Source organism: Primulina huaijiensis, chromosome 13 (assembly GCF_012295235.1).
Source record: "Primulina huaijiensis isolate GDHJ02 chromosome 13, ASM1229523v2, whole genome shotgun sequence".
Classification (NCBI taxonomy): domain Eukaryota; kingdom Viridiplantae; phylum Streptophyta; class Magnoliopsida; order Lamiales; family Gesneriaceae; genus Primulina; species Primulina huaijiensis.
The window spans coordinates 15207438-15272012 of NC_133318.1; the positions used below are offsets into that span (position 1 = coordinate 15207438).

Here is a 64575-nt window from a genome sequence, read left to right on the forward strand (position 1 = left end):
AATTAAATATTTTTAATAAAAATATTGACGTTTTTATGGATATGCAGAACGTGTGTCCAAGTTGTTCATATTGAATTACTACAATCTCATATAAATTGAAATCAATAATATTGGGGAGGTTTTTTTTTTTTTTTTTTTTTTTTTTTTTTTTTTTTNGAGGTGATTATTGCACTGCACTATGGATGATGACAATTGAAAAAATATAAAATTTAATGTGAAAATAATTGTGGAACGTCGATAATTTGTAGTTCATCTGATATTAATATCTCGAGTTTGAGATGAGATCTTGAGTTTGAGACTCGATTATATAATTATCTCTCTCTAGTCAAATAAATAAATAACATTGAACATATGAAATCTAAAAATTTCCAAACGTCCCAACATATACTCCCTCCGTCTCATTATCTCAAAAGTATAGATATGTACCATATTTAGCTATATTTTTTGTACTCTTTTGCAAATATATTCCTATTTAATTTGAGTCCTGGAATAATAAGATAACAAAATATTTATATAAGCACTCATTAAAAAAGAGAAATTGGAAAGTTGTTTGTTAATTGTATTTTCAATGAATTTATTAATTTGTGTGGAAAAAAAAAAACATATAGAATTGAGACAAATAGCACAAAAGATTCGTGTTTGCTAAGTTTATCTTAGGCAGAAGAGGGATATAGCTTATAGTATGTTTTAGTAACTTTTAATGTCTTACACCTTATTTTTATATTAAACATTAACGTGTTATAATAAAAATATTTTGTAGCTTATTCTATTTTAAATCCATTATTGTAAATTCATATATTTTTTAGATAACTTAAACAAAGAAAATACAAATCCTTCTTTATTTATAGTATAATTATTTTAATTATAATGAATTTCAAATCTATATGATATTGAAATCATTTGAAATTAATTATTATTAATACGAATATAGCGCTTGTCAGGGGCACTAATATTTTTATTATTTTTTATTCATGTTAAAAATATAGGGTAAACTACGGATAAATCCCCAAACTCAAACGTAAATTTACTCTAAGTCCCTACACTCAAAAAATTTTGTTCCAACTCCCTAAAATAATAAAAATGACAAAAATACCTTTATATGTATTATTTTAATAATTGAATTTACTGGGCCAGAAATGGTATAAGAACATAGGTAAAATTATTTCGAACATACAAAATTTATTATTACTGAGCGATTAACTGTTTGAGGAGGAGAATTTTCTCAAATAATATGGATCCGAACCCAAGTTCGAGATTAATTATTTGCAAGGTTTATTCCAAAACTTTGGAATATTTGAAATAAGAATATCTAACCAATGTTAGATATCAAGAACAAAGTGGAACATATCAGAGTTCTAAGATAAACTTATGATTCAAAATAATAGGTTCTTAGAAATAGTACCGGAATCTTCTAAACTATCCAGAGATCTTAGAGAAATTCAAAAGACAGTACAAAATTATGACAATATGTTGTATTATGTACCACAAAATCTAGAAAAAAATCCTTCAAAAACAAGAAGAAATTCTTGGAACATTAAAGGATATTCAAACAATAATTCAAACCCCAGAACAACAACCAAGTTCTAGTAAAAGGACTTTGGAAAGAAGGTTACCACCACCTTGTAGTACTGAACCCTTATTACACCAAAGAGAGAAGACCAAAGTAATGACAAAATCTTTGACTGACGAAGGAAAAATGATTAATCTAATTAAAACTGTGTCAGAAAAAAAATTAATCTGGTGACAACTTTATAAAAGATTGTTCTCGATTATCAAGATCTTGCAGAATCTTTTGCAAATATCAAGGTCGTAGATCTAAAAATGAACACAACTGGGGCTGAAAACACCTGTAATAACTTGATCATCTTTTCATGAACCACCAAGAGAAAGTGTGGGATCTCATAATACAAATATGAGAGGACCCCAAACAGATTTTCATACTGGTGGAGAGTCACACCCAGCAGGAACAATGTTAAGGAGAAGTCAAATTCCCTTGCACCAAACATCCTTCGGGAAATCTGTTTTGGAACCCATGCATATTTATGGGGTTATGCTTAACCTTGATGTTTTGGACTATGATTGGACATCTGCTATGAGAATCAAAGCATTAAAACTTGTTCCCAACAGAGAAGTATTCATTAAAATTTTAGAAACGAGCCTTATGAGATCAGTTAAGATTGTTTGGGACATGACTTCGGTAGAAACCAAAGAGTCAATCCTAGCTGAAGAATCTCTCAGTGAGATAGCCAGTAGAATAGCTACCCTATTTAAAGCACAATTTATAGGGTAGACTATTTTAACAATCAAGACACAAAGAAGAAAAAAAAAATATATTTAAGCTTTGTATATTCTTAAATTACAAGATATCTGTTTAGTGGATAAATATATTATGTTATTCATTAAATATAGATGGAATTCAGAGGTCAAAGAAAATATAGCGATGCAACTTTTCTTTGCCAAAATACCGAGTCCCTGGAGAGAAATATTAATTAAGGAATATGTCCTGGGAAATCAAGATAATTTGGCAGAATAGCCTCTTTTCTCAAAAGAAAATTGATAGAATGATGTCATATGACAATATTACAAAAGAATTACAAATGACTAAAAGGTATTAACAAACGTACTTCTATATGGTGTAAAGAAAATGATCTTCCTACAATTATTGGAAGTAAACCACAAAATTAAAAAAGAAAGAGTTTTAAATCTCATCCTTATGCTAGAAGAAAAAGAAGTTCTTGAAAACCAAGAATAATATGGTCTAGAAATATACCAGATCTTACAAATCTTGACAAAGAAGTGGACAATCAAAAAGTAAGATGCCATCTCAAGCATCAAACACATCTCGAAGTATGGGAAGAACACCTACAAAGAGAACTTTCAGAAGAGCTCGTATCCGGGCTAATGAAAGTTTTAAAGATTGTAATTGTTGGACATGTGGAGCAAGAAATCATATTTCGATCAACTGTCCAGAAAATGATAAAATGAGGAATAAAATGCTTCAATCCGACCCCAGATATTAAAGAAACAGTTTGTTACCAAGATCTTGTTCAAGTATACCAGTTTGAGGATATTGACTCAAACGAAAGTATATACGAAAAAGAAGAAGTCTTAAGTCAGGAAGAATCTGATGGAACATAATCAGAATCTGATTGAAGGCGACGTGTTTCGACATGAAACACATGAAGATTTGTCTAGTTTCTTTAGTCAGAAAAAAAATATTTCATAACATAGTCCAAAAGATCACGAGAGAAAATAACAGCCTACATAGATATCAAGGATTCTCTGCATGACAAATAGAAAAATTCTTAGAAAATCTTGGCCTGAGAAATAAAAAACATTATCTAATCTATAAAGTTTCCAGAAGAGAAATGACAATCCCCATGGAACTTATGAGAAATAGAATGGAGATTAAATAAATTGCTTCTGAAAAAATAAAGGAGGAATTACAAAAACTCAATATAGAAATAGCACGAACCATGTCCTGGATTCATATCGGAACAATACAGATTATGATAAAAAGCTACTTTCAAATAAGGAATAGAATCACCCATCGATATTGATATATGCGATATACCAATGGGTAACCTTCAAGATTCAATACTAGGAAGAATATCAGGGAATTTCTGTGCAGAGAAAATTGTATGAGTAATTTATCGAAGAATTCTCTATAACCTGACAGATCGAGATTTCAGCAGAGCTTTGACGTTGCATCAGAACTTCAAAGAAAAAAGCTAATGAAAGAGGATAATATATCATATTCTAATACCTATCAAATTTCATATGCTAAATCTAATACACATAATTCAGAATTGTTTATTAGAAATGAGTTCATTGAAATACCTGAGATATTTGGAAAAGTTGCTCATACAATTTATCCAGAAAGAATTGAGTTTCCATTAATACAGAAAAGCGATATCCAGATCCGAGACAAACTGATTTTACAAAAGAATCAAAGTCTTAAACTAGAATAAGAAAGACTATCTTTTCAAGGAGATATAATTACGAGCTACAGTGGGGAAAAACCCATGTTCGAGAAACCCAAAATGTACTAAAAAGTTTTTCAACAATAGGAAATCTTAGATGTCTAGAAGGATGGAAAGAAATTGAAACGTCTTCTACTCTTTAAATTTTTGACTTTAAAATCCTACTGAAATTTTTTTTTACATGCATAAATCCGAAATACATTTAAAATAACTTAACATTTTCATAAATCAAAATAATTTAACATTTAAAATCTCAAGTGAATAAAATCCCTAAATCATCAACTTAACAAAATTCACTTCCACCTTTTAATATGACCAAACCAAACTTCAAAATAACGCATAAAAATCCATATTAAACCATTAACAAATCTTTAAAAATTTTAACTATCAAGCTAATTCGGAGAATAAAAGCTCTCGGGAGTGTACTGTCTGTCTCGATGCACTCAAGTTTCAGAAATAATTATTAAAAGTCTAACTTTTTAATTTAGAAATTTTATATTAAGGTTTGGTTTAATTCGAGATTAAAACGCATTAATACGTTATATTTAAAGATTAATTTAAAAGTCATCGATTTAAGCCAAATAAAAATATGAGAAAATTAATGTAAGCTTAAATAATTATTTGGGATGGTATTGAGTCGACGGAATTAAGAAAAAGTCAAAAACGTGAAATTTTACGTCTTGGGGTAAAACAGTCATTTTACACCTATAAATTAGTAAACGTCATGGCAATCCGCTGAATGCTGTTTTATGTGCTAATATGATTATTTTCAATGGTTACAAAAGTTTATGGAATTTTATATGTTAAAAGGATTATTTTAAATGTTTATGGAATTTTATATGTTTATGAATGTTTATGTCAAAATGTTTATTTTAAATTTTTATGATTTAACATGTTAAAATGTCATTTTAAATATTTATGGATTTTTAATATGTTAAATTATGATTTTTAAATGTTTACGGATTTTTATGATTTAATATTGAAATTTAAAAGATATGTTGCATGCTTGTTTTAAAAGAAAAATGATATTATATGCATGTTTTTATCAAGTTATGGAAATACGATATGTTGAAGGACGTGAATGGATTGTGACTAAATACGATCATATGTTGGAAATATCGTGAGGGTTATGATACTAGTGGGAGCCTGACGATCGTATTTCCTTGGATACGGATACGAATACGAATACGAATATGTTAATACGTTGGGCAAGGCCTAGTTGACCGGTGAAAGTGTCGCTGGTGTCCCCGTCGCCCAGTACTGTGGTTTTCTCTAGATGGATCCATCGCCCAATACGATTAAGAATACGAGTCACAATCACGATCTGAATTCAACAAACACGAATATGAATATGAACATGAACATGATTATGAATACGAATATGTATACGAATATGAATATGAATATGTTACTATGAATGCGAATATGTTTACGATGATAAGAAAATGTTTATGAATACGTTTATGTTGATATGAAAATGTTTACGAAAATGTTTATGTTTAAAGTGATGCATCATTATGAAAATATTTTATTTAAAGTTTATGCATCATGACAATGTTTATGAAAATGGTTTTGTTTAAAGTTTCTGCATCTTCATGAAAACGATATTTTAAGTACAAGTATTTTTCACTGTAATATGTGATCTGTATATGTAGTACATGTTATCAAGATTATGGTGTGTTGAGTCTTTAGACTCACTAGGTGTGATTGATGCAGGTGATTATGATAATTATATTAATGGAGGTCATGATGGTTGACTTTGTTGGACTGAAGGTGCACATAACCCGAGGACCGACGCTAGTGTTCCGCACTAGTTATGAATTTATGATTTTAAGTTATGTTAAAAGATTTTACGACTATTTATTTATGTTTATGAGTGGTTTTTGAGAGGTTATAGTATGAGCTATACTTTTCAAATAATGTTTTTAGGTTGGTAAAAAGTTTAACGATTTTATGTTTTAAACTATTTCCTTTGGATTTTTAAATGTTATTTGGTTGTTTTTAAAATGGTGCAATGTATTTCTAAAGTATATATATATGTATATTTTCCAATCGGTCGAATTGTGAGAAGTTTGGGAAAAAAAAATTTCTAGCACGATTTAAGAAAACAAATAGCATACGTTTCATAAAATGTTCTTGAATTGCACCCAAGTGAGGGTGACTAGATCAACTCCATGTTCAGGTCCTTCCCACCAAAGAGAAGCGTCGTCTCGCAGCATATATGTAGCACACCTAACTCGGTCAGCATCTCCCATATTCAGATAATGGAAATGCACCTTAAGAGATCGAATCCAACCCTCAGCAACAAATGGGTCGGTGGTGCCAGAAAATTCCTTCAGACCCAGCCTCCAGAACTGATCATACATGTTGTGTTGTGGCCTCGGAGCCTGCTGCTCAAAGAAACATACCATGCCCTCTAGAACAAGAGTAACAGCATGCCCATTAGGAGTGGGGGTGCATTCTCTTGACGATCTTCATTAGTCTCAGCTTGCCTATCGGTACTAAGTGCGCGTCTAGGAGGCATTATATTTGAATGTTTTATAAATTCTAAACGTAACCAACATGCATTTAAATCTAAGTTTCTAACTATGCAGCATATAAAAATCATTTATCGAGCAGTTAAAGCATGAGTATCAATTTACTTCCAACCCTTAAACATACACCTAATGGTTCAGATATCGGATTATATATTTCTAAAACCGAAAACCGAAATAAAAAATCGAAAACCGAACCGAACCGACCGATGAACAATCCTAAAATTCAAGGACAAAATTGCAAAATTTGAAAAGTTTAGGGGCTGTTGTTTTCGCAATTTCTGGAATCCTAAGGGTTAAAACAAAGATTTTCGAGACTTTAGAGCTAAACTTGAAGGAATATGAAATTTATGGGGTTAGGATGCAAATTTTCGGAAATTTAGGACCAAATTGAAGAAATTCGAAATTTCAAGGGTTGAAATGCTACTTTCGAAAATTTCTTGGGGTCCAAATGTGCATTTTTCAGAAAATATTAGCGTCAAAGTGCTAAAATTTCGAAAATTTTGGGTAAATAATGATAGAAATTCTTTAAGTCTCAACGCGACTGGTTTTGATGGTATAACTGTCGCAGGAAGGATGTTCATTTTAGGTGTAGCCACCTACGCATTGCTGGATTCAGGAGCCACACACTCATTCATATCTTAGACATTCATCAAGCGACTAAAGATTATACCCAAGGATATGAAATATGGCTTCAAAGTTTCTATTCCTTCTGGTGATCAAATGGTCACTTCGAGCATTGCTAAGAATCTGGAGCTTCGTTTGTAAAAAGATGTGGTTCGGGTATATCTCATAGTACTCCCAATACCTGAATTCGATCATTTTTGGCATGGATTGGCTATCATTAAATGGAGCTTCGATAGATTTTTGGCAGAGTTCAGTGTCTATTCGACCGCCCAACGGGAAATCTTTTATCTTTGAGTTAGTGAGGAACAAGAAAATGTCGCACATCATCTCATGCATTTGTGCGAGGAAACTTATGAAGCGAGGTAGCCAAGCTTTTCTAGCATGTATTATTTCAGAGCCTGCTCCCGTCAGTCAGAAGCTAGAGGATGTTAAGGTTGTCAGAGACTTTCCTAGCGTCTTCCCTGAGAACGTTTCTGGTATTTCACCGGACCGACAGGTGGAATTTCTATTGAGTTGATGTCGAGCACTATGCCAATTTCTAAGGCACCTCATCGTCTAGCATCCGTCTAAATGAAAGAGTTGAAGGATCAAATTCAAGAATTGCTGGACAAGAGTTTTATTCGCCCTAGTTGTTCTCTGTGGGGCGCACCAGTATTATTTGTGAAGAAAAAGGATAGTAGTATATGACTCTGCATTGATTATCGAGAGCTGTATAGAGTCACCATAAAAAATAAGTATCCCCTACCTAGAATCGAAGACTTATTTGTTCAATTGCAAGGACAGGATATAATCAGCTGAAGGTGAAGGAGTCTGATGTTCATAAGACATCTTTTAGGACTCGATATGGGCACTACAAGTTTATGATCATGCCATTTGGGTTGACCAATGCGCCAACGATCTTCATGAATCGCGTATTTCAGCCGTATTTGGATAAATTAATCATATTCTTCATAGATGACATTCTGATTTACTTTAAGAGCCAAGAGGAGCATAGTCAGCACTTGAGAACGACGCTATAAGTATTGCAAGATAGAAAGTTATTCGCTAATTTTAGCAAGCGCGAGTTTTGGCTCGAGAGAGTGACGTTCTTATGCCACATTATTTCTAGAGATGAAGTTGAAGTTGATCCAAGCAAAGTTAAAGGAAGTTAAAGAATGGTCAGTACCGAAGAGCGTAATCGAGATCTGTAGTTTCTTTGGTCTAGCTGGATACTACCGGAAGTTCATTCAAAGATTCTCTCCTATTGCGGTACCCTTGACCGTCTTGAAAAAGAAGAATGCGAAGTTCATTTAGGGATCAGAATGCCAAGGAAGTTTTAAGAAGCTGAAGCGAGCTTGTTTTGTCGATGCCATCGGGGCAAGGAGAGTATGTTCTCTACACAGACGGTTTGAAACTTGGGTTAGGAGCAGTCTTGATGTAAAATGACCGAGTGATAGCTTATGCGTCTAGACAGTTGAAGGTTCATGAGAAGAATTACCCGACTCATGACCTCGAGTTCGCAGCAGTAGTATTTGCTCTCAAGATTTGGAGATATTACTTATATGGAGAGAAGTGCAAGATTTTCATCGATCATAAAAGTTTGAAGTATTTCTTTACCGAAAAAGAGTTGAACATGAGGCAACGAAGATAGCTAGAATTGGTAGAGGACTATGACTGTGATACTATAGCTACCATCCGGACAAAGCTGATGTAGTAGCAGATGCATTGAGTAGAAAGACAGCCGTCATCGCTCAAATATCACTTTCAAATACCATTTCAGTCCGAGATTCATCGATTCAAGCTTGCAGTATATGCTAGGCGCGTTCAGTCAACTCTGAGGGATAGAAACCGTGAAGATAGTTGTCTGATGAACAGTTGCAAAAATGGAGATTAAGAGATGAAGCTAAAGGTCGGAAGCTGTATTCTGAGGAGGATGTCATAGTTTGTTATCGAGATCGACTTTAGGTTCCTAGTGGCGATTCACTTAGAGAGGTTGTTATGAAGGAAGCTCGTAACACTTCGTATTTCATTCATCATGGAAGTACGAAGATGTACAAGGATCTGCAGTTATTGTATTGGTGGTCGGGCATGAAGTGAGACATCTTATGTTTTGTGTCGGAGTGTTTGACATGCCGGCAAGTTAAGGCAGAGCACCAGAGGCCAGCTGAGAAACTTAAGCCACTTTCCTATTCTCGAGTGGAAATGAGAAAATATCACGATGGATTTTGTGGTGGGATTGTCAAGGACTATCAAGGGATACAACGCGATTTGTGTGATAGTTGATCGTCTTATGGAATCAGTGCATTTTCTACCTATTAAGACGACATTCACCATGAAACAGTATGCAGAGCTGTACATTCGAGATATAGTCTGACTGCATGGGATTCCAGTGTCCATTGTTTCTGACCGAGATCCGAGGTTCACATCATATTTCTGGAAAAGTCTGCATGCAGCAATGGAGACATAGTTGTTATTCAGTACATCATTCCATCATTAAACCGATGGTCAGTTTGAAAGTGTGATTCAAATTTTGGAGGATCTACTCTGAGCTTGTGTGATCGATTTCCAAAGAAGTTGAGAACCGAAGTTACTTCTAGTGGAGTTCACCTATAACAATAGCTACCAATAGTCTATAGGAATGGCTTCTTATAAGGCACTATATGTAAGAAAGTGTAGATCACCTGTACATTGGGACGAAGTTGGGGAAAGAGGAGAATTTGGTCCGGACATGATCAAGCAAACAGTAGAGCTAGTAGTCAAAATCAGAGATAGAATGAAGACTACACAAAGCCGACAAAAGAGTTACGCCAACAAGCGACGAAAAGAACTATAGTTTGCAGTGGGTGACCACATATTTGTGAAAGTAGCACCTATGAAGGGTGTTATGAGATTTAGCAAGAAATACAAACTTAATCCGTGGTTCATATGAACGTTTGAAATTTTAGAGAAGATTGGAACATTAGCCTATAGAGTGGTGTTGCCACCGATGCTATCTGGAGTACATATTGTGTTCCATATCTCGATGCTACGAAAGTACATGTTGAATCCTTCACATGTACTAAATTGTGAACCTCTTCTGCAGTTGACTCCGAATATGTCATACGAGAAAAAACCTATACAAATCCTAGATAGACAAGAAAGAAGGCTCTGAAACAAAGTTATTCAAATGGTCAAGGTCAAGGGGCTAAATCACTTGGAGGAAGAAGCTACTTGGGAAACCGAGAAGGACATGGAGAGTCGCTACCCGGAGTTATTCGGTAAGTTTTAATTTCGATGATGAAATTTCATTTAAAGGAGGGAGGAATTGTAAGGTCCAAAATGCTATAACGTAACCTAACTGCATGCAAATCTAGGGAAAATGGAAAATGATCAAATAAACTGTTTTAATTGCATAAATCAATTATGGTATGCATGTTTACATGTTTGAAATGTAGTTTTCTACTAGAATGCATAAAACTATGTTTTTAAAAGTTATTAGTGACGCGATCGAGGAACGGAGATCGGGGACCGTTAAAAGAAAAAATATTTTTATTAAATAATTATCTTTAATTATTTAATGTATGGTATATTTTAATTGGTATTTTCGAAAATGGCAACTTTTGAAATGTTTTCACGCGCCGAGTCGTATTTTAAACCGGCAATCAATTTTCAATGAAAATAGAGACTTTTTGAGACTCGGCTAATATTTTCACAAACTTTACTTAAAAAATATTTTAATTATTTTCTAACGGGCCTAATGGACCTAACTTACTATGATTAGTGGGCCTAAACCTTGTATCAATTATTTTATATCGACCAAGGCACCAAAACCCTACCCATAAACCCCAAAACTCACGCCCCACCCTAGGAAAAACACAAGGACTTTTCCACCAATACAAACTCACACATACCACACGAGTTTTGAGAGGAGAATCAAATGAATAGTGCAGAAATTCAGCAAGGTCCTTTTCCGTTAACGTTCCTCGCATCATATTATGTATGTTTAATAATAAACGCAAAGGCAAAGGCATGCCGTAATAAACGCAAAGGCATGCCTTAATATTTCTTTACTCATTTTTCACACCATATTATGTATGTTTAATCATGTGTGCATGAAAGATATGAATCCCTCCATGTATTTTCGTTTCATGGCTTGTGCATACCAAAACTTTGATTTTTATGCATTGAAACTTATGGGGATGCCATGGTAGGGCTCTTAGAATGGATGAAATCAAGAGGGTTTAAGGGCCTAGACAATGTTGCATATTGGTTGGACATAGAGGGTAGCAGAGCTGAACAAAAAAGTGATTGTATGAGAGTTAGGGTTTCGGCTTGGGGTCCTTAGCGGGGCACGACACTTAGCTGTTGTTAGGGCATTTCCAAGAGACCTAAGGGGGCTGTATGATGGTCCTAGGGTGACTGCACTAGGGATAGTTAGAAGGCAAGGGGTTGGGACGTAAGGCTTGCGCTCGCATGGCTAATGGCGATCGGCTTTGAGGGCTGCAGCTTCTATGCGTGTTAAGTTCTGTCCAGTAGGTTCCCTAGGGTTCAGTCATTGTCCTAGGAAGGTTTTATAGGGGCTGGTCGTGTTGGTTGAGGGATAAGGCCGAAGGGGATGCATGGCAAGTTAAGCTAGGGTTTCGAAAAATAGGGGCAAACTTTAGTAGCTGTTCTAGGCATGTTCGGTGGTTTTAATGGGCTTGATTTGGGTTGTATATGATATGTTTAGATGTTATTAAGCTATGGTTCAAGTTTGGTAAGGTTTGGTTAAGTTTTGAGTCGATTTGGGTTAAAACCAGGATGACGTTTAAGTTTTAAAAATGGTTGAAAAATTAGTCGAGGAGCTTAAGTTTACGTCTAAGAAATATTTTATGGGTGTATTTTAAGGTGTTATGTTAAGTTCGGATAAATTTGGGTAGACGTTTTAAGGTCTAAGGATAAATTGGGAAAGTTAGGGTTTTAGGGGCAAAACGGTTGTTTTACACCTGAAAAATGTTAGACGTTCTGGCAGTATCATGAATGATGTAATGAATGTTAAAATGTCTATGTAAGTTTATGATGAAACGTTAATGCTAAAAGACGTGTTGCATGCTTCGTTTAAAAAAAAAATGATTTATATATGCATGAATTTTATGAGAAATGAAAATAATGAAAGGTTGAAGTAGATGAATTGATTGTGACTAATACGATGATACGATGATATGATGATATGTAAGGCCAACGCTCAGCTGACGGGTGAGAGTGTCGCTGATGTCTCCGCTGCCTGGTACCATGGTTATACGTAGATGGATCCATCGACATACAACTGATACGAAAGTCACAATTAAGGATCTGAATTCAATAAAAGGGAAACATATACGTATATGATGAATGGAAATATTTATGATGAAAGGATAAATTTTTAAAGTTTATGCATGTTCATGAAAGCTATTTTATTAAAAGTATTTCCACTGTTGTCTGTGAATGTATATGTACTACTTTTTATTATGGTTAAGGTTCGCTGAGTCATTAGACTCATTCGGTGTGATCGATGCAGGTGAGCATGATTTTGATGGAGGACTTGATGGTTGAAGTAGTTGAACTGAAGGTATACATAACCCGAAGACCGTCGCTAGTTTTCTGCAATTATGTTTATGATTTACATTTACTTTAAGGATTTTATGACTTATGTTGCTTTTGAGATATTAAGATGTTTATGCTTTATTTTGAAAAATAATAAATTTAGTTTGTTGAAGATTTACGTTTTCAAGTTTTGAAATGTATTTTTGGGATTTTCAAATAATTAGTTGGAGTTTATTTTTAAATGGTGCAAAATATTTCTATATATATGTATGTGGTTCAGCCGAATGGTTTAGAAAAAAAATTAGTATATTTTAAAGAAAAACGAGTAGTGGACGTTTCATACACCAAGCTATTGCCTGTAATGCAAAAGCCTATACTTCAAGGCATTGAGAAGCCACTGATTTCACAAATTGAGATTTTTGAGTACAAGACTCTATGCCTTGTGCAGAAGATTCAAATACCTCTAGCACAAGTGTTAAGTCAAGATCATCTTCAGATGAGTTGGCTGAAATTGAGACTCCATATTCTTATGTCGAGTCTTCAAGTCAACCCTCCACCTCAGGGATTGAAGAAGGAAATATCAACCCTAGACCAAATACAGACAAAAGTAAATCTAAGGTTTGTACTAATGAAAATGAAGTTTATCCATTTAAGGTGTACAACAAAATTGGGAGAAATTGAAAACAAGAATAGACATTAACCAAACCACAATCAGGGTTGATGAATCAGAAAAATATTCCATGGTATGGATGAAAACAAATTCATATCTAAAGGAGATCAAGACATGGTATGAATTCAGGGTCCTTGCCTCAGTTTATACAACATCACCCAATTTCCCAGAAATTTTAGGATTACCTAAGTGGATCCAAGAAGCGGTTCATGAAACAATGGTAAACAATGATTATTTGTCCGAAGGAGATATTTTGGAGCTATACTTTTTCAGTACAACACCAGAACCAGTCGGAAAAAGCTCACACGAAGCCTTTCATTTTATCAAGCTAAGGAGGCTAGATATGAATGTTCAAAAGTTTATCAAGGATCCTCCAGTAGAAGAAACACTCCTTGATGCTTCGATAACTGAAGATGACATCTCTACTAAAAGAGCATGGGGTCTATGGGTCTATCTAACCGAGATGGAAAAAGTCAAGTTTTCATTTAAATTTTATCATAATTCTGTAAATTGATCATTCATGTTAAATACTATGACAGAAAATAGCAAGTTTTGCAAAAGACCTATTTGAAAAGAAAAGAAATATTCTGTGGAATAACAAACTGTCAAGGAGCAAAGAAACTCGCTGAAAATTCTGTAACATGGCTCGTGTGAGAATACGGTTCAGAAAGCATCTACCCAGAATGCCTAAATAAAAAAGAGAGAGAATTCGGTAAAGGTTTTCGACCTAGATCGGACCGAAAGCATCTTGCAGAAATATGACCAAGTGGTGAAAGAACACACAAGAAACAATTTCCTCTGGGACAATGCAAAAGCAAAAGATTCCTCGAGAAAGAAAAGTAGACATGTGATCCAACCACTACATTAGTGGACGATGGACCACCACTAAAAGACGATTCCATTAACTAGAGGAAGAGATGGAGCACTCAACCACCCATAAAGAAAAACCACCAACTATTGGTCGAAGGGATCATCACTCAGAAGATGCTGTCAGCCATAACAGGCAGAATAATTCACAAGATTTGAAGCCCGGATTTTAAATCCATCAATACTTCTATAATTACCAAGACAGAAGGAAGATGAAACCATCATTCAACCACTTCATTTTCTTTCAAATAAATTGTAATATTTCCTCTCTCAAGTTTACGTGTGTTGTATTCGCAGCTACTTAAACAAGTTTCTCTACAGGAGGTTACTATGTAATAATAATTTGTATGTTTGAATAAAAAGATCAATGCTTATTGCCCATCTCATGTATTATTTTCAAATTGAACTACTTTACTAGATACCCTGAGGTGGGAAACGAAACAAGGTTGTGCTAGGTACTGTTGAAGAAATCTACGTCAGGAACCATCTGTTGCGACTGTGTAGTTAGGATTTGAGGAGCAATATGTAAAATTCGGTGGATACAACCTGAGGCACTCCGGTCAAAGAGGTAAACTATTAAATTTATTATACGAAATCATGATGAGTCATTTATATATATAAAAAAATCGATCATCTGAACATGATATATATGCTAGAAAATTTGCGTAGCTGCTTGTCTTTGGACTATATGCTTTTAAGAACATGTTCGAAATGTAAAACAATGTCATATACTATAATTATTAACATTGAGGATATTTTTGGAAATTTTAAAAAATTGGTGAGCTCAAAAAAAGATTTAAAGGAGTATAGAATAAAGTGAAAGTCAAGTTTGATGATGGAGAGTGATTTATAATTTGCTCAAAAATATATCAATATTCATTTTAAAAGATATTTGCTTATTTTGAGTAATCTACCGATATAATTTTTGCCCTATTTCTTTTGAGCAACCCAAACCTAGCCCACTATAGTTGGGCCTTTCTTCTAACGGGCCGGCCCAGCATTTCTAAGTAGAGTTTTTGGAGGGACCTGGGCCGGGCTAGCCCGAGAGATGACGCAAAAAAGTTGACCGCGATGTGTGTTTTAGGGGTTTTGCTTCGTCCGTAGGAGCAATCCGTTTCATTTATTTGTCTCTCTGTTTCCCCAATTTTATCTCACTCCAAATTTCAGACCTATCGCAATTTACAGATCGCTTTCAGTTTTATTCTATTTGAGGTCAGCGTTTACTTCCTTTTGATTATGTTTATTTACTTCTTGTGTTGTCTAGGTGGACCTTTTGAGATTCAGAAATGCTTTGTTATCTAGGTTTCAATCTCTTCTGTTATTGGTTTATTATTGTTATTTCTGGTCAGTGGATTGTTGCCTACATGATTTTTGTTCTTAATGAATACTGCCATTTTTTTTTTCTGTTCTTAGGGTTGTTCTTGAGGCTCGGGGTGATTTTTTCTTTGTTTTTATGCGCATGGCTGTTTGTGATTGAATTTGGCCTTTTTATTGGTGTTTTAAGATTAAGAATTGTTGATACTGTTACTGAGTACTATGTGCTGTATGACTCATGTTTATATTTTTCTTTTGCATTCAGTCTGCTGCTTCTGTAGATGTTACTTTGCAGTTTCCAAAATGAGTTAGTCCATGGATGTGAGATGCATTTTCGAATTGTCCATTTTTCTGTGTTTGTTCCTTACCATAATGGAGTATTTTGGTCATGATATTTTTTTGATTGTGATACATTGTGCAAATAGTTGGTCGGGTCAATTATTTTTGGACCATAATTTCTATCTTATCAGGGAGGCGCTATTTTAGTTACATTAGAAATGGAAGATCTGCAGCTTGTAGAATAATTAACAATAATTGTTGGATCTTTTGGGGAATTAGGTGACAGCCAGGATCTCTATTGTCAATTGTCTGTTAGGTTTTAATTCTATTAACTTCTTTAGAGATCATATGCTGTATATTTATGAATTTATCATTTTGTTTAGGTTGTGTTTAGATGGATGAGTTTAATATGAATGGGAGATTTTGATTTGAGAATGGATTTGAAACATTGATTCGAAATGACACCTATCTTAGGAGCATTTACATTCATATCCATCTGAATTACTATCACATTTTCCTAAATTAATAGAAGGTGGATTTGAATTTTTTTTACCTAATATAAGTTCATCAAAAGAATCAAACAGAATTGAATTCATGTACTTGAAATCCATGTTCCAAATACCTTAATCCAAATGCATCCTTAAGGAATACCGAGGATTTGGATCTTATCACTTACGAAACTCTTGTGACTCAAGTGAAGCAGTTTCCAGTTAATATAGTACTTATTTTCTTGTGCATTCTAGTCGGTTCCTTTGCATTTATAAACAAAGCTGCCAATACAGGCCTAGAAGTGATACTTTGTGGATATCTATAATATTTTATCCATATTAAACTCAAAGGTGTGAGTGTTCTTTATGATATGTTATTTTATCATTCATATGTTATACATGCCAATTTAATTTTCTTGAACACTTTTTGTTGTAAATTGATTTTTTATGTTCGATTATGCCTAGGGTCCCTAGAATTCCCAATGGTTCATCTCTATTCCATCTTTTCATGATATTACACGTCTGATGTCTTTCTTTTTTGTACAATTTCTGAAATTCTATCCCATATTCTAGCTTATGTATGTTTTTTCTGCAATGATAGATTTAATTGCAGCTCATTATTTTGATGGCTGCTTGAATTATTCTCTCTCTCAGGAAACAGGCCCCAGATCACATTTGGAAATCTTTCTTACTTTAAGGAAAAAGGAAAGCTGCTTCTTAGCAAAGGATAATTATCTTCATGACCTCTTGACATTCTCACAATGTCAGGATTACCCAATGTAATTATCCTTCATCCACAACAGATACATTTATCGGTATCAGATGATAATCTTTAGAAACGTGAATATGTTTTTTAATATTTTTTTGGGTTCTTTTACTTTGAACACTACAGCTGGTATCTTCAAATGTGATTGCTCCATTGTATGTTTGAGATTGACAATTTCGTGTGAACTATCTGATTTTGTTATCATTTGAGTGAAGATTGATCAATCTAGCAAATGGCCGATCTTTATTTAGTGAAGACATCTTGATGTTGATAATGTGAATATGCACCTATGATTGATTGATGCTCTTTTCCCTTCATGGATTTATCTATACCATTTTTCAATATACATTCAAGTGATTACTAAAATTTGTCACCATAAGTTTAATAAATACTTGACGAACACTGCTACCAGATCTTACAGTAAGAGGATAAAAATTTTGGAAACCATGGCTAAAGTCAGATAATGCATAGTCATGTTGGACTTAGATGTAGATGAGATGATTATTGAAATGTTTAAGCACTTCCTTGGATCTGCAAGAGTTCATCACCCAGAAGCTGTCGTTGAATCAATAGAGACAGTGATGTCATTTATGATAGAAGAAAGTGAAGATGAATCTTCAGCTCTACTCACACCCATTTTTCTATCTTGAAAAGAAACAAAGGGTTGCTCTTCCAAATGCAAAGAAATTGTATGAGAAGATTATTCAAAATTGTGCATAGAAGTGTAGATGTAACATCCTTACCCGAGCCACTACTATACAGACTAATAAACATGCATGATTAAAACTTAATATCAACAATTTAACATCGGAAACCAAATAACTTAATTATCATACAATCCAAACAAAAACAAAACAATAATCTCAATCTTAATCGTTAACACAACCCTATCGAATTCATAATCATGCATGGGAATACAAGAAACCAAACAAAACCTCCACTGGATCACCACCGAAAACCCAAGTGCTCTAGCCACTGCCCTGGCTGTCCGAACTGTCCAACCTAAGACCTGGCTCGTGGGATGAGGTGTTCAAGATGAAAACATGGGCGTGAGCGACAATCGCCCAATACAAGGATGTACGAGTATACAAACCGATATGATGCATGTGAAATGCAATATGTTCGGATATCAAAGATCAAGTCAAAAATCTCATGCTTAGTCTAGAGGCACTTGAGTGTGTAGTCTCTGATCTGCCATAGACATGTTTGTGTTCCCACACTCATCAGCAAGACGTGGACCTACAATGTCTAGAATCATCAGAGCCTGCGGGTTTCGTCGGACATTGTAGCTATTGATACCCTACCGTTCATGATACAGAATAGGGCTGAGCGACCCAAACAAACTGGGTACATCTCAAAAGTATTAGGCCCAACATGATATATCATGCATAAAATTTCAAAACAATAAAACATGCTACATATAAGGTGTATACTAGGCTTAAATATCTTAGTCAGTACATCACGTACTTAACTAAAACAATCTGGGTCAAAACACACTTTAAGTCCTTGAAGTGATGCATCAATATACACAATGTACCCTCCTGATCCAGATGACAAAGCCGAAACTAGTGCAGTTGTCAAACGTTGACGTAGTTCATTGAAACTATTTTCACAATTCTGTGTCCACTCGGATTGCACATTCTTACACGTCAGCTGTGTCAAAAACTTGGCTGTCTAAGAGAATCAGGAGATGAGTCTCCAGTAATAACCTGCCAAACATATAAACTTCTTATCTCTAGTGCTGATTCTGGTCATGCCCAACTCAACACTGCATCGATCTTGTTAGGATCCACTTATATCCCATATTTGGATATGACATATCTCAAGAAGCCAACTCCATCGAGTCAAAACTCACACTTGCTCAATTTAGCATACAATTGGTGATTCTTCAATGTTTGCAACACAATCCTTAAATGTCGTGCACGCTCTTTAAGGCTATGAGAGTATACAAGTATGTCGTCAATAAAGGCAATGACGAACTTGTCAAGATATTCCTAGAATACTCGGTTCATCAAATCCATAAACACTGCTTGAGCATTCGTCAAACCAAATGACATTACTAAAAACTCATAACGGATATCGTTGTACTCTTAGAAACTAAGCAACAAGTGGTAGACAGACGATTCGTTGCAAGTTTGTGGAAATCTAGTTTCGTGGATTGGGTCAGTCTACCGTCACTTGGGAGATCTGGAGGTATTTTAGTGATGTGGTACCCTAGAGTAGTGGGGGTCAGTGACAATTTGATAGGGGATTTTTAAGTGTCAATTGAAATAGGAGGGAACGATCAGATCAAATGATGGTTCTTAGCCATATATGGACCGGTTCAATCAAGAAAGAGAGAATTATTTTGGGATGAAATAGCAGGGTTGCATTTTATCTGCGGAGACAAATGGTGCTTGGGAGGTGACTTTAATGTGGTTAGAAATACGGGAGAAAAGATGAACAACCTTTCCAATACAACGAGTATGACATGTTTTGATACTTTGATTGGGGAGTTGGGATTACATGACCCCCCATTGTTGAACGCTAAGTACATGTGGTCAAACTTCAGGGCTGAACCGATCTGTTGCCGACTTGATAGATATCTCATTTCGAGGGGTTGGATGGACATTTTTCCAAATTTCAGACAAACGGTACCACCCAGAATCACATCGGATCACTGCCTAGTCTTGCTTGATACCGTTAAGTTGAGGTGGGGTCCTGCTCCGTTCAGATTTGAGAATACTTGGCTGTCCCATCATAAATTCAAAGATTTGGTTAGGTCATGGTGGAATAATGGGGTAACACGGGGGTGGGAAGAATATAAGTTCATGACGAAACTCGAAGGAATCAAAGTCGAAGCTTCTAAATGGAACAGAGAGGTTTTCAGAGATGTGGGTGTTAGATACACGGAGGTGGTTAATAGGATTAATCAGTTGGATGAGTTAGAGGCTGGGGCATCTTGGTCCGAAAATCTCCAAGAGGAAAGAAAGAAAGTGAGGTCTGAACTGGAAGTGTTGTCGTTTACAAGATTTCAGATGGATAGTCAAAAGGCGAAAGTGAAATGGCTGAGGGAAGGAGATCAGAACTCGAAATTTTTCCATGCTTTACTCAATAATCAAAGGAATATATCAATTATAGATAAAGTGAAGTTGGAAGATGGGTCTGTGGTTACGGAAGAGAAACAGGTTGAGGAGAACATTATCAGTTTCTACAGATATCTCTACAGGAAATCTGATGGGGCGGGAGGGTGGGGGTTTCGATGGATTGGAATGGAGTCCCTTAGCTACAATTGAAGCAGAGGAGTTGGAGAATCCATTTTCTGAGGATGAGATTAAAAAAGCTGTTTTCGAATGCGATGGAAACAAAGCGCCAGGGCCGGATGGGTTGACAATGGCCTTCTATCAGAAGAGCTGGGATACGGTCAAAGCAGATTTATTAAAGGTGTTTGCTGAATTTTTTGATGGTGGCATTGTTAATGCGATTACCAATGAAACCTATATTTGCCTAATCCTAAAGAAACAAGATGCAGTCAAGGTTAAAGATTTTCGACCAATCAGTTTGACAACGAGTCTGTATAAGATTGTGGCTAAGGTTTTGGCGAACATATTGAAGAATGTTTTGGGAAATGCAATTGTAGAGACTCAGTGCGCATTTATTAAAGGAAGACAAATTTTTATTGCTGTCTGATAGCGAATGAAATAGTAGAGGAACATCGGCGGGAAAAAAAGGGATGAGTGTTCAAGGTTGACTTGGAAAAAGCATACGATAACATTGATGGGAGATTTCTGGATTTTGTGATGCAAAAGAAAGGGTTTGGGACAAGATGGTGGTTGTGGATCAAGGGGGTGTTTCAAATGTTTTTTCTCGATCTTTATCAACGGTAGACCTCGGGGAAAATTCCATGGGGAGAGAGGCATTTGTCAAGGGGATCCACTATTCCTTTTCCTCTTTAACCTAGTGATTGATGGGTTAGGCCGGTTGGTCGATAGGGCCAAGACAGTGAATGAAATAAGAGGATTGGAAGTAGGGTGAGACAAAATTGAAATTTCACATATCCAATTCGCAGATGACACATTGTTCTCTGTCCAGTCCGAAAGGCATCTAATGGCACTAGTGGAAATTCTCAACAACTTCAGTCTTTAAGCGGGATTGAAAATCAATTTGGAAAAAAATGTGGTTTTGGGATTAAATGTCTTAGAAGAGGAAGTTGAGGGTTTGGCACTAACAATTGGGTGCAAAAGAGAGAATTGGCCGATCAAGTAACTTGGGGCTCCGTTGGGAGGTGATCCCAAGTCTGCTGACTTTTGGGAACCCGTGTTATCCAAAATGTCCAAGAAGTTAGCGAGTTGGAAGAAGTCCTTTCTCTCAAAGGGAGGTTGACTTATGTTGATTAAGACTGTGTTAAGTGCGATGCCGACCTACTACATGTCTCTCTTCAGAGTGCCAATTAGGGTGGCGAAAAGGATGGAAAAATTGATGAGTGATTTCTTGTGGGACGGAGTAGATGGGGATACCCATTGCCATGTCGTCGGGTGGAACCAAGTTTGTAAGCCAAAGGATAGGGGAGGACTGGGGTTGGGGAATATTTGCTTGACGAACAAGACACTTCCTGGGAAGTGGTGGTGGAGATGCTCGTTGGAAAAGGAATCATTGTGGAAAAGATTATCAAGAGTATTTATGGTTTACAAGACGACGGTTGGGATGTGAGGTTGGCGAGGAACACAACTTTTAAAAGCCCCTGGAAATTTATTTCTCGGTCTTACTCGACTTTTCATCATTTGGTTAGGGCAGTGTTAAAAAGGGGGAATATAAATCGTTTTTGGGAAGACATTTGGTGGGGAGGGGTTTTGTCGTTCAAAGAACGATTTCCATCTTTGTTTCACATTTCCACCTCGATTAATAAACCGATCACCAGCTTTTTAGATGTAACCGATCTTGGAGAAAATAATAACTTTCATTGGGATGTGCGTTGCAGGAGAGCCTTAAATGAGGTAGAATTAGATGAATCCAGTGATCTTTTAGGGGTATTGGACACGGTTAGGTTGGAGAGGGGCACAGATGATTTTAGAGTGTGGATGGGGGACTCGTCCGGGTATTTTTCAGTTCGGTCTTTCTATGCTTCTTTTTTCCCGGTTACAGCTTTCCCTTTATTTCCTTATTACAACAATATTTGGAAAATAACGGTCTCATACAAGGTTCAAGTCTTCTCGAGGACAGTGGCGTTGGGGAAACTCCCGACATGCGACTCGTTGCAAAAAAGGTGGTCCAGCTGCGCATTATGGCCGCAATGGTGTAGTTTATGCCAGAAACATGACGAGAATCAGGACCATGTTCTGTTGCATTGTTCCTTTTCGAACGCAATTTGGACAAGGGTACTACAAGAGCTGGGGTTTGAATGGATCTTTCCAAGAAAAGCTCAGGACTTGTTTATTATGGAGACAACTTTCCCCACCGACAGAAGGAATAAGAGCTTCTGGTTTTTGGTTGTCCACGGCGTTTTTTGGTCGCTTTGGTTGGAGAGGAACAATAGAATATTCACAGATTCAGCGGAGTCTTTGGACGACGTCTGGGCAAAGATCAAATTCAGGGTTGCGGCTTGGACCACAGTACTGCCGGAGTTTAATCATTTATTTATTTCGGATTTGGTTAGGGATCAGAAGTTTGTATGCTGCTGATCTTTATTTAGAATTGTTATTTTGAATTGTTTTTTTTATTCTGTAATCGAGTTCTCAGGATTACTCTCCTATGTAATCCGACCTAATATTTTAATAAATTCAAGTTTCGTATAAAAAAAAACTAAAACCTCATAATACCCATACCTTGTTCGATATGCATTCTTAGGGATATCACATTGATGAACTCAAAGCTGATGATATTCAGATTGTAAATCGATCTTCGAGTACACTAAAGTTCCTTGCAGTTGATCAAACAAGTCGTCGATATGTGGTAACTTATATATATTCTTGACTGTAACTCAGTTTATTCAAAGCTGCATAGATCATCCTTCTTCTTAAGGAACAACACTGGTGCTCCCCAGGTCTAATGTACTCTTTGTCAAGCAGATCTTGTAACAGTTGCTTCAACTTTTTCATCTCCGACGATGCTAGTCTATAAAGCGCTCTTGGAGATATGTGCGGTTCTTGGTACCGATTCTATCTCAAATTCCACTTCCCTCTCTAGAGGAAATCTAGGTATTTCATCAGAGGAAAACATCAGGATATTCATCGACAACTGGGATGTTAGAAGAACCAATAATCGTCTTCTCCTTGACGAAACTGAACGAGATGCTGATAACAATCTATGGTCGCTCTATTTGGTCAATACGCCGATTCCCCATAATACAATCGAAATCTTCCATGGCCAATATCATCAAATTAGTAGACACATATTTTCCTTCAAACTCTAACAAGCAGTCTACGATTAGTCGCTAGCTAAAACCTCTTGTCCCATGGGTGTAGACACCGACATTAAAACATCTAATGACACGTATGGTAGTTTATACTTCTTAACAAACCTTGATGCCATGAATGAATGCGATGCTCCAATGTTAATTAATACATATGCAGAAATACCACATAAAAGAAATTACCTGCAACGACTCTCTCGTTTTTCTCACCAGCTTGCTCTTGATTTAGGGTACACTGCTTTTGGACTCGTGGGCATTGCTAAGATCCTTGCGATGCCCTTCCACGACGGAAACCTTGAGTAGGAAAACCTTTCTGCTGCATAGTGGCCTTAGACTGTTTTCCACTATAAGACCCACCCTACAATAGAGCCTCCGCCTCCACTCTGATCCTCCGAGTTAGGGGAATCCTTCTTAATGTGACCAAAACCACCACAATAGAAACAAGCACCCTTAACCCTTTGACATTTCTCTGTGTGGTGGTTGCTTCCGCAATGGCCACATTGCAACTTCTTCTTACCAAAACTGTGCATTCTTTCAGAACCGGAAGAAGATATAGACACTTCTTGAAAGACTGACCCTTCGTTCCAACGAACTATAACTTTTGCTAGCTTGCATAGCTTTTCTCCTAGCAATACTGATCTCGACTTGACGAAAAAGATTCACTAATCCTTCTTATGAAATCCTATTGTCATAGACGAAAACTCGATAAAAAATCTCCTGGTTCAAACCATTAAGAAAATGGGAATATTCAAAGTTGTCAAAGGCGAGCGTCTCTCGCCTATTTTACTGCAGAATTAACTGATGTGAGGAGCATACAACTAGAGATCCATGAAACGCTTATGGTAATCCTCAATGCTCAAATCTCCTTGCTTAATGGTCAACAGTTCTATGTACTTCTCCTGACAAAAGCTAGCAAGAACTGATGATTGATCAAAGCATGATGGAAATGTTTCCAACGAATCTGTCCATGCTGTTGAACTGGAATGACATAAACATATTTTTACCATTTCCGAGCTTTTCCTTGGTTCATGAAATCGGCTACCTCCATTTTCTCATCCTCGTTGTAGTGCATCACTCGAAAACACTGCTCCATGATTTGGCAGAAAGTGTTGGGTGCAAAAAGATAGTTGGCCTATTAAATATCTTGGGCTACCGCTGGGAGGTAATCCAACTAAGATGGAGTTCTGGGAACCCGTGCTCTCGAAAATGTCAAAGAAATTAGCAAGTTGGAAAAAATCATTTCTATCGAGAGGAGGCCGTCTCACTTTGATAAAGGCTGTGCTTTGTGCGATGCCATCCTATTTCATGTCCCTTTTCATTGTGCCAGCCAATAAAGGTTGCCGGTAAAATGGAAAAAATGATGAGAGATTTTTTGTGGTATGGTGGTGAAGGGGAAAACCATTGCCATGTCGTGGGATGGAAACAAGTTTGTAAACCAAAGGAAAAAGGAGGGTTGGGATTGGGGAATGTTTGTCTCAGGAATAAGGCTCTTCTTGGCAAATGGTGGTGGAGAAGTTCAGTGGAAAGGGGGTCGTTGTGGAAAAAAATTATTCAGAGTTTGTATGGGATACAGGAAAACAAGTGGGACTTGGGGTTGGCGGAGAAGGCGACATTTAGAAGTCATTGGAAGTGTATTTCTCGGTCTTACCAGGCTTTTCATCAACTTATCAGGGGGTGCCAAAACAGGGGAATATCATTCGTTTTTGGGAGGATGTCTGGGAGGGAGATAACTCGTTTAAAATAAGATTTCCATCTTTGTTTCGTATTTGTACTTCTACCAATAAACCGATTTGTCATTTCGTTGATGTTGTCAATAGTGGGGGTAGTCTTTCTACCATTTGGGATGTCAGATTTAGAAGAGATCTTAGCGAGGATGAGATTCTTGAGTTCACTAACTTGTTCGAGTCTTAGAGAGTGTCAGATTAGACATGGGTACTGAGGATGTTAGAGTTTGGAGGGGGGACCCTTCAGGTTTGTTCTCTGTTAGTTCTTTTTATTGCGCTTTCTTCCCTATTTCCAACTTTCCAGTATTCGATTTCTATACTACCATTTGGAAAGTACATGTCCCACAAAAGATTAAGATTTTCTCGTGGATCGTGGCTTTGGGGAAGTTGCCTACGTGTGATTCATTGCAAAGAAGGTGGAAGATTTGTGTTTTAAGACCGCGGTGGTGTTGCTTGTGTCGAGAGCACAAGGAGAATCAAGATCATATACTTCTACACTGCTCATTTACCACAAGGATTTGGATTAAAGTTTGCAACGAGCTGGGAGTACAATGGGTTATGCCGAGGCATGCTAAAGATCTCTTTCATTTGAATTCAGGGTGCGCATTCAATAAAAAAGACAGCGAATTCTGGTACATGATCATTCACGGCATATATTGGTCCATTTGGTTGGAGAGAAATCGCAGAATTTTTGAAGACGAATCGGACTCTGTTGACCAAGTATGGGAAAAAATCAAATTTAGAGTCGCATCTTGGACAACTACCTTGCAAAAGTTCGACCATTTATGCATTTCAGATTTACTGAGGGACTTGAAATTTATTTGGTCATGAAAACTGTGTCTCCTTGTAATTCTGGTGTATTTTCAAGTTAATGTTGCTGTAATGTTGCCGTGGAATGCTCATCCACGAACAAATTGTACTATCCAAGTATTATAATAAAACTAGTTTTCTATCAAAAAAAAAAAAGTCAAGAATCTCATGCTCGGCCTAGAGGCGCCGAAGTGTAGTCCCTAATTTGCCATATTCATGTTTTTTCTCTCATACTCATCGTCAAGATGTGGACCTACAATGTTCAGGGTCATCAGAGCCCGCGGTTCCCGTCGGACATTGTAACTATTGATATCCAACTGTCCACAATACAGAATAAGACTGCGTTTCCCAAACAAACGAGGTATATCTCAAAAGATATCATGCCCAACGTGATATGTCATGCATAATGTGTCAAAGCGGTAAAACAAGCATGATGCAAGAAATAAATATGTAGCATATGAGTATGCATACTACACTTGGATTTTTAAGTCAGTACAATACGTACTTCACTAAGACAATCTGACGGAAAGTCTATTTGTCTGAACCTAGACAATACCAACTTACTGAAATCACTATCTTGTTAGATCCATAATTATGAAACAATTTTCAAAGTTTTTTTAATTATCCTTAAACAACTATTTATGGCTTCAAGATTATAGTTGCTTTCGTCGTCAGCCTGTTGGTGAGGTTTAGATCTGCGTGTCTTAGGTCACCGACCCATCCTTGTGCCGACACTAGCTCCGAAGATTCTCGATACTAAACTGCCCTAGAAACGGGCTAAAAACCTAAGATGTATGGCTAGACCTCGAGAAAGAGAAGCTGAGAAAGTGATGTAGGAAACAAATGAAATCAATTTCTATTTATAGGCAATATCTGGACTAGTTCAGAAGATCCGAACTCAATCTTATCCGTCACGTGTCATAATTTCATTCGTCTAGTTGGATTTCTTGGGATAATGTAATCTGAAGTAGATTAGGTGTTTCGTTTTAAATTCAGTAGATCCAACGTGTTGATACTCAATTAATCAATTTCTTAATAATACTTAATTAACAACTCTTTGATCATGTCTTAATTAGTACTTCATAAAAATAAGGATTCAGATCATTACAATAGATCTTATTTGACTCAAGTATCAAAAATTTCAGACCAGAAGATGAAGGATGGTAAATACTCAACTGGATGGGAATACAGAGAGTAATTGATTATCCAAAGGCGGAAGATTGTATGAAGGGGGCGAACATGGATTGGAAATGACTTACAAAAGAAGTGATCAAAAGATATTGTGGTAGAAAACCAACGGATCCTTATGAACTTGTTTCTACATTGATGGAGGATGGGTTGGAAGGTCGTGTTATGGCGGTGGGTCAGCTGTTGGAGATTTTGATGGATGACCACGAGGAGCAACATATAGGTCATGTGGATAACGAGCTCACAGACAAATTATGGAGAGGGATGAGAACTCATGGGCTTACGACCATCAAATGGGCCGTAGAATCAGTCAATTTAGTTATGGATTAAAAGGATTATAGGGGGAATAGTGGATTATGTTTTTGGACTGTAAATCATAAGTAAAATTGGGCCCGAACAATTTATATAGGCATACCAGTTATGGGTACGTCTCACTTTGCATCAAACCTCAGAATCAAGGCAAAGGAACTAGAAAACATCGTTGGGAGTGAAAACCTCGGATCTGATGTGGAGAATCAGGCTTCCAAGATAGAAAATTCACTGGGATTCAATGGGAGAGACTCGATTGGATGGATTTTGAGAGCCGAGCAACAGATTGGCACCAAAAACAATTCAGGACTCTTTTTTGTTAAATTGATGCAGAGTTGATCGACTGAAGAGACGCTGATTGTATTATTTGGGATTTGGCAAGTCCAAAGGTGGGCTATGGCTGAAAAAGGTTACTTGGGCTATGTCACTAATAGGACCTTAAATGAGATTTGGACAAGAGAAATAGACCCGGCCCAATAATAGTTGCAAGGGTTTTGGACTTTATCTGCAAAAGTGAGAAGCAAATTGAAGGTTTCATGATTTGTTTCTACAACTAGGGCGGATTTGTGTTGGGTTCGATTAGGAAATTGAGTCAGGATATATTTTTAAGAGGGAAAGAATTGCAGGATGGTGCAATCAACTCCTCAGCACTTTTTCAATGTCCCATGAGGAGGGTTGAAAAATAGACGTGGAAGATGGAAATCCTAATCGAGTGTGGAGTGGCAATGAAAATGGGGCACTTAGGCAGCATTTTTTGTGAATGTGCTTCGTATCCTACCTCTGGGTCTTCTCATCAAGAACTTTGTAATATCTTTCTTGAATGGAATGATGGAGCAAAAAAATCCATAGCAAATTCCTCCAAGCATATTCTTATTTTGAAGTTTTTTGATATCAGCTTGCATCTTAGTCAAGACACTTTTAGTCCTAATGGAGAGGAAGTTTTTCTTACTTGTAAGCATATGTCTTTGTTGAATGTAAATCTTGCTCCTTCATTACAGTCAATGATCTCTCGTACAAAAGTGGCTTGTGGCAGTGGGTTATGCATCGTGGGTACTGGACAGAATCTGTTGAAGGGGTCTCCTTGGAGGGCTGCAATGGATATTGAAGTTTTCCCAAAGAATTTTGAAGAAAATCTAGAAACATCAAGAGGCCTCAACCTTAGGAATCTATTCTACACAGAGCAGACATTCATAATGGAAATGAGGTTCACTTCTAAAAGTCGAGCCAATGAGAATCAAGAAAATTGACCAAGCTGTTGAATATCTTCGCTTTGCTGTCCACAAGAAGGATTACAAGATGAGCTTTCAAAATGTAAAATCTGAAAGAAAAGGCACTAGGGATTTTTTGTTGATAAAGGTGTAATTCTTCATGATGAGGGAACCGTGGGATTTGTCATATTCTATTATCTTTGAAGCAAAATTAGGGAGGAATTGTATTCTTGCCTCTGACTCGAAATTGCATATAATTAATGATACAATTATCATTTCTACTAGAAGTGAAGCAGGCTTGTGTATGGGAATTGTGGTAGCTGAAGAACTTTTCTCAGTTCTTCACTATTGGGGGCATGCATTCTTGACACTAAAGTGGTGCTGAATGCAGAAGATGCATTGTTTCAGATCATGAGGAAAGGCAACACAATTCTCTCCAGAGATTTTACTTTACTCGGTCCACAGATTGACTGTTGTGCCCAACCAGTTTTGTGGTTGACAAATCACGCATTAAGGTGGAAGTAAATCATGCATTAAGGTGGAAGTTCAAACAGTCAGGTTCACAAATTGGAACTGTGAAGCCAAGGAAAGGGAAAACTTTGAAGATCGAATTCTTAAGCTCAACCTTGAGGACAAGAGAAGACTGATTTTCAAGAGGGCAGTATTGTTAGTAACTTATGTCTAATGGGTCTTATTAGATGTGATGGTTATATTTTCATGGGCTTAAATAGATTGAGCCAAAATTGTATCTAGTTATGAAAGGAATTTTAGATGGAATGACTTGGGTGAGGGGCAAGGGAAATTTAAGAGGATGAAGTAGAATAGAGTTAGGCATTCAAATGTTTTCTTTTGAGTGTTGAGACTCAAGACTAGCTAAAAGCTAGGGAAGGGAGTTATGTCCCTTGTACAGAGGATTTCCTCTGGGTTTACCTTTTCATTTCATTTCAGTTATATATTATCATATTTCAGCTTTCTTTCTTCTTTATTTTGTTGAGTATTGTGGTTGTAACATACTGCAACTGTAAAATGAATTTGGATGCTTTTGACTCTCCCAAATGCCTCAACTATCTTGTGCTTTTGGGTTTAGCTGTGATCAAATATGAATCCTGAGACAAGTTACTTTTCCAGTTTTAGTTAAATATTCCTTTCCCTATGTTAAGAAGTGGCTAAATACTGTACTGATCATATAAAAACTAATCTTTAATGGATGAGGGTTATTTATTACATTTTATATTATATATTTATATGTTGAGGCCTCACAATCATGTAGTAAAATATTTGTATATTCTTTTACTCTGTAACTGCAGACATTGAATGGGTCATCTTCAAATCTCTCCGACCCCTCAGGACGCTCTTTTTCTCTCTCTTTCTCTGCACAGTCTGGTGGTGGCTCTCCTGTTTTTCATCACGGTGGTATGCTGTTTGCTGCAAGGATCATTCTTTATATTCTCAAAATTCTCCTATATCAGCAAACTCTCTTTCACAGGAAATATTCAGGGATTGCACAACATTCATGGAAACTTCAATATTCCTAACTTGCCTGGTTCACTAGGATCACGAAATACAGTCTTGAATAACATTCCTCCGACTGGGGTGCAACAAGCTGCGGGACACCTTTCTAATCAACGGTTTGCTTCAAATAACCTTCCGATTGCTCTTTCACAGGTGAGGTTTTACTTTTACATTATGCATATGATTTTTTGATGCTAAGGAATGTGAGTACGGAGTGGAGAATACATTCTAAGGAGAGAGAATAAAAAAAACCATTATAACATGCAGAAGAGAACTAGAAAGTTCAATTGATATTTTGAAATTTGAACCATCTAAATATGTCTATATCACGACTTGTGGTGAACTTCGTGTTTGTTGTCTTCTGATCTACAGATTTCTCACAACAGTGTGCATGGCCATTCGGGGCTTCCAAATAGAGGTGGTATCAGTGTTGTTGGCAACCAGGGGTATAGTAGCAGCACCAACGGAGTTGGAGGTTCTATCCCTGGGATTCTCCCAACCTCTGCTGCAATTGGTAATCGGACTGCTGTTACAGGTTTGGGAGTGTCTCCTGCTCTGGGTAACGCAGGGCAACGGATGACAAGTTCCGTGGGGAACATAGTTGGTGGCGGAAACATGGGCAGAAACATTAGCTCAGCTGGAGGACTCTCTGTTCCTGGTCTTGCTTCTCGCCTAAATTTAACTGCCAACAGTGGTTCTGGAAATCTAAATGTGCAGGGACAAAATAGATTGATGGGTGGTGTGCTTCAGCAAGGTGCTTCACCATGCATTTTCATTTCAAATTTCAATCACGAGTCTCTTCTGTAACTAGTGCTTTAGTGTTTGAGATGTGCATTGGAATGCCTTTTGGATAACATTATTAGTTGCTGCTTCAACTCACTTAAATTTTGTCGCAATATATGTGAAATTATTGGTTTTATGGTTTTCAATATTTTAATGAAATGTTTGCTAGACTTTAGCGGACAGTCTTTCAATCACATTTCTAATTTTCGGTCTTTTTCTCTTTCTTCTTTCATTTAATTTTTTCGTACTTCCTTTTCTACACCCTCAACAAGGTTGAATCACCCTTTCCAAATGATTACTTTACAATTAATGAATTTGTGGTTGATCATGTTTGCGGAGGAGGTATGTATTGCCACAATCACCACAATTGTCGCCACTAGCCTCCATCATGACCTGCGACCATGTAACTGTTCTCCATGATCCACTTAAACCATCATAGCCTCGAACCACCTTTCATTGTCATTTTCCATTGCACTCAACCTTCAACTACAATGGTGATGGTGTAGATAGAGGAGGGGTGGTTTCAACTGTTGGTGAATTTGTGCGGGCCAGTAGAGCTTGTGCTTCTATACTTTTAGCAAAGGGGTATTAAGGCAAACAGTGTTACTTATCAAGAACACTATACAATTTTTAACAAGAATTCCCCTTTCCATAATGTGACAATTTATCAACAAATTTGTGTCTACAATGCAAGCTTGGTGAGCTACAGTCAACCTAATATAATATATAAAGTGAATACTTAGTAATCCAACATTTATACATTATATAAAGTGAATACTTAGTAATCCAACATTTATACCACAAACTGACTTCACCCGTGTGTATTTTAATATTTTGGCAAGTAAAAACAGTCATTGTTGTCATGCGTAGCCCTGATGTGGCACTATGAATGAAATGTGGTGTTAGAGCTTCTTATTAAGTTTAAAATATTTAAATTGTATCATTGTCATCAATTATAGTTTTTTTGCATCGCAACACGCACTTGGAGTCAGGTCTGTTCCGTTTTTTGTTACCATGACTTGGAAAGTGTGATGGTTGTCATTCATGTCTTGTGTGGTTGCACGTGTGGTGGCACAATGGTCGAAACATGTTTGAGCTGAATATTTGAAGTGAGTAATTAGTAACGGTTATAGTTTTTGTTACGACAGAAATCACTTGATACTGTATGATAAAAAATGTCGATATTTTTACTTACCTATGTGTTGCTACTAATTTTCTTGTATGCTAAAACACTACTGACTCTGCAATCATTCGCTGCTATTTATTTATAATTTTACGAAGTAGTAGAATGTTGTGGATGCAAAAGTACATGAGATACGAATTTCACGTGCATAACTTTTAATGTATATATTTTGAATCAATCAGTCTGATGATATTTATGTTAGGTGAGAGTGTAATGCTACTTGCTTAACGATTGCAATTCTGACAGTTCGGGTGTTCAGGTTCCCCACAGGTACTATCATCCATGTTAGGAAATTCCTATCCTGGTGCCGGTGGTCCCTTATCTCAAAACCTCGTTCAAGCTGTCAATAATCTAAATAGTATGGGTATCTTGAATGATGTGAATACCCATGATGGTGCCTCTTTTGATATCAATGATTTCCCTCAACTAACTAGTCGCCCTAGTTCGTCTGGAGGTCCTCAAGGACAACTTGGTAACTGAGTGGATACATTTATTTTATGTTACTTTTTTCTGCTGATGTGTTTCTGCTGTAAGATGCATATAAACCCATCTTGCAGGGTCCCTGCGGAAACAAGGTCTTGGCCCTATTGTTCAACAAAATCAGGAGTTCAGTATTCAAAATGAAGATTTTCCAGCATTACCTGGATTTAAAGGTGCCCATATATGTTTATGTCAATCTTATCAAACAAGAAAAGTTAATCCATTTAATTTATAATTGTCATCAAACAAGTTAGACAAGTAAGATGAACAGGCAATAAGGAGAGAGATGAGACTTTTATATTGTTATTGGGTTGTTGTTTGTCTTTTGTGTCAATTGGTCTTTAACTCATTTAGTCTGAGATCTCAGCTATCCTTCCTGGATTCTTCCAACTTTGGGTATGGAATACCACTACAATCTTCCAACTTGCCTTTTGGTGTTGAAGACCTTGAAATTTGTTTACCCAGTTACAAATGCGTCATGCAACATTTTTTCTTTTCTCATTTTGAAGTTTATTTTTTCTCTTTGCTTAAACAAAAATTGGCTTTATAAAAAAACATATCTACGACAATATCTTTGAATTAGAATATATCCCATAGAAAACTTTTGACGAGGCTTTGATTGTTGCTTGTCATTGCTTGTCTTTCTTTCTTTCTTTTTTAAAGCGTTTTGTTGTAATTGGGAAGCAATGTACTTGTTATTTTCAAATTTAACCTTTTGGCCAATATATCCTCTGCACTTTTATAGTATAATTTGTTAGATGGATTGAATGTAATCTAAAATTGTCGCACAAATATGTCCTAAAATTTCAGCAATTCCGATCTTCCAATTTTGTTCAACAATCAACATTTCACACTCTGTTGCTGTTCTGTTCATCTACATCATTGAACTGGTCATCTTTTTTTAGCATACATATTAACTTCTAATTTTGATGTTTATGATATCATATGTTCGGAATATCTTCTCATTTTTTCGTTCATTTAATCACAACGGCATTTGCAATTCTTATTCATGCATAACTATCTTGATTCGGATTTATTCATTTTAATCTGAAATTGGCCATCTGAAATGGTTATCGATCTGACGCAGTTATAATGGATGTATTTTCCAGATAAAACAGACAGACCGACAGGGTATCATTGTCTTTTGATACACAATATTATGCAACTTTTTGAAAAAAAGATTCTCACTAGTAACCTGTCGGCCTTTTCTGTTACTGTAGTATGGCCTTTAGAACTTCGGTTGGAAGCCTGGAAAAACTTCTGGGTGGATTTAGCGATATTTTTAACATGTTTTTAGATTTTACGCAGGTGGCAATACTGATTATTCAATGGAACTTCACCAGAAAGATCAACTTCATGATAGTTCTGTATCCATGATGCAACCTCAACATTTTTCTGTAAGAAATTTACTAATAGATGTGCATTTGGATTAACTATCATCTCCAGTCTTCCTCAATCCATTTCAAAATGCAGATGGGGCGATCTGCTGGTTTCAATTTTGGGCCAACATTTTCATCTCATCGGCCACAGCAGCAGCAGCAACATGCTTCAGCCAGCGGCACTGGTGGACCTTTTTCGAATGTGAATAACCAGGATCTACTCCATTTGCATAGTTCAGAGATGTTCCCATCATCAAATTCCAACTATCACGCGCAGGTGTGCTTTCTGGCTCTTAAGTTGATATTCAACCTAACCATACGGTGTAAACATAAACCTAAACAATAATTTAGTATCTTAAAATTTGTTTTCTAAGTGTTAATATTATTATTTGCTCTAGCAATATAACTCAGTTTGTATGTATTTTACCCAGTGTTTTTTCTTTGAAGCATATTAATAACAGAAAAGATTTATATGGATATCTGCATGAAAATTTGTGTGTGCTACCCTTGTCAGCTTGCTGATTAAATTGTGTTCTGTAACAAGCCTCATAATTCATAGTTTTTTGATCAAATTTATCAAACAATCAGTTAAGAATGTGTGGATTGTGAAGGAATATTTTCACAAGTTTTTAGATGACATTGTTGTCTCCTTTCTTGCTATTTTGTTACAGCTAATGTTTTGTACGATAAAATGCATTTTGGTGTGTCATTTTACATGATCCAGAGTGGTGCACCACAAGGCATGGGATTGAGACCTCTGAATTCTCCTAGTTCAGTGTCCGGCATAGGGTCATACGACCAACTTTTACAACAATATCAGCAGCATCAGGGTCAATCCCAATTTCGACTTCAACAAGTTCCTCCCGTTAGTCAACAATATAGGGAACAGGGAATGAAACAAATGCAGGCTTCACAGACAGCTCCTGACCTTTATGGTTTGCATGGTTTGTTAAATGTGATAAGGATGAGTGACCCGGATTTGACGTCTCTTGCACTTGGAATTGACCTAACTACACTAGGATTGAACTTGAATTCCACTGAAAATCTCTACAAGACGTTTGCTTCCCCTTGGTCAGATGAGCCTGTCAAAGGAGATCCAGAATTCATTGTGCCACAATGTTACTATGCTAAACAACCGCCACCCCTAAGTGTGAGTTTACCCAATATTCTGTTTTCTATCTGCTTTACTTCTATCATTTTCATTTTGCTGAAATTTTTTGGGTTGGCATGCAGCAAGTATACTTCTCAAAGTTCCAATTAGACACATTGTTCTATATTTTTTATAGGCAAGTCTTCTTTCGATCACCAAAATTACTTTTTTTATCCTAGACATAAATATGACATTTGTTACCTCTTATGGATCTTATGCAGTATGCCAAAGGATGAAGCCCAACTATACGCCGCTAATGAATTGTATGTTCTATGCTATGAATTTATGCCTTTTTCTTGTTTGCTTGCTTGGTTCTTCTTCTGTTGCTGCTTTTAATGTTGGCCATTAGCAACTTTTGTTTTCTTTGTTTATACTTTTTAATTGTTGTTGATTGAATAGGCTCAGCTATCATGGTTGATTCTGATTTTGCTGCACTGTTTCTCAGATATAACAGAAGCTGGTTCTATCACAGGGAGCACCGTTGTTGGTACATGAGGGTTGCTAATATGGAGCCTCTTGCGAAGACAAACATATATGAAAGGGGCTCTTATATTTGTTTTGATCCAAACACGTGGGAGACAATTCGCAAGGTTTGAGATTCTCTTCCTGTTACATTTTTCACTCCTCTGTTTTGTCAGTTATTGAAACTGAAAGAATATCTTGTTTATTAATGTAACTCATACGAGCCTCAGCCCGAACCAATCGGGATTTTGCAGTACTCATTTTTCAACATTTTCTACCCTCTTTGATTCCGGATCAATCAATTTATCTTCCAAATCTTTAAGTTGTATGAACCAAGTGCCATTGATAATTATTTATTGTAGTTGAACACAATTGACTGGATAAATTTTTGCAGGAAAATTTTGTTCTTAATTACGACATGTTGGAAAAGAGGCCAGCTCTACCTCAACATTAGCAAATGCATTTGTTTACAGTGTAAATCTTCTGGTTCAACGTGTTTTATAGGGCAGGAGTATGATTTTAGTTCTATATTGTCTTCTGTAGTTCCTTGGTGTTTTTGTTGTCGAATTGAACATTTCAAGCATGATAGATCAGTTTTTGTGGATTTTTTTGTCATTTTTGTTCTCGTATTAAACTTTGGAACACATTGACAAACCAAGGTACTTTTACTAATCTCTTTGTTGGATTTAGTAACAATTCAACCGTATTCTGTAGTGATATGTTGGTAAATGTTTGATAAAATTGATTTACATTATATGCATTTTCATAAATGCCTTAGCTATACCTTTTTTCTGAAAAATGTACATGTACTTGTAACTTCATCTGATGTGAATTGATTGAAGTTCTGCATGCTTTATAATTATTGTATGTCTCTTATGACAGCGAGACAATCTCACAAATCTATATATGTGAAACGAGTTAAAATGATCTATATTTAAATTGACTTTTTCCATTGGTTGGGTCGGGTAGGAATTGACCTGTTTAACATTTTATTGGGAGTTTGTGTTATATTTATGTCTGGCTTTTTAATATTTTAAATTTCACCATTTTATTTCATATGTTAAGTTAAATTATAGATTATTCTTAAATTTTTTTTGCAAATATTTTTAATTTGTGTGTGTGTGTGTGTGTGTGTGTGTGCGTGCTTGGTGAATGAACGGATCAAAAGATGCTAATAAACATAACTTGCATGATCTTCCGCGGGCCTTCCCTACAACATTTTATCTGAGAATACGGTGTAAACTAACCCATAGCTGAGTTTTACGTGATGGCAACATTAGCAAGCCAACATGTTTCACATCATGTGATAGTCCAGTGAGTCTGTCTGTGGGTGCCTGAGAATGAACAACGAATGCGTATCATTGAATCCAATCATCTTTGAACCTATACTTCCAGCCACGCACAAGCCAAAATCGTCGTTCTGCCCCCAATTGCTGCTCCAAACCCTAGAGGTTTGCTCAAGCCACTCAAGCCTCGTCTGCTGTTCATTCGTTGTAAACCCCCAGCACATATCGGCCCAAGGTCACCCTGTGCTAACAGCAAAACTTTGCAACAGTCTGTTGTTGGATTCCTACATATGTGTTTAATGAAATCTAACGACATAACTCTCCAAACATGCACACACGATGCTATAAACTGAGTCTCGGGGACGAGAACTTGGGTTTGGGAACTTCCCTATTGTGCCGTGACCGGGGAAGATATGGAGAAGAAAACTTACCTATATACCTCAAGCCTTATACGAGAGATCTATGGGAATGCCATACTCCCAATTTAATTCAAGATATGGGTCTTGCAATAATCCAGATATCATCCAAAAGTATGGATCAATAACTTTTGCAATATTTATGGTCATGCAATCACTACAAATATTCTACTTCAGAGGGCAACTTCTTGTGCATATATATGGAAAAAACTTTAATATATATAATTTGCTTCTACCTTTATAAGGTTCGACACAAAGAGAATGGTTCACTAAAATTATATTAAAGTATTTTTTGGTTTGGATTAAAAAAATGTAATTCACATAGGTTTGCTATCTCATACTATACACGTGGTTCACTTTCCCAATTCATGTATATTTCGATCAAAACCTTCAATTGAAATACTAAATGTGTTGCAATGAAGTTAGATCAAATAGATTTTAAAAAGATTATTTTGAGCCTTCAACAGGATTGTCGGCAGTAACAGGTGTGGAAACATACATGACTATGATTCACGGTTACAGGCTAACACCCTCTTGGGTGCTCTACCTTGGCAGGGAGAGTGGGTAAGATCAATCCTCCATCAATATTTGGATGAAAGAAGAAAACAATATTGGATAAAAATTGCAATTTTATCACGCAATGGTGTTAAAAGTCAAAATATAAAAACCTTAAAATTAAATGAGATTTGATTCATTCAAAGGAAGTTGCAGTCAATCCCTGAGCCTTTTATTTGGAGCTGCTGTTCTAAGAAAAAGTCGGATTTGTTCAATTTCATCACTCAAAGGATATTGTTTCACGATACAGCTTATTACATAAACCACAACGGGGTATACAAAAGAAAACTGGTAACAATAAAATGCAGGCAAACCAATAACTAGTTCTTCAGAAGCTGGGATTTGTAAATGGAAAAACCAGAGGTGGATGCATTTACCGGCGAAAACCTGATGCAGAAAGAGTAATTTGTAGCAGGCACTAGATATTTGTCATGAACACTAGGAGACCAGCTATCATCTCCACCTATACCCATATGCTTGTGGTCGAGATGCACCTTTATTAAGAGATATCACTCAACTATTTAGATATCCATAGGCGATTAGTGATAATAAATAATAAAAGGGCCAAAAGAATACCTCGATGTTTTCTCCCTTCACTAGCTCCTCATTGTGTGTCGCTCTTTCAAGCTCTGCTGTGCCATAGTAACTTGCAGACATTTGCATGGGTGGCGACCCTCCATAAATGGAAGCATATATGCCGTGGCCATCCTTGTTTTGAAACGTTACCCACCTAATATCAGCTCTACCAGAACATTCAACAGGCGCAATGTATGGCACATGCATGCTACCGACATCTAGTTCGTATGCTCCAACATGTGCAGCAGCCTTACGATCAGGATAACACTCAAAAGGACCCCTCCCATACCATTTGACCAGGTCCATTGATTTGTCCAAGTGAAGTTCTACACCGACACGAGGCAAAGGAGGCAAACTAGAACTTGGTTTTACTTGACATTCCAGTATGACATCTCCAGAACCATAAATTGAGTAAACTAAATCAACCTGATAGAGAATATTAGATGCATCGCATTGAGATGACTCTAAACCACTTGGCATGCCAAGATAAACTATTGCTATTTTGACCAGATTATCTGTCATATTTTGAGCAACACAGCTTTTGGTGACGAATACCAAATCATTCATTTTAGCGCATTTCCACTTTGAAAGGTAGCTTTCCGCCTCACCTCCCTTGTCATTATCTGTAGGAGCCCTCCAAAAGCACGGCAGTATACCATTGTACATCACAAGTACTCCATCAACCTATCATTTATTTCCATAAATCAAGTAAATCATGCCAAGATTTTTATAAAAGCTAAATGAAAATACCTAATTTAAAAAACTTTTCCATCAAAAATTTAAATCCTGTATTGTTTTCACTAATACGCTATTGTATAAATATAGAGATCCAGATGACATATATAATTTCTATTCAGTAAATGATGACTGTGAAATCTTGAAAACCAGATGCGCTGTAAGCTACCTTCCAGCTCTCAATAGTTCCAGTTGTTTTGTTAAATTTGATCTCCCACAAATTCTGATTCTTCACGTAAATGGTATCATCCACAACTTCAGTGAAGACAGCTGCATCTTTAACCTTGATGATCTGAAACGGCAACACTGGTTAAATATTTTGTTATAATTAGAGAATAATAATTACAGTATGATCACCTACATGAGTAACAATTTCTTGTTTCGCCGGTAAGAGGACTTGCGAAGTTGAAACTACATGACCACTTTCAGCCCAACGAGTCGAGTGTTTAAGCATTACAGTTATAGTCAAAAATATCTCTACAGCATCTGAAGTAGACCATACAGCATACCACGGGCCATCGGTCCACTTTATGTCACAACTTTTTTGAGGTTCGACTTTGTGTACGCTTAGAATTCCAGAACCAAGATCGATACCATCACCATGCACCTTCCAGTGAAACTCCAATGCTTCCGTCGTATCAAAGAAGTGTGTGTTTGTAATCTACATGAGAAATTTCGGTGTCATATCATTAAATTTGAGAACAAAACCAGGAAATTTGCACGTCATTATTTTGATACCACCTTCATCGTTCCTTCCTTGAGTGAGACTTTGATTGGCTGGTATACGAACTTTACCTCTGAGATTATAGAAAAGATTCTTAAAACATTTATTAATGAGTACTGATACTATGCCATGCCGAAAGATCAACACTCAATTTACCATGCAGAGCAGGATGAGGAGTTCGATCTGGCCATGTGAGGCCATTGAGACAAAAGTTTAGATCATTAGGAGTATCTCCAAAATCACCTCCATAAGCCCAATGTTTGCTACCATCCATGCCCTCTTTTAATAATGCCTACATGGAATTAAAATAAAACTATTCATCATCTAATCCAGTTGGAAACTCTTAATGCAGCAGGGATACGTGGCATTGACACGCCCCTTCAGTCAGCTAACTCACAGAATACCCCGTAAGATTTGAATAATTTCATCCTTCCATAATGGAAGTAAAACAAATCCATATTTTGATTGAATGTGATACACATCTTTAGTAGGTGCCATTGTGAATTTTAAAACCTTTCTGTAATCTCACATAGCTCGCCTGTCATATGGCACCCAGATGGTTTTAGTAGATTGATACCTAGGAAATGCTACAATAATTGCTTCAATTCTCCCTTGCCTCTTGAAAGATTTCCTGTTTGAATATATAAATACCAGCACCCCTATCAAAGGTAAAAATGGAAACTGAAAAAAGAAGAGGCTCTAACATCTGTTAGTAAGGGGTGTGTAACTGCAAGATTCGCCAAATATCAGGAGGATAGGCATTGCTGAAATTATTTAAAAATCATGGTTGTTTCTGTTATAAAGTCAAATCTAACGAGTTCTTACTGAAGTATGTCCATTAAAAAAATAGGGATTTTCACAGCACTTAAAACTAAAATCATGGAGATATTGTTTTCGCTAATGAATAAATGTGCCGATAATAATATATTTATTTGTTACTTTAGATTTCTTTCTTTCCATACAAACTGCACAAAATTATGCTACTGTAAAAGTGAGATAATTCATGAAAAACATTCGCCAAAATCGAACCTGATCAACCCAATCCCAGATGAAACCTCCCTGAAGTCCAAATGTGCTATCAATTGCTTCCCAGTACTCGTGAATATTTCCGGTGCTATTTCCCATTGAATGAGAATACCTGCAAATGTTTTGAGCAGTTCAATATGCATGAAAAGATTGGACAGAGAGATTTAATATATCTTAAATGATGAGAGTATCAAGAACTAACTAACATACTCGCATAAAATCAGCGGACGTAATTCAGCTGGATCTTCTGCTATTTTAACCATGTCCCACACACGCATGTACATTGGACACACGATATCTGTCGAAGGTGTTCTAGCTCCCCCACCTTCATAATGGATAAACCTTGATGGATCTTTTCCCCTTATCCAACCTAACAAAAAAGATAGTGAAAAAAATGAGAATGCATGAGCTGTTTAGCTAAGACAAGTTTTTACTTGTACAACTCTTAATAGTTTTCTATTTGACTAGATTAAATGCTCTCTGATGAAACAACAATAAATGAGTGATTATGACGAGGAAGCTTGAAGTTGCTCTCAAGTATTTTTTGCAAAAAGTTTAAATGCAATAATGGAAATTCAACACAAGCATATTTGACATGCATCTGCTCCTACTGATTAATCCTTGGAAGTATCAACTTTCTTCACACTCCGCGTGGTAGAGTAATTTCTTATGTAAATATAGAATAATCCATTTTTAATAATTTCTAGTGCCCCACGTACAATCTTTTTTATGAGAATTTTAAATTTGATTTTGTTTGATTTTTATATCAAAATTGGCACACTATTATAAAATAAATGTTATACGGTATCATTAAAATTTTCAAATAGTACACTGATAATTTTAAAATTTCTAGGGGTAAAATGTCAATTATCAAAATATGAATAGGGGTAATACTGGCAAATAATAAAAAAGGTCATATCACAAATCACTATCATTGTCGCGCTTAATAATATAGTTATAGATTGGAAGATACAGTTAACTTCGAGAGAACATTATAGTTAATAAAATAATACCAGCAAGAGCAGAGTGATTAGGGCCATAGCTAGCCTCATTTCCCAATGACCATGCTATGATGCACGAGTGATTTTTGTCCCTCTCAACCATTCCAATAACTCGATCCAACATGGAAGATGCCCAACATGGTTCCATTGTTGGATGCCGCACATTTGGTGAAAGATGAAAACCATGTGTTTCAATATTGGCTTCGTCGATCATGTACATGCCAAATAGGTCACATAACTCATACCATCGTTGATGTTGAGGATAATGGCTGTTTCTGACAGCATTAATGTTATTTTGCTTCATCAAAACCAAATCCTACGCAAATATAACAAAACAAACATGCCAAAAGAGTGGACTTCAAAATGTCTAAAAAGTATGGGAAAAAGGATATGGATTTGTTACCTGAACCATGCAGGGCTCCAAGTTTGTTTTCCCAAGACGAGGATGGTGTTCGTGTCTGTTCACCCCTCTTATCATCACTGGTTGTCCATTTACAAGAAGTTGTTTAGGAGCTTTTGTTATTTGTCGTATACCGACTTGGCATGATTCACAATCAACTATATGCCCTGATGCATCTTTTAGGGTGATAACAAGAGTATAAAGATTTGGCTGTCAAAACACAAATAAAAGGATAAGAGAAGCATGGAACAAAAAGCAAAAGTCAAATGGATGGGATTCATTTTTATGGAAGATTCAGGTCAAATGTCGTGAGTTTAAATATGAACAACAAAGTATTTGAGTTTAAAAATGAACAACATAAAGTATTTATCGTTAAAAATGACAGTAGATCAGAAGAGAAAATGCGATTAATAGAACATCATTTGATGCTACATCGAAAACAAAACTACTGGAAAATGAGAAATGGTTTCCAAGATCCATTTTGATACCATAAGTCATAACCATAGAAAATTTGTCGTTCTATGCACTTAAAAAGTTAAGTTCTAAGAACTGATAATGCGTCCAGAAAGTTGAATAACTATACAATATGTTGAAATTAAAGTTGGTAGCATGACATAGTTTTAACATACAAAAAATATGGTTCATAAAGCTCCTACGATTCCATATATGCGTAATAACTAAACTGTTTTATGTCCTGACATTGTGCAAAAATTGAGAGTCCTAAATAGTTGTGTACTTTCCTTCCACAAACAAGGAATCATGCAATTCAAATTATAACTTTGTAGGTCAAAAGCTTCTTACATGCTCAGCAGTCCACAGCTTAGGCATCTGCAATTCTCCTTTAAGATGATACCCAACGAACCCAAGAATATAATCAACAGAGTGAATCATTTTTAGATGAGCCACGCTCGTCGCAAGAAGATTGACAGGTCCATTGCTGGTGTACCAACTTCCAGTGTCGAAAATTTCAGCTTCGATTGTGAAGTTCTCAACAAACTTATCTTTAGCTGTTACAGATGAGTCGTCTATATTCAGAGTCGAGTTGTCAATTCTGACCTCAACCTGGATGGTGATTTCGAACAAGTACAAAATGATCATCATACATTTGCCACATATGGTCATCATAATTATAGACATTCTTCACAATCGCAGGGTTTTGGTGCATTAAGAAATCAGCTGCTAGTCTAAAAAGCTGGTTTGCGCATGAAAAAATATCTCCCACCTCATAGTATTCTGTTAATTTTTTACGGCCAGTGATAACAATTTATATGCTTGATAGCTTTCACGGAAAAATTCCTGACATTAAGGGGATGATGAAGCTCCTACATTAGCAGCACCTGAACATCATCATCCCAAAAAATTAAATTTTCAATGTTTTGACGGCTATTCTATTTAAATTTTCAAGCATATTTCAATAAGAGTTACAAAAAAATTAAGTGGCCAGAAAAGGGAAAAGGAATGAGCATGTTCCTAAGCACTCAGACTTTGTCTTAGAATTATTGATGGGCCGAAATGGGTTTCAAGTATTTGGTGTTTAAAATTCGAAAACATGGGAGCCAAGTGGAATTGATTGGAAAAGGATGAACTGAAATGGGTAAACCATTAGTATTCAGGTGAGCGTTCGCTTGGGATGTATATGACCGCAAACAGGACCAAACAGGCGAACACGCTGAATTATTTCACTCAAAAATCAGTTCTCAGACGATGCTTAGCCTGATGTATGTGAAGGACTTTGTCCATGAATGCTGTTTCGCGAGGAGTTTTGCTGCACATTCATATGCAAACCATTTTACTAAGAAATGTGTATATATACACAATTATGGATAATACAATTTACATTTTATTACCTTCATCTACATAGCAGAAACAACTGATTTAGGAGGTAATGGCTTTAAACTTTTCTTTCCTGAATTCAACTTGTTTGTGTGTACACAGGACTGGGGTTGAGATCATGAGAGATTGAGTATTTTGTATACACTTGTAATATTTTTTTATAATAAAGATTTGCAATAACTCCGTGGACGTGACCTATATTGGGTGAACCACGTAAATTTTTGTATTCTTGTTGACTGTTTTATTTTTTTTATTATATTATCATCATGATCGTCATCGCTATGATGTAATTACGCAACAATTGGTATCAGAGTCTTGTCATAAAATTTCTTAGAATTCTGAGTATACTATTTGGTTGCAGCTTTGTCTGTCTTCCACATCAAAATAGATTTTTTAGATTTTTTGCTAAGGCTAGAGAAGCGATGGTTGGAGGTGAGAACATATTTTTTGTTATGCCAGTTACAGATTAGAGATTATTTATATAGCAAGAAGTTGCATCAATCTCTATCGGGAAAAAAGTCGGAAAAGATGGAGGATGATGACCGGGAGCTCCTTCACCGACTTGTGTTGGATGTAATACGATTGATCTTAACGAAGAACGAGGCACATAACGTGATGGAGGCACAAATCACAGAAGAGATGATGTTCATTTTATCAAACATGCACGAGAAGCCATCATCAAACAACAAAATACATCTCATGAAAAAGTTATTCAACTTGAAAATGGAGAATGTGCTTTGGTGGCTAAACATATCAATGAGTTCAACACGATTGTTTCTTAGCTAACATTAGTTGAAATTAATTTTGATGATGAGATTCGTGCAATTATTCTTTGGCGTCTTTACCAAATGTTTGAGAAGGTAAGCAACTCTGTTGGAAAAAGAAAGCCACAATTCAATGATGTCGAAGATCAAATTATTGTTGAAGAAGTTCGCATGATGGAATCAGGTGAAGGGACATCAACGAAATCTGCTCTAAATCTCAAAAACAAAGGAAGAGACAGGAGTGGCGAAAGGAGTTCTAACCGATGGCGCGTTAGATCCAAGCCAAGAAATGGAAAAAACAAAAACACCTTTGAAAAGAACTATAAATCAACCAAGAATGATACAAATGCTACTACTGAAGAGGTACAAGATGCTCTATTACTATCCATGGAAAACCGTGTTATGGACTCGTGAGATTCATTTCATACCACTGATAATCGTGATGTATTCGATAATTACATCACTGGCGATTCGGAAAAATTTTCCTGGCTGATGGAAAATCTTTGGAAATAATTGATATGAGTGATGTCCGTATGAAGATGTCAAATAGATTTGTCTGGAAAATCAACAAAGTCAGACATGTAAAAAAATTGACACGCAATTTGATCTCCGTAGGACAACTCGATGACGAAGGCCATAATGTGACCTTTGGTTATGGTTCCTATACAGTGAACAAATGAGCCATGATTGTTGCTCGATGAAAGAGAATTGGAACACTTTATATGACTTCCAGTTGCAGAGATACACTAGTAGCCGTGGATGCTAGAGCTAATTCAAATCTATGGCATTGTAGGCTTGAGCATATAAGCGAGAAGGGAATGAAGATGTTTTTATCAAACGGAAAGCTACCATTAAAATTAAAATAATATTATTTGGTATTGAGAAATGTGGCAATGGTCGGGTGAATGTGGTGTTGTTGAGGCCATCCCCTAAAAAGTGGTATTAGGCTATGTGCATTTAAACAGAGAAGGAGAAGCTCCCTAAGGCATCAAGGCATCACGAAGGCATGTTAGGCTTTTTACTTATGCACATTGGAAAGGGGGTGTTAGGCCATAGTAGTTGGATTTCTCGCCAACTGCACTGACATGTAATTGTAGAATATCTAAAATCAATACTCCACAAGATGAAATAAAGCGAAGGGTATTCTCTTTCCCATCTTACTACGTTATTTAATTTATAGATCACGTCAATTGTTATATGATGTGGTGCATATCGGGTGCTGTCACCATTTTGATGATTCTTTATGTGTGAAACAAAGTGGGAAATGAAATCTAGCACTTGAGGAGCAGATAGGAGGGAGAGATGGAAGAGGATAGTGATACTGCTGGGTAAATGATAGAAGAGATAGGCATCCAAGTTCTATTGATGATTTTGCTTTAATGTCAGTATATGGACATGTTTGCATGATGTCTTGAACTTTCTATATGACTGTTGCATTAAACCCTAAATTCTCGCTTCTCTTATCAAATGACACAAATTTTTGTTTACAAGATGTCCCAACTTTAAGCTAATCGTATTAAAGGTCTATATATTGGCAAACATTCCAAGTCGTGATTAATGGTAAGGAAATATGTCACAGACTTATTAGTAAGGTTAATCAATGCTTATTTAATAATACACCAAAGGCAGATTGCACGTAAAGAGGCAGAAAACACAGTTAAACTGCTTACAGTACCTGTATATCAGCACTAGAAAAATCTCCAGTCAAGTTTGATTTGAAGAAATAATCAGCAATAAAGACCTGCAGATTAGATCATGTGATTTTCTTAGCTCTTACAAACCATTAGTAATTAAGTTTATACACAAAAATCATACCTTTTCTGGAAAAAAGTAAAATATTACTGATAGAGAATATACTATTGATACTTCATGCTCGTTAAGCGAGTGGTATAAGGCTATAACCCATTTTAACTTTTTCCATCTCTTGTTGACAAGATAGGTATATGACTAAAATAGGGAAACTGGAGAAAGATACTCCGATAATTGATACACGATAATCAATGGCTAATCTATTTTGTAGTTATCAAGGCAGTAATCAGGAGCTTGAGCATCACACAGACACAAAACACACACACAGACATAGAATGCATAGTGGTGGGAGGAAACCATTTCTTATAATGTAAAGACCATACAGTTGAGGCAGCTCAGAGAGATTATGACAGTGCTCAAACAATTTAAGTCAGAAACCATAGTGGTTCCACTTGCCAAAAGAATATATTAACTCTGCAAAGATCTATGTCCAGGAGAAATGAAAATAATCAAGAAATTCTAGAGAACTAAATAACAAGCATACATGCATGTTACTTTCTAATTTTAGTAATCACAATTTTCTTTTGCTTTTCAGCCCCTCTTAAATTTGACAGCTGATTACGCTTCCTCAAAATTTTGTCTGTAGTCATCTATATGATTTTTAAGAACATGCTTCACAATCTCCAAAAACACATATCATATTCAGTTCTGTTAGTTAATAACACATGGACCAGTGATGACTCAACTGTAAAAAGGAGCAATAGGTGGTAAAGACGTGAATCAGTCATTAAGGTATCATTTATTTAAGTGATGCTCTTTACTAATGAACCCTTCCCCTTTCTGTGAAATCACAACAGATATTTCCGGCATGTCTGAATTCTAAACCATTGAAAAAAGAAGGCTAATTTAACAGAAAATATTTCAGAGCATTCATGCTGCCAAGCAGATACATACTCAAATTTATTATTTGATTACAATAAAATGCCAGTCTCCAAGCAGTGTCTTTCTTTCAAAAAAGGTAATTGCATACTTCATCCTTACGTTATAATTTAGGAATCACCATAAAATTGCAAACAGTGAAGACTCAGTGCACAGACCACAAACCTTAGGCTTAGAAAGAATAAGGACATCACGATGGATGCCGGATAACCACCAGTGATCCTGATCTTCAAGATAAGAACCGTCACTCCATCGCATGACCTGAACTGCTAAACAATTCCTCTCCTCAGAACCACACGGGTGACAAAAATCTGTGATTTCGAATTCAGCAGGTAATCTGCTATCCTGACTGGCCACACAATAAGTAGTTCAAAAGTGTCATAAGTAGTTCAGAAGTGTCTTACAGCATGTAGGTAATTAATATTAGTAGTTCAAATATATGCACCTATAGGCCAAAGAAAATTACTCATAATGTAATGCTACTCACTAAGTTCACAACAAGTGTCATAATGCATAACAATCATCTTACAAGTGATTGTGATGAGCGATTATAAGTTCCTGACTCACAAAACTAACAAAACAACACACAAGATTTTACACTTGTTAACCCAAGTGCAATTTGTAAGTACTCCTAACTATTTACATGAATTTTCTTCTCACAAGTTCACAACCAACCTAGGTAGAACGCATTATCATACCTAGATATGCTTCAATTTTAGCTAAGTTTAACTATAACGGGCAAATAAACAGGAGCAGAGACAAATGAAAGAGTAGCACGCACTGTTCAAAGCGACTCGCTGCGTTCTTAAATCTGGTCCATCGGACTAGTTTGGATAGTCGTAAGTCTTTTCAAGATGGCTATACCCTTTAGGAATCGCGCCATTCATAGGCTTGCACCAGTGGGTATTAGGACAGGTTTGAGAGATGAAGTTATTAAGGTTGAACATAAATTATTCACGCTGAGAATGGGTAATGGAGGCAGGTCGATTTGGTGGTCTGAAAGAACTAGGAACGCATGCTATATGATGGACTTTGAACGTGAGGAAGCCCGTTGGATAAGCTTAAGATTCAAGGATGCTACCAATGCATCAATGTTGGGCACAACTTTCTATAGATTTTGAGGCAGGAATGCTGTGTTCACGATACAGCACTTCAGCAACAAGCGTGGAAGATTTTTGGAGCTGCCGAAAATTACTCAACAAGGAAGGAAATCAACCACCATTGTGCCAAACGGAATCAAATCAGCGGGATGGAGAAATATATCAATTGCACTGGGAAAGTTGTTGTATGGGCAGAAGCAGCCGGATTTAACTCAAGAAAATAAAGGTTCGAATCACAGGAAGGTTAATAGCTACAAGCAAGATGATAGGGTGCTACAGAGGACTCAACGCCAATCTCCGGGGAGAATTCTGGAAGGCAGTGGTAGAATATATCCTAGAAAGGTATGGGATGAAGCACTCATTTTCACAAAAGGGAGAGTAAACATCTCTTGGGAAAAAATTCAAGTTGCACTGGGGGAAGCCACAAAGATCAAGGTAGAACTTTTTCCGTTCCAAGCGAACAAGGCGGTTTGGTGGCCTAGCAATGCTGAAGAATTCTCGTCTTATCTCAAACTTAAAAGAGGGTTCTTTAATAATGGGATTTCTTTGGATTTCGAGGCATGGAGAGATTACATTAATTCGACGGATATTGTAGAAAAATGCTGCAATAGTTGGATTAGTGTCTACGGGTTATCTTGGAAATTATGGTCACCGGCCAATTTTAAAATAATTGGTGACATTTGTGGGGGGCTGCTGGAAATTAATGCCGATACCTTACTCTTCAAAGATCTTGGAGCTGCTAAAATTAAGGTCAAGGGTATTGAAGGAGGATTCATTCATAGTAGACTGAAAATACTGTTGGAAGGAGGGATTAGAGAGATAACTATCCGGGTTGAAGCATTTGATTCCTTGGCTTATGATAGCTATGAAAAACAAACTTATGCGCAAGTGGTGGTGAATGGCAAGAGGACTTTGGCGGGATGGGGCAATACGAATATTCACAGGAAAGTGCAGCAAAATGGAATACACCATTGCGGGACCGGTAAAGGAGATAGTGATAGAGAAGCTACACCAGACAATGTACTCAACAAGGAACCTATGGGGGAAGATATTGGATCGGGTATCAGTATGAGAAGACGGGATGAAGTGCAGGGGTTGAGGAATACGGGGGAGGAAAAAAATTATTCAGCAAGTAGGAGCGGAAGTTCAAAAAATAATGGGGGAAAGGTGACCAAAATCCTAGCGAGAATCGTCCCTAAAGACCCTGCTAAATTCGGCAATTCTTCAATCAATTCTATGGAAGACAGGGAGCTTGCGGGCCAGGACAAAGGAGTGGATGTTCTTAGTAACAAGAATTTAGTGCCTACTTTCGGGATAACCTATCATAGAAGAAAACAAAGAGCAAATGTAGAAGACGAGTTTGAAGATGGTCTGGATGGAGGTATTAATTTGGGATTCCTAGGCACAAAGAAGGGGATGTGCGAGATGGATGTCAATGATGAGGTCGATTTTGAGGATTCACTTGATGATCCGCTGGAAGTCGATTTAGAATCTTTCGAAACGGAGTCTCAGAATTCAGCACAATACACAGAATCCGCTTCAATGGAGGAAGCTGTTGAGTCATTGGCGGAATTGTTCTCATCTCCACAAGAATCAATTATTTCGGCCGAGCCACCTAAAACGGTAAACATGAATACTAATGTGGGTCAGGTACTTTCAGATATACAGTCTTCAAGTTTAAATCATTCTTTCAATCTTCATTCTATCCTAGTAGCTTCGTTTTCAGCTCTAGGTTTGTCTAGTAGGTTGTTAGGCAGAGGGACGGTGAGAGTAGATGAAAAGCCGGGAATCGAGAAAGTGAGAAAGCAAAATCCGACAGGGCTGCCATGGTAAACAAAATCTGTCAGGAGGGAAAGAGGGAGGAATATTTTACAGTTGGAAGATGTGGGGAAGGGGTTAAGAAATCAAATCAAATGTTAAATAGAGAACTATACAGACTTAAGTGTGGGATCAGTTATGAGAGAGGTTCATCCTTCAAGGGAGCAAATGTGTCAATATGAAATTTTTTTCTTGGAATATCAGAGTAGGAGGGGCGGCTAGAAGGAGAGAACTTGTTCGCAAAGTCATACGTCATGAAAATCCGGATATTGTGGTGCTATTGGAAACAAAAAGAGAACGAGTTGATAGAGGTTTCATTGCAAGTGTGTGGAAGCCGCGATTTGTAGATTGGGTGTGGTTACCGTCGGTGGGAAGTGCGGGGGCTATTGTGGTAATGTGGGATCCAAGAGTTGTGGAAGTTATTAATAACTTGATTGGAGAGTTCTCAGTGTCAATTGAGATACGTTCGCATGAAGAAGCTAGCTGGTGGTTCTCAGGCATTTATGGACCGATTAAGCCGAGAGATCGGGAAATTTTTTGGGATGAATTAGCTGGATTACACTCGATATGCGGGGATCGATGGTGTTTGGGAGGGGACTTCAATGTGGTCAGAAACAAGGGGGAAAAGATGAATAGTCGATCTCTCACCACGAGTATGACATGCTTTGATTGTTTGATTGACGAGTTACAACTTATTGATCCACTGCTTCTTAATGCAAAATTTACTTGGTCTAATCTTAGGGTTGAACCAATCTGCCGTCGCTTAGACAGATTCCTCATCACCAGAGGTTGGAATAATATATTCCCAACATTTAGACAAACGGTTCTACCAAAGATTACTTCGGACCATTGCCCGGTGATATTCGACAAGGCAAAATTGAGGTGGGGCCCGGCTCCGTTTAGATTCGAGAATGTCTGGTTGTCTCATCATAAATTCAGAGACTTGGTTAAGGAATGGTGGAATAATGGAATTACTCGTGGGTGGGAAGGTTACAAATTTATGAAAAAACTAAAAAAGATCAAAGAAGAGGTTTTAAAATGGAATAGGGAGGAATGGGGAGATGTGGGCAGTAGATTTAAGGAGTTGAGCTTCAAGATTAAACAGTTGGACGTGCTAGAAGACAATGGATCGTGGTCTGAAATTTTAAATGAAGAAAAGAAGGATTTAAGATGTGAGTTGGAGAATGTGATAATCCGAAGAGCCCAAATGGATAGTCAACGAGCAAAATTAAAATGGATGAAGGAAGGGGATCAGAGCTCGAAATTTTTCCATTCTTTATTGAACAACAGAAGGAATAAAGCGACGATAGACAAAGTGGAATTGGAAGATGGGTCTGTGGTCACCGATGATACACAAATCGAAGGGGAAATTATACGATATTACAGGAATTCGTATAGGAAATCGGAAGGGGTGGAAAGGGAGTTCGAAGGGGTAGAGAGGGTTTTTCTGGGACTGGATTGGAGTGAGTTAGAGTTAAGTCAAGCAGAGGGGTTGGAGCTGCCATTTGCGGAGGAAGAGGTTAAAAAAGCGGTGTTTAAAAGTGATGGATCGAAAGCCCCAGGTCCGGACGGGTTCACGATGGCCTTCTTCCAACAGAATTGGGATACGGTGAAAGAGGACGTAATGAAAGTATTCGCAGAATTTTTCGAAAGTGGAATTGTCAACGGTATTACTAGCGAAACTTACATTTGCCTCATCCCGAAGAAACAAGATGTGATCAGGATCAACGATTTTAGGCCTATTAGTTTGATTACAAGCTTATATAAGATCTTGGCAAAGGTATTGGCTAGCATATTGAAGAAAGTCATGAGTTTTACAATTGCGGAGAACCAATGTGCCTTTATTAAGGGAAGACAGATCCTGGACTGTTGTCTAATTGCAAATGAGCTTGTGGAGGTGTATCGGAAAAATAAGAAAAAGGGATGGGTGTTTAAAGTTGATTTGGAAAAGGCTTATGATAATGTTGATTGGAAATTTCTAGATTATGTGTCAAAGGAAAAAGGATTCGGAGAAAGATGGAGGATGTGGATAATGGGATGCGTTTCAAATGTTTCTTTTTCGATATTCATTAACGGAAGACCACGGGGAAAAATCAAAGGGGAAAGAGGAATCAAGCAGGGAGATCCATTATCTCCATTTCTTTTCAATTTGGTTGTCGATGGGTTGGGAAGGATGATTGACAAGGCAAAGGAAGATAAGATAGTGGTAGGCCTTGAGGTTGGTAGACAAAAAGTCCAAATCTCGCACATACAATTTGCGGACGATACCCTATTTTTTGCAAAGTCAAAGGAACATTTGTTGGAAATTGTGGGTATTCCCAATAGCTTCGGCCGTCATTCTGGATTAAGGATAAATTGGGAAAAAAGTGAGTTGATTGGAATTAATAGATCGGATGATGAAACTGATGAGTTGGCAGGTGGAATTGGATGCAAAAAAGGAAAATGGCCGAATAAATATTTGGGAATTCCTTTGGAAGGAAACCCAAGGGTAATGGAATTTTGGGAACCGGTACTCTCAAAAATGGCAAAAAAGTTGGCAAGTTGGAAAAAGTCTTTTCTTTCAAGAAGGGGTCGGCTTACTTTGATTAAGGCAGTTTTGTGTGCCATGCCATCTTATTTTATGTCACTATTTATAGTGCCTAATCATGTGGCACTAAAGATGGAAAAAATAATGAGGAATTTTTTTTGGGATGGACCCGATGGGGAAAATCATTGCCATGTAGTAGGATGGGACCAGGTGTGCAAACCAAAGGATAGGGGAGGATTGGGACAGGGAAATATTTGCTTAAGAAACAAAGCATTACTTGGAAAATGGTGGTAGAGAGGGTCGGTGAAAAGTGAAACCCTATGGAAAAAGGTAATTAGCAGTCTCTATGGGGTTCACGAAAATGGATGGGATTTGGGGTTGGCGGAGAAATCGACGTTCAGAAGTCTTTGGAAATGCATTTCTCGATCTTTCCCGGCTTTTCATCAGTTGGTTAGGGGAGTGTTCAGAGAGAGTAACATCATTCGTTTTTGGGAGGATGAGTGGGTGGGGGGAATCTCGTTTAAAGAGCGTTTTCCTTATTTGTTTCTTATTTTTACTGTTATTAATAAGCCGATCATTTATTTTGTATCCGCGGTTACTAGAAATGTCAACTCTGTAATTAGTTGGGAATTAAGATTTAGGAGGAATTTCAACGAGATAGAGGAACGTGAATTTGCTGTCCTGCTAGGGGTCTTAGAAACAGTTAGGGTTCAGTGGGGTGTTGGGGATTTTAGAATGTGGTTGGGGGAATCCTCGGGTGTGTTTTCTGTAAAGTCTTTCTATAATTTATTCTTCACAAGTCCAAATATCACGTCTTTCTCATTCATTCGCAATATCTGGGATGTACATGTTCCTCCAAAGGTTCAATATTTCTCGTGGATAGTGGCATTGGGGAAATTACAGACTTGTGACTCCGTGCAAAGAAGATGGCTGGCCTGTGCTTTATGCCCGAATTGGTGTTGTCTATGCCGGAAAAATAAAGAAAATCGGGATCATTTATTGTTGCATTATTCATTCTCATATAGCATTTGGTTAAAGGTGTTACAAGAAATGGGCTTTCTATGGATTTTTCGAGGAGCGCAAAAGACATGTTTTTATTAGAACCAAGTTGGCAAGCAGGGAGAAGACACTCGAGATTGTGGTCTATAATTGTTCAATGCACATTTTGGTCGATATGGTTGGAAAGAAACGCAAGATTATTTGAAGAAAAAATCGGAGTCATTGGATGAAGTTTGGGAAAAAATAAAATTCAGGGTTTCAAGTTGGTTGATAGTATTGCCAGAATATAAACATCTTCGTATCTCGGATTTAGTTTGGGACTGGAAATATGTTTGGTCGTGATAATGGCGATATAATCTTGTAATTTTTCTTAATTTTGCGGATTAATTTAATATCATTATAATAAAATATTGTTTCCAATCAAAAAAAAATATTATATGCTTCTCTCTCTAGGATTCTTATTTTATTTTATTTTATTTTATAGGAAACTTGTCTAGGATTCTTATATATTGATCCTTGTCCCAGATACCTAATATGATTACCTTATTCTAAACCAAAATAAGATCAGTGTTTTGGAGATTTTAGTTCTTTTATTTTGTTACCTCCAAAATGGCTCTGACAAAAACAACCATATCACCAATTTGGCTTTTGTTGGATAATTTTCAAACCATACCAATGTTATCTTCTTTGGGATTTCAATTTGTCCAATATCATGTTATGATGAAATTTCCAAAATCTACATCCTGGCTATTGTGCGAGGATCAAAGATGTTTTTACTTGCAAATCTATCACGAAGAAAATGTAGAAAAATTACATGGAAAAGGTTATAACTCCACCTTTTCTTTGTTTCATTCCACTTTCACAACTTGCTTTATGCATCGATTTGACTTAAGTACACTATCTTAACAGATTAGCAGGAATGTTAGAATATAACATCTACTGACCATGAAAATGTATAAACTACAATTGTTGGAACCAATGGAAACAGAGGACGGAATTCCACAAGCACAAATTTATCACATATCATGCAATTTAACAAAATGTCAGGGCAAACCTATATCCAGTGGGATGTCCATTCACCCATGCAAAGAAGGAAGAATCAACTGCTTCAAGATGTAAGAATATCCTCCGACCTGCAAAGTCATTGCAGGATATGATTAACAGCAAGAAAGGTCATCATTTAAATATTGAATGTGATTTAGTAAATATTTAAGCTTCATCAATAAAAAAGTTCAGGAGAAAAACAAAAAGAGGACAACCTGGAAAAACTTTTAAAAAGATATCCAGCGCAGTTCCATATTAAAAATTTAAGCAACAATACTTGATGCAGAAAAGAAGTGAGAATCATGGGAAAAATAATCTAATTCAACTGGACTTCAGGTGAATGGAAACATCAATTCTATCATTTGCTCATGGATGCACCTAGTAAGTGGCATAATGCAGAGAGAGCCATTGTAGGGAAGCAATATACAAATCTAACATTATAATGTATTTTAAGCAAATTGTAAATCAACTATTGCGAATTAAAAAATATATTGAATGATGCTAAAAAGAATGATTTAACATTCCAACTCAAGTTTCTAAGCTCATCGTAGAAAAAATATTGCAAACTGCAAGAAATAGAGTGGCCATTAGAAATGCACAATCATCCCTAAAGCCATACCTTCCCAGTCTGTAGGAAGATGAAAGAAAGTCCGGTAGCAGCCAGTGGGATTAGCCTCAGGTACTTTAGGTGGATTGAGTTGAAATGGATAAACGACATTAGTATAGATCGGTATGTCAAATCCATGCATCTGCCAGTTGGACGGGACTGTTTGAATTGAAGAAAAGAACAATTATGTCACAGCACAGTAGTAATAGGAAACTTAGCTACTTCAGCCACTTCATTGTGAAAATAACTTGACCTTTAATCAATGCTCAAAAGAGGACAGGTTTTCAACAAAAGTTTTAGGTAGTTCAAGCCTGGACAACATAAAATTCATTATCTTTTAGGGGTAGAGTTGATGAAAATATTCAGTGCACTATTGATAAAAGTATAAGACTTCTATTCTCTCAACCTCCAAGGGACTCAAGGAACATAAGACTTCTATTCTCTCTGGTAATTCCTGGTTGATGAGGTATAAAATTTGGTAAATTAAGGTGCACGTGCAGGAGACATGCCAGTTACTATTACAAGATGAGGTAAAACTATTACCTGGTATTGTATCCCACGAAGAATCTTCATACGAACTATCGTAAAATTCCGGAGGAACACTGCTGGGTTTGGAGGCCAGCAAAAATTTCCAATTCCCAGACAAAGATCTGATAAAAGGCAGGTTCTTGACCCAATGTGCAGCACAATCGAGAGCCTTAGCAATCGCACCATCATCCCAAACGGCTGCTTTTGCCGTCAAGATGTCCACTTTGTTGCGTTCATACCAGTACTTCAGAGATCCTAAGAAGAATCGGCAATAAAAATATTTTACTACTTTGAATTCACTTGGTTAACTGCTGGAAAAAACAGAAACTTAAAAAAACACTTGTTATATTTTATCCATTAGTAGATTGAGAATTCATCTCTTCTAGTACACTCAAGTGCATTGAAACAAGCAGGTTGTACAAAGCAAAAGATTCAGTACTGAATTGCAAAAGAATTCAATCTCAGATACATTGAAATAGATAATTAACCCCTCAAAACAAGAAGCTTATATAACCACGTCAACCTTCCCACTACTTGAGAAATGCATTCCCTAGAATTCATGCCGAATATTTTTACTTCAATAGCTGCAGAAAGTAATACAAAGAGAGAGAGAGAGCAGAAAATACCTTCAACAGACTCGTGACAGTGCAATCGAACATGATAATCTCTTTTCCTCCACTTGAAGAAAGACGGATCTTCCCAAGCCTTATTACCATTATTTGGAGGTAAAACAATTTGATTAACCAATGAACCCATCAATACAAATTTGAGCTTATTGCTACCCACTATGAGATCTGCCATGTAAATTACAAAAAATATATGCATATACGTAAGGGGAAAAGGAAGCAAAGAAAATACATATTAACTCGTCAAAACACATACTGAAAATGAAACCAGAGGCAAATTAAAATTGCTATTTCAGAGGAATCATTCAAAAGAGATTGACGATCATCATGAAATAATGTCACACAAATATATTTTGCTTGTCACATACATATTGCAATTTAATTTAGAGGTCTAATCTTAGGAGACTTCCTCTATTTTCAAACAGTATCCACGCTTAGCAGTTAGCACTATGCTTTTCCATAGCCTCAGTATTTAAGTGTCATCCTACGCTTAAAACTATGCATTTATAGTGACAGGGTTAATTTGGAAATAGAAAAGATCGTATCAGATCAAGAAAAGAAGATTGACCAAGAACATATGGCTAACTGACCCATTTGCAAAAAGCAAAAAGCAAAAAGCAAAAAGCAAAAAGCTGATGTTCTTCTCGACTGTCCCCGTAAAGACTTGCCATTTTCAGAAAAGTGCAACTTTTTTTTAGAAAATTTATCCAAAAAAATACAGCCAGTTACTTAAAATCTCCCAAAAAACAACCATCTCAACGCACTCAAACTAAATTTATATATAAAGTTATTGACTAATGATGCTAAAAACAATCTTGACAAATGAAAGTAAAATCCCAAACCCATGACAGATCCCAAATTTAATCACCTATCTGCAAAAATCGGCACGGGATAAGGAAGAACAAGTGCACAAACTACCTGCATTTAACAGTAGATTGTGAAAAACACGGCCTGAAGAAAGTCTTTTGAAGAACTTTGCAAAGGGACAGCAGTACAAATTTTGGGAGAGCAATGAAATCTGAATTTGATCCTTCTAACTTTTGATTTGATTCCTTATACGGATAAACAGATTGAGGAAGAGATCTTTCATAGAGTCGGCTTCAGTTCAGCCAGATGCTCTTTTCCTTTCCTATCTACTAATCTATATTATCATACATCTTGCACGTGTTTTTTGTGTGAATAATTTGGACGGAAACGTTAAATATTTAACATTTAGTATGTTTATATTATATTATTATTCGTTATTGTTTTCATCGTAAAAATATATTTTTCTGAGATATATTTACACAAATTTTTTTTATTCAAAAACCTGTTTTCTAATTGTACGTTTAAGTCTAGAAATATAAGATTAGATTACATACATTCCGAACTTGAGATATCGATATCAGATTATTTATAAATCACAAGCCATCAACCAATTTCTTTCTTTATTTTGTTGAAAATTGTTGGCCTTGTTTTTCTAATATTTCTGAATTTAGTTACTTCCACCGTTATCAAGGATTCATTTTCTTGTCTTTATTCTTCTAATGGACATAAATAAATGAGTGGGTCTCATGTGAGACCGTCTCACGGATCTTAATCTGTGAGACGGGTCAACCCTACCCATATTCACAATAAAAAGTAATACTCTTAACATAAAAAGTTATACTTTTTCATGGATAACCCAAATAAGATATTCGTCTCACACATACGACTCGTGAGACCGTCTCACACAAGTTTTTGCCTAAATAAATTGGGTAGAATATTTTGATTATAGGAACAATTTTTTTAGTATAAAATTTTAGTCATTCATATGTTTACATCTAACATTTTTATCTTTCTATGTTAAACTTGTGTAGAGCATTGTTCTAAAAAGCATTTGATCGGAGAAAGATGAACACCCGTCGCTTATGCGATTTTTTTAAGTCTATATCTCTGATATTTTTTCTTGTTCATTTCCATATTTCTTTTACATTTCTTATGCATTGGATTCTGTTTAGCCCAAATCGTTTGAAGCTTACAATTGTTTAGCACAAAACCTTTGAAGCTCACTAGCAATAAAATCCCTTAAAATACAAAAAGCCTAATGGGCAAGTCCATGAAGGGATTGGTTGATGAGCATGATGGGAGGAGTTGATTCACTATCCACGATGAACGATCGTGGAAGATGGCCAAACTGCTATGTGGAATGAAACAAAAGCTGAAGAAAGAATCAAAAAAAGGGACTCGACAAAAAAGCTACAGCAAAGCTTCTTCAAATTCTCTCAGTAATTTGTATGTGCATGTTCAATTTCCAGCTGTCTAGTTTCTTTAAATCTTTTGAGGTCTACAATTGTTTAGCCCAAAGCCCTTGAAGCCCACTAGCATGGAAGCCCTTAAAATATGAAAAGCCTAATGGGCAAACCCATAAAAAGATCAGTTGATGACCACGATAGGAGGAGTTGATTCACGATCATCATGGAAGATGGTCAAAACTGCTCTGTGGAGTGGAACAAAAGTTGAAAGGAAGAATCAGAAAAAGAGACTCGACAAAAATCAACAAAAAATCTACAACAAAGCTTCTTCAAATTCTCTCAATAATTTGTCTGTGTATTTTCAATTTCCAACAATTTAGTTTCTTTAATTTTTGACATATTCTTTCAACTTTTTTATAAAAATGTCGTTCAAATTCATAACAACATAATTAAATTTGATGTTATTCATGGATTCTCTCTATAATTTTATCATATTCCTCAGTTTATATTTTTAGCGTTGAAGTCATACCGAGTGAATTATAACGAACGGTCGAATCGGGACAAACAACGCTGAATAAAAGAAGTCATGTCATTTCACATTTGACATGGTCACGTGCCTGGCACGTCCGCAAGTTCTCGTGATAAACATATTCAAACTCATGATTAACATTTTTTATGTATCAAATTTAAACTCAAAACTCATGATATATTCTTTCTCTATTCTTCTTCGTATTCTATTAGATCTTCAACATTTGTTTCAACATTTTCATATCCACCATCAATGCTTCATCCTTGTATCATTATTGCTGCACTAGCAAGTGACACGTCCTTTTTTTTTTCTTCTTTTTTCTTGTTGATTTGAATTGAACATGGGGGATTCCGAGCCGCTTAGGCGACAGCCGATTAATGCGGCAACTCCTAGAGGCGTCCTTTATGTAAAAATTGAGACGGTATCAATACGTCTTTTTTCATCAACTCTATAAGAGACCTACTATTTATTTAATATGGCTAAATGTAAATATACAATCCATTTTTCAATCATCAGGAATATGTGGAGCATACAAGTCAGGGATTAAAATGAAGTGGTTAATCTACAGAGATGGCTATTACTGGCCATCGATGCTAAAGGACTGTATAAGGTATTCAAGAGGGTGTCAACACTGCCAAATGCATGGGAATATTCAAATGATATCAGCTAATGAAATGCATCCTATCGTAAAGCCATGGTCATTTCATTGGTGGTCTATGGATTTGATATGTAAAATATATCATCCTTCATCTAAAGGCCATTCCTTTATAATCGTGACTACTGATTTTTTCACCAAGTGGGTTGAAGCTCTCCCTATGAAAAAGGTAGAGCAGAGAGATTATTTTTGTGAAAAAGTATAATATTCACATATTTGGGATCCCACAATCGATAACTACCGACCAGAGAACTATGTTCGTAGGGTCAGAAATGAAAGATTTTGCTGAAAAAATCGGAATCCAGATGATTAATTCTTCACCCCCACTATCCACAATCCAATGGCGAAGCTGAAGTTTCAAACCAAGTTTTGATTAAAATGTTGAAAAAGATGATGGAGGATAACCCCTGAGATTGACTCCGGCTACTATCAGAAACCTTGTGAACTTATCGAACATCGAAGATAAGTGGTACTGGTTTAAGTCCTTTTACCTTGACTTACAGACATGATGTAGTGTTGCTTATGGAAGTTGTGATTCCTTCTTTGAGAGTGATAAAACAAAATGAGTTGGAGCCAGAGCTTTATACGGAGGCACTGATCATGCAACTTGAAGATTTGGATGAGTTAAGAATGAAAACGTATAATACTTTGATGCTTTAGAAAACCAAGGTTGTCAGAAGTTACAATAAGCGCGTAGATAATATTCGATGAGGGGGTAGTTTGGAAGGTGATTTTGCCCCTCGGGTCTAAAGGCATGGAATTCAGTAAATGGTCGCCCCATTGGGAGGGACCATTCAAAGCTCATCGAGTATTGGGTGGAAACATATATTGGTTGGCAAGTCTAGATGGAGAGCCATATAAGAGATGCATTAATGGCAAGCACTTGAAACATTATTATCCCCGTAGTTGGGTAGAATGTAGGAGACATGTGGTTCATGAAACTGGTATAGAAGAAAAGCATTGAACAAAGTAGGTTGGATGACCACTTTGGTTAATTTTGTCATATTGATTTATAATAAGTTTATGTGAATATGGGAGGAATAGGGTTTTAAGTCATTCCTTATTGAACTTATTTGTAAATAATAATAGAGCATTAGTGAATAAATAAAAATGATTGCTCATGGAATCCGCCGTAGGTGCGGTATTTTGAGAGATATATTTGTTGTGTTGGTTGGTCAAACTGATGACAGAGTGAAGTTTGTTTATTGCATATCTTGAAACATTGGGGAGTATTATTAGAAAATTTTATTTTAACTGTTGGTTGGTAACAAGCAGTGTTGACCCACAATGTTTGCGTCAATGTTGAAGAAAATAGACTTTTTGCCGTTTGTTTAGTTTTTAGAAAATTTTGGCATAATTTCTTTTGTAAACGTGATATGTCAAAAAATGTAAATACCTGTAAATAAATCCTAAGAAGCATATATAAGGACAACAACATATTTTCACCAGCAAAGTTTGGGTTTTAGCCACTTTCCAACATCCATAAAACAAAATGAGTTAAGCCAAACCATGGTAAATAAGTGCAACAAAACAAAGAATATACCACACTATGGTCTAAACATCATATAGAAAATGCCAAAATGAATCATGTTAGCCATAATGGTGAGAACAAGTGCTCAAGAGAGATCGAGGTGGCGCAATTCTTCCCATTTAGAAAGACACTCCGCCCGAGTCTGCTCAAACATCTTCAAAATGTCTTCCTAATGCTGATAGGACATTGGATATTGGCCTTGAGTTTGCAAGAGGAAACTTTCAAAACCTAACTGTCATGCAAAAAGGTCATCATACCAGCTTTGTGTTGAGCAAGTTCTGTTTCTAATTTATTTACTAGCTCTTCCTTGGCGTCAAACTCTTTGTTATTCTGTAATGGAATTGCTAGGGTGATCTTCCTCTCTGAAAGCTTATCATCCAATTTATTTTTGTGCTTTGAAGTCTCTCACCTGAGTCAATGTTTCTGAACAAGTGGAACTCGAGTCTTGAAAGGCTAAGAACATCAAGGGGAGAGTATTTAAAACACCATGCAATGTGATGGAGGAAAATCAGGGCTACTATTCAATATAGATACAACAGACAAGACAATGGGTTTTTCCATGGTCCCTAATGCATTGAGGTTTGTGTTCAAGAAATATTGCAATGAGGCTTTAGCTGTGGATAATTCCAAACTATAGGGAAGATGAGAAGAAGAAATTTTGTGGGATGGTCCCGAGTCCAAGAAGCTGAAGTCAAAGTCTGGATTCTCTTCGACCAAGGAAACCATGGCTCGTCTCGATGTTAAATCCTGCAATGCCAGAAGAAAAATGAGCCCTGAGTGATAACAAAAGAAAATAAATAGATTACAATCACATGAATGTTGGAAGTGACGGCTAAAGGACATTCTTTGCAAATCATCGGAATGGCTCTCCATAGCAATCTTCATGTGTTTACTAGAAGACAATGGAATAGCCGAGTGAATATAGTCATCTGATTCAGTCTCTGGATCGGTTGAAGGGGGATCACTCGGTTCAGAGGATGAATCAGTGTCATCTTCCACGGTTATGGTGTCAGTCGATGGGCTCGGTACAGGTTTGAAGATTCTAGAAGGTAGTTTTGTTATGGATTAAGTTCGCCTCCTCGACGACTCAAGATTTACCCCAGCTTTCCGAACAATACTTAAATCCTTCTTCCTACTCCCAAGTCATCCTGTCTTGATGTGCCCTTAAAAGAACTTTCCCCATCAGCGAGGAGCATATATCTTTTATGTGGGTTTCGATATGCAAGTATATTTTTTGTCCTTCTTCTAATAAGCCTACCATGGAATATTCTTTCATCGGAATGGCTCTCCATAGCAATCTTCATGTGTTACTGGAAGACAATGGAATAGCCGAGTGAATATAGTCATCTGATTCAGTCTCTGGATTGGCCAAAGGGGGATCACTCAGTTTAGAGGATGAATCACTGTCATCTTCCACGGTTATGGTGTCAGTCGATGGGCTCGGTACAAGTTTGAAGATTCCAGAAGGTAGTTTGGTTGTGGACTGAGTTCGCCTCCTCGATGACTCAGACGTAGGTACCTTTCTTTCTCGGCCAATTGTGGTTGGTTTAGTCGGGTGGTTGGCTTTGGTTCCTTAACCTTTTTAGTATTCCAGATGACCGACAAGTCTAATGCCTTTCGGACACTTTGAGTATCTGCAAAGAGGAACATAATACATTTCAGACAATAATGGTAACAAATCACGACAAATGGAATAAGAATGAATAAATGTACCTGAGATTTTTAACGCTTCAGGGACAAAAGAAGTATATCTCACAGTCCACCAATCAAAATATTCGTCAGACACATAAATAGGATTTTCGATGACAGGATTCTTGAAGAATTTCGCTTGCTCAGACAACACAATAAGAGATAGTGATGTAAAATTCTTTTGGGAAAGTTTCATTTTCATCATGTCATTGATAGGTGAGGCAGTTATAGGGTGCTTGAAGGAGTCTCGGGCACAAATCTAACTGGGAAGGATACAACACTGAATTGTAAAACTCGAAGGAATGAGTGCTCTTATCATAAGGGGAGGTCTCATAGCACACTAAAAATCTAGAGTGAAGGATGGTAACACTGACAACCTCAATGATGGATGATACATTGAATTTTCTTACAGTGGCCATGTGTTCGATCCATTGATAATCTTCAGCCCTAACTGTGATGCAAAGTGGACGACGGGTTGGCTGATCAAGAGGTAAAGAATGCATGAAGGAAAAAGTCTCTCCAACAGTAAAGTTACTCTGGCAAGACATGAGATCCTTCCACAGAAAATGTTCAGTAAGAGAGCTCGGAGGAGATTTTAAATCGGGGAAATAAGAAAACAGTCACATATGGAGAATCCACGCGATACTATTAAGCTTGGATAGGGCTGCATCATTCACATCAACATTCAACCATCGATAAAGCAACCCTAAGAACATCACGCCAAGACCATGGACATACCCAATACTCAAAGACCTAGCAAGAGCCAAATATTCCATGGTAGGCTTATCAGAAGAAGGACAAAAAAGATACTTGCATATCGAAACCCACATAAAATATATACGCTCCTCACTGATTTCCCAAGAAGTGGAAGATCTGTGAATTTGAGGATATCCTGCAGAGTAACGGATATAGGACCAGAAGAGAATATAAATGAATTACATGGAAGAGCCCACAACCTGATATCACCCTCAAGGAGGTCTATATTAAAGGTGGTATCAACAGTAATATTTAAATGAATTAGTAAAGACTGTTTCTACCAGGTACTTCCATCAAATTTTTTCAATCGATCTACCCAAGTATT

The 64575-nt window shown here is 36.7% G+C and overlaps 2 protein-coding genes and 1 non-coding gene across 4 annotated transcripts; 1 reads left to right on the plus strand and 2 right to left on the minus strand.

Moving 5' to 3' along the window:
- Window positions 1-15273: 15273 nt before the first annotated feature.
- LOC140991365 (probable NOT transcription complex subunit VIP2) lies at window positions 15274-36114 on the plus strand. Of its 2 annotated transcripts, none has more exons than XM_073461285.1 (14): window positions 15274-15413; window positions 16937-17061; window positions 29983-30088; window positions 30162-30340; window positions 30560-30941; window positions 32413-32625; window positions 32711-32806; window positions 33942-34030; window positions 34107-34289; window positions 34737-35162; window positions 35246-35298; window positions 35384-35425; window positions 35608-35752; window positions 36019-36114. In XM_073461285.1, the coding sequence occupies exons 2-14, from the start codon at window positions 17044-17046 to the stop codon at window positions 36076-36078; spliced, it is 1992 nt and encodes a 663-aa protein (XP_073317386.1). In that variant the 5' UTR covers window positions 15274-15413; window positions 16937-17043; the 3' UTR covers window positions 36079-36114. The 2 variants fall into 2 exon arrangements, with proteins under 2 accessions (XP_073317386.1, XP_073317387.1); XM_073461286.1 differs by lacking the exon at window positions 15274-15413 and adding an exon at window positions 15485-15503.
- LOC140956431 (small nucleolar RNA snoR35) lies at window positions 30008-30088 on the minus strand. The gene has a single exon (XR_012171470.1). It is a non-coding gene; the product is annotated as a small nucleolar RNA snoR35 (small nucleolar RNA).
- A 1881-nt stretch (window positions 36115-37995) lies between the features above and the next one.
- LOC140990818 (uncharacterized) lies at window positions 37996-58006 on the minus strand. Its single transcript, XM_073460642.1, has 18 exons — window positions 57796-58006; window positions 56878-57045; window positions 56267-56506; window positions 55736-55882; window positions 55127-55205; window positions 47794-47977; window positions 46616-46681; window positions 43145-43405; window positions 42347-42553; window positions 41956-42259; window positions 41153-41312; window positions 40946-41054; window positions 40073-40208; window positions 39934-39989; window positions 39554-39853; window positions 39362-39484; window positions 38458-39141; window positions 37996-38375 (listed from the first exon to the last, which is right to left on the minus strand). Exons 2-18 carry the CDS (start codon window positions 57005-57007, stop codon window positions 38202-38204), a joined length of 3360 nt encoding a protein of 1119 aa, XP_073316743.1. The 5' UTR covers window positions 57008-57045; window positions 57796-58006; the 3' UTR covers window positions 37996-38201.
- Between the last annotated feature and the right edge of the window lie 6569 nt (window positions 58007-64575).

Excerpts from the sequence above, each read along its gene's own strand:
- LOC140991365 (XM_073461285.1), top strand. Across the intron at positions 32,626-32,710 it reads AGGTCCTCAAGGACAACTTG|GGTCCCTGCGGAAACAAGGT; the intron begins GTAACTGAGTGG and ends CCCATCTTGCAG. Across the intron at positions 35,299-35,383 it reads TTGTTCTATATTTTTTATAG|TATGCCAAAGGATGAAGCCC; the intron begins GCAAGTCTTCTT and ends GATCTTATGCAG.
- LOC140990818 (XM_073460642.1), bottom strand. The coding sequence starts at position 57,007 with ATGGGTTCATTGGTTAATCAAATTGTTTTACCTCCAAATAATGGTAAT. Across the intron at positions 56,507-56,877 it reads CTGTCACGAGTCTGTTGAAG|GATCTCTGAAGTACTGGTAT; the intron begins GTATTTTCTGCT and ends GATTCTTCTTAG. Across the intron at positions 55,883-56,266 it reads TTCGTGGGATACAATACCAG|TCCCGTCCAACTGGCAGATG; the intron begins GTAATAGTTTTA and ends CAATTCAAACAG.